Below are 68,542 nucleotides of genomic sequence, written 5' to 3' on the forward strand. Positions count from 1 at the left end.
TATTTTTCATGCTAAATCAGGTTCAAAACTAGAAGAATAAAAGTTTTTTTGTAAGAAACATAAACATCCATGTTGATTTCATAAGTGAAACTGATTCTGTTTTTGAAGAGCGGAAGAAATTTAAATAATTCATCTGAAAGCAAAGTTCACTTCTGTTTCTATATTCTCAGAAGTGAATCATCAGATTAAACTAGCATGCCACAGTTTAGTGGTAAACCTCTAACACTACCAAATCTACATATGTAGATTTTGCTTTAATGTCACAGGCAACAGAATGTAATCAACTAACAAACAAAACAAGCAAACAGAAAATTCACATCCAAATAAACCAGAAAGAGGAGTTTATAGACACTCTACAGAACTGTTAGCTGTGCTATGCTTTTCAAAAGCTGGAATTTGTCCTACAGACATCTCAGAAGTTGCACATCTGTCCAAGAAGAATCATTGCACTTTATTTCTACTGTACATGTTTATCTTATATCTTATTCTTCATTACTGTTATGTACTATGCAAAATACATAAAGAAAAAAAGCAGTAATCAAACTATACATACTGTGAGCAGGGCTTTGTGAAGGCTGCAGTACTGTACAGAAGAAAGCCTTGAACAGATCTATCTCAAATTCAGGGTAATAATACATTTATTTCCTACCCACATTGCTCATGTAATCCACCAACTATTTTAGGAACGCCTAGATTCTTAAAAATACAGAAATTAAAGTGATTTCCTGATCAACCCTTACAGAAAGACACAAGTTTAAACATGAAAGCAACTATGAATGCTTTGGAGAGAAAAAAATAGAATGTAATGTTAATAATCCCTGTAATGTTAATAAGCTAAATAACAGTTTCAAAGTTTAGTATCTTGATGCTTTACGGAGCTCCCATAAAATGGCTCTGAGCCTTCCCTTTCTAATGATTTTGCACACCCACGCAACTTGCTCTGTGGGGATGGAAGATAACAGGATTTAGATCCTTGACACACTGCAATTGATTTAACAATAAATATTTCCATCCTAGTTTTGGGTTACTATAAGATGAAAGCAAAAATGTATATACTGATCTACTGGTTTTCTTTTAAAAAACATTCACCTGATGCTGAAGGCTAATTCTGTAAAGCTGAAACTTAAATCCCAGCAGAAACAGGTTCCCAGATATTAAAAACAAACAAACAAACAAACAAAAAAAAATCATAAAAGTATGTATAATGAAATCTTTAGGCATGTGACAAACTTTGTTTTATATATTATATGATTTCAGAACATCTGTCACACACACTCACAAACTTTCCTTAGAAGGAGAAGCAGAAGTTTAGATGATGATAAAGTTATGTTCTTACCACATTAGAAGGTTCCAATTTCTTCCTTCTAGCAAGGTCAGTGATATTATTGCCATTGTAGTTGATGCTCTCCATACAGCCTTTGAAATTTTTTTCTGCTGTTAGAACTTGGCTTCCCAGAAAAAGGCATGCCTCCAAAGGTTATCTTTGAATGTATCAGAAAATGAAAGACAGTTACTGGAGGACAAGGGCTTAGAATTTTTGCCTACTAGAAAAAGAAAGTATCAAACAAGTACTGGAAAAGTAGGAAAAAGTCTATGATGAAGTCATGACTGCAAATATTTTTGGTGGTAAATTGTATCTATTATTAGGTTTTCCCAAATACAGAGAAAATATGTATCACAGTTACATATAGACTGTAACGAAGAGAAGGTCTCTAAAAGGAATGCACTTTTAAATGCTTGGCAGAGCAAAATGTCAGTATTGTTAAGAAACAAGAATTTTTTGGCCAAAGAATGTGCTGTCTGTCTGATCTTGGAGAAGAAAAGTCTGCCTTTCTTTACAAACCTGAATGCAGAAAGTTTGAGAAGTAAAGGTGCCCAGTAAAACCTATTTCAATATGTAGACTGAAACAAACATTAAAATAAAAAAAAATCTACTAAATCAAAAGGGAAGAAGGAAAGAGTTGCTTTATGTAGAACATCCATCAGTTTGGTAGAGTGTCAGAAGTGAGAAGTGGTTGGTGGCAAGTAAGTATTATTCATTCTTTGTCATATATTAAAATAAAGGATGTTTTATTTTCTTTCATGTACCAAACCATAATACCAAACAGTTCCATTTGTCTTAAATACTCTATACAACTGCAGATAATTACAGCAACATAAAAACCAGCATTATGACATACCTAGAGGGATTAGTTTGACTTGTGTTTGGTTCCCAGGTCCCAAGATGCCAGTATCTGGGAAAGTGGCAAATGGAAATTCAACTGTGCAGAGGAACAGGAAAAAACCCTATATCTGTATATCAGCAATACAGAAATAATTGATAAAATGCTCAGGAAACAAGCTGTGTTTAACCAGCACTGTCCAATCCAGCCTGTTGCAGGGTCCACGACAGCAGTGAGAGGAAAGAGCAGCAGACAAGACTCCTCTGGCTTGTACCATGGTATTAGTTCTAGCACGTTCTGCTAGAAGTTCTGCATTTGAAGTTACATTAGCAAGCCTGATGTGCTTGGCAACAGCACAACATCTCACTCCATATGTAACGTATTTTCTGTGGCAAAGAACTTCTTTGTTCATAACTCACGGACTTTTGATTTCCATGCATCTCGTGGGCCTGAGATAAAAGACAATTTAAAAGGAAAGAAAGAAAAAAAAAAAGGGGGGGGGGATGCTATGATGGTAATGTTTAATATTCGTGTGGGGGGTGAAAGGTGTACTTGAGTTGCCTAAGCACAAGCTTCTACTGCTATTGGTGATACCTGGGGTAGTGTGCCTTAGTAACCTCTGCTTTCTGCTTGAGGAGGTATGCATCTCTATAAATTCTCTGCCATTTCTGCCAACACCATGGGAGTGCTACAGATATCTAGGGGATATATGTATATAAGCTGCTCATTCAGTTTACGTGTTTGTCTTTTTCTTGGATGAGAAATAGTTGCTGTTTATTATTTCCTTAAATGCAACACAAGCATTTACTCATAATATCCAATCTGAGAACACCGTTCTTGTAACTGCTTATGAAAATCATAGATACAGAAATCAAAAGAAACTGTTTCAATCTGCTTGCATTTAAGGAAATAGGAAGTCTCTTTCCACCCTTGCGCATATTTAAGACTGTTTTCTGACAAACTGCTAGCTAAAGGCTTCAGTCTTTCTTTTCGTGCTTACTCCCTCAATGGAATAGCTGAGCTTTTGTAACTGTCCCTACTTTGAAGTTTTCTAGTGGATCCAGGTTGGTTTAAGTATCCTCTATTCCTCACTTCTGTCTTTTCTACCATTTTCTTCAAAAAGGAGCATGTTAAGAACATAAATTTCTATTCTGTTAAGAGTCTTCTCCTGCAGTTAGCTGGTTAGTAAATAATACTTTGCTCACTCACCTCACTCAACCTGCTGGCCACATTCTTTTTAATGCATCCCAGGATACCATTGGCCTTCTTGACCACAAGGCCACATTGCTGGTTTGTGGTCACCCTGCTGTCTACAGGGACACCCAGGCCCTGTTTGTAAGAGAATGTGATTGACTTCACTTCTTCCAGCAAAAAAAGAGAAGCAGGTCTAAGACATCTGTTTATCTCCAATTTAAACAACTTAATTTAGGTAGAATTATGTGTTTTACAGCTATTCACGTTGCTGTGAAAAGAAGCGCGGCTATACGAATAAGAAGTCGCGCGGCTCTGCCCTCGCAACTCCCCCCGCCCCGCGCACGGAGGCGGCCCCCAGCCGCAGCCCCCAGCCGCAGCCCCCAGCCGCTCCCCCCCTCGCGCAGCGCCACTCCGAGGTGCCGCCTGCCGCAGCGACGGCGGCGGGGAGCCCTCGCGCCCAGAGGCGGCCTTCCCGGGGTCTGCCCTCTCCGCCCCCCTCCCACCTACCTGAGGGCAGCCGGCATCCGTCCGCGCAGCGGCGCACAGCCGGTGGCATCGCGCGCACTGCCTGCCTGCCTGCCTGCCGCCCTCCCTCGGACGAGGGTCCCCTTAGACGAAAGCACAGCCCCAGCCCGGCCGCTACCGCGAGGGACCGCGCCCGCGGCCGGAGCCCGGGGGCCGCGAGGAGGGAGGGCTGAGCGCCCGGTGACAGGTGAGGACGGCCCCCGCGCCGCTCCCTACCTCGCGTCGCTCTCCTCGCAGCCGGCGGCTCGCTTACCCTCGACCGCCGCCGCCCCCTCGCTCCGTTCCCCCGCCCTAACGCGGAGTTCAACGCGACCCCGCTAGCCGCGAGGCCCCGCCCCCCGCCCCGCACTGACGGCTCTCTCCGCCAATAGCGAAGAAGACGGCCGTCCTCGAGCTCCGCCCTCACCTCCTTCGACCAATAGGAGCTATCCGTTGTGCTGCCCCTCCGCCTTCCCGGCAGGCTCGGTTGGCTCGCAGCTGCCGAGCAACGGGCGCGGGGCTGCGGGTGGGGCCGCTGAGGGCGGTGGCCGGGCCCCCGCTGCGGGCCGGGGTTGGTGCCGCGGGATTGTGCCCGGGGCTTCTCGTTCGGGAGCTTTCGCCTCATAGATGGACGTTTTTTGTTCCCCTCCCCTTTTTCCCTCTTGGCTCAGCCATCAGGAGGATGGAAATATCTCCCACACTCTCAAAGCTGTAATCTCGGCTTGCAGAAATGATAACTGGTATGTGAAGATGTTTCTAATTTTTTTGTTTCTTCACTTGTTTGTGAACCTAGGGTAGGGAGAAAGAACTGAAGTAACCTGCAGTGAGATTCTGTCACTTTTGTAACTCCTTAAGCATAGTCAAGAATGTATGTTTGTGAACTACTTTATTAAGATAGTCCTGGTGGAGTATACTTTATATCACTGGGAGTCCAGGATTTTCTGAACAGTTCTTAAATCAGAGTCTAGCAATAGCAAAGTTGAATTACATGTACACTGTACAGTTAGGTTGTTGGTAATAAGCAGAGCTTGTGCATCTCAACAGCTGCAGCTATACAAGCTATACATTTGTCAAGTAAGCTCAGTATGAGTGGAGTATCAGCTTTATTAATTCAAGTCATTCTCATAATCTTATCCATACATAATGTTTGTGTTCTTAATACCTTAACCAAGTGAGTGAAAAGTTTCCAGCTAATCTGTTTAGCTTCCAGGCAAGTGATTCCACATGTTAAATTTGCTGCTTCCTCCTTTCTCCCATTCCCTGGTCTCTTAGGTCAGTGTTCGTTCTCTTATGTCCTCTATTAAGGAATAGGTTTAGTTCTGCTACATATTAATGCCATGCCTACAGATAAATTATCCTTACATCTCAAACTGAATAGCTGCTGCTTGACGTTTTTTTTTTCCTTCTAGGCTAGGAAGTCTCTGTATGGCATGCCAGCAACGTTTTGTTGCAACATTCTTAAAAGAAGAAATCTTTTACAGCGTGCAAGTTCTTTAAGATATGGTGATGCATTGGGGTTTAACCCAGCAGATCACTGAGCGTCACGTGGCTGTTCATTCACTGCCCCCATCTCAGTGAGATGGAGAGGAGAAATGAGGGAAAAAATGAGATAGAGAAAAAGAAAAGCATAATAATTATGGCATGTATATCTACATATACACACAGATACTTGTAATCTAGATTTATAACAACGGATGCGCAAGCAATTGCTCATCTCCTCTTGAGGTCTTGAAACAGTAAACGTTCGGTGCAGAAAGTCTATACCAAATTAACTTGAAAAACTGATGCTTTCCAGCTTCAGGTGAGACAATTATTCATTGATCTTTTGTACATTTCAAGTGTGCAAAAACTCACCTCTGGAAGACTGATATTTGTAGATAAAATTGATATGGCTTACTGGGCTCTGTTAGTGGCTCTTAGATGTAGTAAATTTGATGTTGTTAATGATCTTCTGCATATGGAAGTTCTACTTCTGCTGAATTTACCTGTCATTAACAGCTTGCTGCATTGTGAAATCATTAAATAGCAGCCTTTAACATATTTAACTCTGGTTTTTGAAAAGCTGAACTTCCTAATTGGGACTCATACATGTATGAAGCCTTGGTGTCTGGTGCTGACTTGAGAATAAAACTTCAGTTATTACTTACAGGGCCTGCCTTACAGCATAAGATCACATGGCAGTGCCTTCTGCTTTCAGTATTTTACCAGTGCTGTGGTACAACTGGGTCTGGTTAATACCTGTTCAGATACAAGACAGAGTAAGGAAAATGTGTTTATTATTTCAGATCAGCCCTTTTTTACAAGGCATCGATTGGTTACTTGGTGGTGAATGTTGGGTTCTATTGCAGATGTGATGCCATCCATGCAGTAATGGATGGAAATACATTAAAGGAGCAGCATAACAATTTATTTCACAGGGCAAAGGTCAAGAGAGTGCTGATTCCATATTACAAATCTAACAAAACTGAAGTGGCAGAAGCATTCTTTGAAGGCTTAAGCAGATGAGGGATGTTCAGTTTTCTGTTACAAAACCTAAATCAGAGAGCATTGAAATCTGTTGAATTTTGGAATAGTTGAGAGTAAGAATGTGAATTCTGTTTGTAACAGAAAAAAACTTGTTCTCATTCCATCCCTCTACTACTCGCATCTGCTCCACATGTCGAAGTAGGAAAAGAGTCATTTGTTGCTCCGTTAATTGCAAAACTGTATTTGTCAGACACCAATTCTGAATCAGCTCTCATACCTGTTACCGTGCTTTCAATAACAAGACTGCAGTTGGGGTTGGTTTGTAGGGAGGCTAGATGAATTGAAAGGGAGTGGATTGGGATAGTATAGCTGCTGGACAGAAACACCTATTTTAAAAGATGATCATCCTATGAAGTATGCCAGTTTTCCCACCTTGTGTATGTGACCTGAGGAGCTATGTTAAGGTAAGCTTAAGATAATGGCAGGACAAGGGGAAATGGCTTTAAGTTGAGGGAGGGAGGATTTAGGTTGAGTATCAGGGGAAGTTCTTTACAGAGTGAATGGTGAGGTGCTGGAACAGGCTGCCCAGAGAGGCTGTGGACACCCCTCTTCCTGGAGGTGTTCAAGGCCAGTTGGATGAGGTCCTGGGCAGCCTGGTCTAATATTTAATAGGGAGGTTGGTGGCCCTGCATATGGTGGAGGGGTTGGAGCTTCATGATCTTTGAGGGTCCCTTCCAACCCAAGCCATTCTATGATTTTCTGATTCTAAGCTCAAATGCTAGTGTCTTGGGAATCAAAGCAGAGTTTCTCTTTGCCATCCCTATTTACAGTTGCTTAACTAGGATCTGTAGTATCAGAAAGAAACCTGGGATATAATTGGAGTAAATGCAATTAAATTCTTCTGTAAAATAGTCAATTTAAAACCCTTTATGTCTTGAGCGATCATGGAAAGAGTGACATAAAATGATTATTTAACGGATGTATTTGGGATCTCTGCTTGATTACTATAAAAAGATTCCTTCATAAGACATTGTATGGAGTTGGCTGATATTTGCTGAAATACTCCTGTTGAAACTTTCTGGTGTGGAATATTGCTTCCAGTATTTCATCATACCTTTAAAAACTTACGAAGTTTCAATCTACAAGTTTTGGACTCCTTCATAGTGCTTTTCTGTAGCCATTTGAAGTATTACTTCTGCCTTTCAGTCTTGCACTGAGACTTCATTTGGTGGTCTCATTCTCTACTGATCTAATTTTCTCATTTGTTTCCTTTAATATTATAGTGCTTATCATTGATTGTGTCTGTTAGTACCTCTGAAATTCTATAGAAAGATGGCTATTGCTTTCCTTTTAGCAAGTTGCTGCAGCTACTTCAAGCCGACAAATAAAAGTTTGCTTTCTCCGAAAACCTCAGTAGCCACTGCTTTGCTTTTTTGATACAGATCAAACTAGAAAGTTTATCATTATTGTCTTGAGGATTGTGTACTTGAAAGAGAAGGGCTTGTGGACTTAAAAGCTTCTTTTTGCCACAAGTGTTGTGTTTAATAGAAGATGTTATGGTGGATTGCATGTCTTGCTTTACTGAATTCACTAAGTAGGGAACCGGTTCTCTGGGTGTCTTTGTTCCACTTTGGGATAATGTTGCCTGAAGATCATAACTGTGAAATACACCTCAAGTTCTTCACTAAACTCCAGTTTTATACAGACTTCAGGAGAGAGAACGTAATTGCTAATAGAACAAGTTAAACGTGCTTAAAAAGCTCTCTGTGTGTTTTTTGTTGCTGTTGTTTGTTTGTTTGTGGAAAATACTCTTCCTTTATTTAATTCTGGAATTTCCCCAAGAAATTATTGGAAGTTGTCATATAAGAAGAGTAATAAAGACCATATTCTAGGAACTTGTTTCACAGATTGTACCAGTTACCCCCAAGAATATGCTGCTCCACTAGCATATGTTTTATAACTTTCATAGAGTAATTTTCAAGATGGTAATGTGGAGTTTACACTTCTGTGAACCTGTTAGCTATATTTTCCAGCTCTTAAGTCTCTTGCCAAAGCAGCATTTGTTTCATGCAGATTTTTGCATCAGGCTTCCAACTTCTTCCTCAGGCTAGATGTTGGCCTAGTGCAAGTGGAGCCGAGAACATACAATGATGAGAGAATGGAGTGGTGTTCCCACTGATGTTTAACGACTCGTAGTTGCAGCACTGTGATCAGACTGTATTGTGTTAGTGTGCATGTGAGTCTAGGATTTACAGCCTTCTGCAGCTCTGCATGTAGTCTCTTCAGTTTTTTGTGATGGCTATTGTCTCCGAACATATGGAGATCTACAGATGATAATTGTCCTCTTGCATATGAAGTTAGAGACTCCCTCTACTGTGTAGAACAAATTAAACATTTGCTAGTTAACATGAGAGGTTTTTTTATGTTAAAAAATTCTTTTTATATTTATAAAAAATAGAAACATAATGCACTCCTAAACAAATTCTCAGAAGATAACCATTAAGAAAGATAATGAAAATGCTTGACTGAGATTGCATATGTGTTAATGCTAATATCAGACAATGAAAAAAAAAATCAAACCTTATGTCCACATCCTGCTCATAATATTTAACATATACAGCTGAGATGATTTATGGAAGACTGTCTCAAACTTGTCTATTAGACATTTTACTGGAAATTTTTTAATGTAGTAAAGGACCAGTGATTACTTGAGAATGACTATTCTTCAGTAAGTCTTGTCTCACAGGAGACTTGTTAACAGGCTTGGAGCTTGTTATTATCTTCAAGAGAACATAGCAAGGAGAGGAGAGGAGAGGAAAGGAGAGGAAAGGAGAGGAAAGGAAAGGAAAGGAAAAGGAGAGGAGAGGAGAGGAGAGGAGAGGAGAGAAAAGAAAAGAAAAGAAAAGAAAAGAAAAGAAAAGAAAAGAAAAGAAAAGAAAAGAAAAGAAAAGAAAAGAAAAGAAAAGAAAAGAAAAGAAAAGAAAAGAAAAGAAAAGAAAAGAAAAGAAAAGAAAAGAAAAGAAAAGAAAAAAAGATTCTTTTCATCAGTCTTGAAATATAGTCTCAAATTCCTTTATCAAAACAGAAAGCATGGCTGCATGTTTTTCACTGTTTGCAGTACTGCTTTTGGCTAAAGTATCAAATAGTATAAAATTATTTGCCATAACCTGACTTACCTGTACACTGAGCTCCTGGTTTCAGTCACCATGATGTTAGTGGCAGATCTATGTGTGGTTGTTTCTAGGTGAGCACCTAGGGCCAGACCAGGCAGGTAGGTTAAGAAGACTAATCACCATGGTGGTGAGGGGCAGAGGCTGGGCCTCTTGACAGGCTGCGCCAGATTGCATGTTGCCCACAGTCCATGGGTTGGACATGCCTGGTCTAGCTGGAAAAATCCTGAAGGACAGAAACATAATGTGTTGGTGCGTATATCAGAAAACTCACTTTGCTTAATGGTGAAAGGATGTATGGACAGGCACTTAATAAACATAACTGCGAGCCTTGATCTCAACTGACTGTTGTTTAGTTAATGAATAGAAGATGTGTTGTGGATTTTGTGACTGGACAATGAAATAGAATGAAACATTGGTTCTGTTTGTACATACTTTCAGTAAAGAATAAACATCATGAAGCTTGCTTTTCTCTGACACTCAGGTAACTTTTCTATCACTGCAAAAATGTTCCTGGAAATTATAGAATGTGAAAAGAAGCCTACATTGATGCTGTACATAAGCAGTCTCTTGATAGCAGTTGAGGACTCAGAACTCGTAAAAATTGACTCAGCAGATCATTTTGGTATCCCCTAAATTCCCAGACATTTAGGCAAGGTTGTAGACATTTCTTTAGGCGCTTCACTGAATCTGGATGAAAAATAATATTTCAAGAATTACTTCAAAGTAAGCATTTTTTAAAATGCATGTCTGACATATGTTGCCAAAAACAAAGGCAACTTTTTTAACATAATAGCGGATAATGTTGACTACCTAAATTTGAACTGAAATATATATAATTTATTAATCATTTATATGTAATATTAATCATGTACAAAATGCTATAATGGAATTTTTTAAGATTCTGCTGCACTAACTGCACAATGGAATGTTTTTGTTTGTGTGTTTTTGAGAAGGTCTGAAAGATTTAAGTTACTTTCCACCATGATAACAAAAACTAGTTAGGATTTTTAGAAAGTTACAAGCAGTCACACAAGAAAATAGGCACACAATAGAAGCAGGCAAAAATAAGGAAGATGTAATTGAAGAATTTATGATAAATTTTATTTTTTATTTAATTCAGAACATGAAATGAATTATACTAATATGTTGTGCCAATAACAGTGGACGCTTCCGTAGAATATAAGTGGGGAAGACTCTTTTCTTTAAAAAGATCAACATTTGAAAGAATTATTTTTAAAGAATTTAAATTATTAGTTGTGAATAGAGAGGAGGAAATACTCATAGAAATAATAGCTAGGGCACTAGTTACTGGTCACAGGTTAAGTGGCTTTTAAAGGGTTTTATTAAACAAATCTATAAAATTTTAAAGATCTATATGTTTGCAGTCTTTTACTGAACTGTTTTTAAAAGAGAAGATTCAAAACTCACTAGAAGTATGCCTGTTCATTGAAATGAAATTCTGTAGCTATTACTTCTGGACCGTGCATCCAAAAAAAGTTGTGAAAAATTCTGTCTCATTCTTAAAAAAATGAAAATAAGAATATATCAAATTTTGTAGTATATTATGCAACTTTTACATGAATATTGGATTAACTTTAAAAGATAATCATTGCATCCCTCAGTTTCCCTCCCTGATTTTGAATAAAACCAAACCTAGATAAAAGCTTGGTCCAAATGATAGAATTTTTTCTTCTCAAGACCAGTTGAAGCTAAATTTTATCAAACATTTCTATATACAACTGAACAAGGCAAGGAAAAATATTTTAAAACTCCTACACAATTTTTTTAGTTTCATGTCTTAGTGATTACAGTCTTCACAGATGCATATATTTGATTTTAGGAGGCATAATATGAGTAATTAATGATAACTCAGAAGTTGTCAACTAGTTAAGAAAATGCATAGGAAAGCAAATACATTTAAGAAAAGTCAGAATAAAATTAGTACTGTGGCAGTATTTGTTTTCCTGATGCTGCTTTTTTACATCCTATGAATTAAACTTATGCCCTTCCTCGTTCCTACTTTTTATAGGAATAATCCTTGGTCAATAGAAAATATATTTGCAATGCATACTGCACTTGCACAAGTTTTTATTCTGTTCAGATACAATCTACATACAACGTATCTGTTTTTTCCAATAGCTACTGGAATATATAATCGCTCATAAACAATGTTATGTTTTTTTTTTTTGTTTTTTTTTTTCTTCATTAGGGGCTGATGTTATCAATTTTGATGGCCATGTAGTGCTACCATACAGATTCAGGAACAAGAAAATGAAAACATTGAAAGATGTCATCTCTCTGAAATTTAAGACCTCTGAAAGTGAAGGTGTAATTTTCCATGGAGAAGGACAACAAGGAGACTATATCACCTTGGAACTCAAGAAAGCCAAACTTTTTCTAAATTTAAATTTAGGTTTTTTTTTTTTTTTTTTTTTTTTTTTGTATGCTTTTGTGTCCTTTTTAACACTTGTTCTGGTTTCAGCTGAAATAAAGATGTCTTGGCTTTTGCTTAGTCATGGGAGCATGTCCATGGCCAAGCCAGGACAGGCCGCTTAGTGGGAAAAAGAAGTCACCACTATACGCATGACTGCAAGGGGAGGGTGGAGCCAGGACAGGTGGCCAGAATTAGGCCAAGGGTTATTCTATAAAATATGACATGCAGAAGGTCATGACTACTACCCTCTGCTGATCTTCCACAGATGGGGAGGAAACTGCATCCCATAGTCTGAGGGGAATGAAGAAAGTCTTCAAGGCCTTGGGACAGTTGGTGAAAGGGTCTGGGGCACAAGTTATTTTCTCTTCCCTCCCTTCATTTTCAGGTGATGACATGGGATGGAATAGAAGGATCCAGTCCATAAATGCCTGGCTACAAGACTGATGCTACAGGCAGGGCTTTGAGTTCTTTGATCATGGCTGGTTTTATAAGACACCAGACCTGACAGTAATACATGGAAAAGGTTTATTTCACAGTAGCAAAAGGGTTCTGGAACAGGAATTAGCAGGGCTCATCCAAAGACCTGTAAACTAAGTTTGAAGGGGGATGGGGATGTAGATTGACTTGGACTGGTGGAGAAGTGCTCTAGTATTGATGAAGGCCAGGACATGGGACAGACACCCCTTGAGGGTTGCTGGGCATTGGTTGGTATGGGGTAAGAACTTGCATTGCTGGCAGGCCACAGGTCAGCAGGGAGTTGTATTTATTGCTGTGGATTGGTCAGTAGGTAGAGAGTAATTGCACTGTGGCTGTATAATGTATGCATTTATATATTTATAGTTGCATTTCTTCCCATTTTCCTCTTCTTTCTTAGTGTATAGTTTTTATCTCAACCTGCAATTCCTGTTTTTTTTTTTTTTTTTTTTTTCCCCAATTCTCTCCCTCATTCCATCTGGGATGGAAAGGGGGAGTCTGGAGAGAGTGAATGGCTGTGTGATGTTTAGCTACGTGACAAGTTAAACCGCAATTCTCAAAAGAACTTATATCCTTCTTTTTCTTCAGATATGGCAGGCCACATAATTTAATTTTGTGAAAATATTCATCATTCCTTTTATGTTGTTCTTTTTTACTTCCTGTCCTATGTCCCCCCACTTTGTGTGAGATAACATGAAAGTAAAATCAAAATGAAGATCAACAATATATTATTATTAGAAACTTGTTGGAAAGGATTGGTAGGGGACTGGGAGAACTGTATTTGCCTCAGCTATAATTTCATCTTCAGAAACTTGCAAAATTGTTGAGATTGGAAGGACTTCTAGAGGTCATCTCGTCCATCCCCCAGCTCAAGCAGAATCAGCTAGAGCAGGTTGCCCATAAGTACATCCAGAGCTTCAAGTATCCAGAGCTTTGAATATCTTCAAGAGTGGAAATTGTCATTATCTCATTTTAAGAACACAATCAAGTGGCTGTGTGAAAGAAAGATGCTGTTTTTAATGCTAGGGGAATAAGGATCACTCTTAAAAATCTGCAGCAAAAAAAGATTACTGTATGGGAAGCTACAGGCCACATGAGGTTCAGTAACCTTCCTACAAGGAAACAGAGCTTGAAGATAGGCAGGGAGAAGGTCCTGTTTGTTTTTTTTTAAGCTATACTATGAAGCACTGGACCCACTGAAGCTGGTGAAAATTCTCAGAAGGATCAATAACCTTCAGCAAAAAAGCAGTAAAGATCATTTGTAGGAAAATACTGTATTAAGCCATGGCAGTGTGATTTGCTAGAATGTGTTGTCAACTTGCACATCTTTACTGATTTTCAGGCATGCTCCAGGAATGCATTGTCTTCTCATGTATTTAAAACATAGAAGAATACACTGAGTTATTGGGCAGTGCAGCGATTTTTTAAACTTCTTGGTGAATTTGTCATTTGCTGCTTCACTTGAGATATATACTACCTACCTTTCTGGCTTATTTATGTCAGCCAGACTGCAGTGAAATATGACCTCTGATGAGCACAGCTACACAGGCAAAAGTTTCCAGAAAGCACAGCAGTAAGCTGCAAAACTGTATTTACGTTAACTTTAATTGCCTCCCAGAAAAATTGCAGAATCACAGGTGGCCAGGGTTGGAAGAGACCTCAAGGATCATGAATCTCCAACCCCCCTGCCATGTGCACAGCCACCAACCTCCACATTTAATGCTAGACCAGGCTGCCCAGGGCCCCATCCAATCTGGCCTTGAACACCTCCAGGGATGGGGCATCCACAACCTCTCTTGGCAGCTGTTCCAGCACCTCACCACTCTCTCTGTAAAGAACTTCCCCCTGACATCCAACCTAAATCTTCCCTCTCTCAACTTAAACCCATTTTCCCTTGTCCTGCTGTTGTCTACTCTTTCAAAGAAATGACTCCCCTCCAGTTTGTAGGCTCCCTTTAGGTACTGAAAGGCTGCAGTGAGGTCACCCTGCAGCCTTCTTTTCTCCAGACTGAAGAAGCCCAGCTCCCTCAGACTATCTTGGTAGGGAAGGTGCTCCAGTCCCATGATCATCTCTGTGGTCGTCCTCTGGACCCTCTCCATCAGTTCTGTCTTTCTTGTACTGGAGGCTCCAGATCTGGACACAGTACTCCAGATGGGTCCCCACAAGAGCAGAGTGGAGAGGGACAATCACCTCCCTGTCCCTGCTGACCACCCCTTTTCTGATGGAGCCCTGTATACCATTTGCTTTCTGAGCTGCAAGAGCACTGCTGGCTCATGTTAAGTTTATCATCCATCAGGACGCCCAGGTTCTTCTCTGCAGGGCTGCTCTCAAGGACTGCTCCTTTTACCTCATCTAGTGAAATGTGTCCCTACCCAGGGTGACACTTAGTAGAATGAAAAGGCTCTCACTGTGAGGGTGCTCAAACGTGGAACAGGTGACAGAGATACAGAGGATCTCAATCCTCCCCAGATTAACCAGATATAAGTAAGCTTCACTGAATCTAACCTACAGAACCAACAACCAATGCTTGCAAGTTGTATTCCGTTCAGAGGCTTTCCTCAGAAAACGAGTCAAAGAAGAGAAGCTATGAAGCAGCGGTGAAGGGACAGCTGTCCCACTTACCCCATTAGTCCAGTGGACAGTTCAATGGTACAATTTTCTGCATCTATACAAGGCATAGAAAAAAATATAAGAAGTACCCAAGCAAAAGGGGTGCGTTGAGATCCTCTGGTACCATGGCAACACTGATGTCACCAAAAACAACACAACTAACTCAGTTTTCTTTAGTTCAGTAACAGTCTGTATGATTGTTTGCAATTTAGTCTTCATAGGAAACAGAATCACCGCTTTTCTCTCTACCTGAAGAGAATGTACACAGGGGTAAAGTGATGGGGGGACAGACACACTTATACATGCATCACTAAGCAAGAGCATCCGTAAATAAAAGCATGCTACATAAATGCCAGCTGTGGCTAAACAAATAGAATCATAGAATCACTCAGGTTGGAAAAGACATTCAAGATCATTGAGTCCAACGACCTAACCTTACTACCCTAACAAGCCTCTGCTAAATCATGTATCTGAGCAGCACATCCAAATGGTTTTTAAACACATCCAGGGATGCAATCTTTTAGGTAACAAAGAACTTTCTTATAGCTATAGTTTTATAAAGTTATTCTCTCAAGTTGTTCAATATACTTAGAACCAAAAGGGCAACTATGTACCATGAGAAATAAAGAAAACAAGGAGAGAGAAAACGAAGGAAGAAAGGAAGTAAGAACATGTTTATATTGAAAGAATTAAAAATCCACTACTTCAAGTTTCTGAAAAAGAAAAATAGAGATGTTACCATGCAAGGAATTAAGCAATAATTCTTTTTCCAGCAACCAATACAGAAATATGAAGTTCTGTTCGGAAAAATAAATGCTGAAAACAATTAATAATGTAAAAAAAAATATTTATTTTCAGAACTTGCTAATTACATACATTCTTCTAAAAGTTTGAGGTTCTAATCTAGAAGTTACATAAGCACTTATGTGAAAAGGAAAGATTTATAGATTTCTCATGCAAAGGCTGCTCTGAAAGCAATGCCTTCTATTTTATTTTGTTGGCCCATGATATCAGAGGTAGACATCAGTAGTATAACAGTAGAGATTGAACGTTCCCACCAATATCCCACTAGATTTTGTTGCCATGATGGCAGCATAGTGGCAGTCTGTGAAAATTATATCTGACACAGAAGTGCACATGAAACAAAGATATAACTGAATTCCTCCATGTGGAAAAAACAGCATCCATTGACATTCTTCAATACTTGATGAACATTCACAGAGATTTAACAGTCAGTGTTAGCATAGTGTGTTAGGTGGTGTGTTTCAGCAGTGGTGACAGTAATAGTGGATCAAATCTGCTGCTCCAGGCTTTTTTTTTTTTTTTTTTAAACAATACATGCAGCATACAAGCCCTTCTTCAATCACCACCAAAAATGCATAGATAGTCATGGTGACTACATTGAAAAATAATCTTCTGTAGCTTAGAACTTATTCTATTTAAATGGAAACTATATTATATAAGATTATGATGATACAATTTGATAAATGGGAAGCATTACTTTCAGAGCAAAGAAAATATTTAAGGGAATGTATTTAAATCTTATTTAATTTATTGTGACTTTCTAAAAGATAAACAAAGTCCAAGTGTCCCATAAAAAAAAATTTAGTATTTCTAAATCAATTTTTCTGAAGGAGGGCCACAAAGATGATCAGAGGGATGGAACACGTCCCCTGTGAGGACAGGCTGAGGGAGTTGGGCTTGTTCAGCCTGGAGAAAAGAAGGCTGCAGGGTGACCTCTTAGCAGCATTCCGGTACCTAAAGAGAGTCTACAAAGAGGAGGGGAGTCATCTCTTTGAAAGGGTAGATAATGGCAGGACGAGGGGAAATGGTTTGAAGTTGAGGGAGGGAAGATTTAAGTTGGATGTCAGGGGGAAGTTCTTTACAGAGAGAGTGGTGAGGTGTTGGAACAGCTGCCTAGAGGGGTTGTGGATGCCCCATCTCTGAATGTGTTCAAGGCCAGATTTTATGAGGCCCTGGGTAGCCTGGTCTAGCATTAAATGGGGAGGTTGGTGGCCCTGCATGTGCAGGGAGGTTGGCGATCCACAATCCTTGAGGTCCCTTCCAACCCTGGCCATTCAGTGATTCTGTTATAACATCTGTACATTCATTGATTATACAGTATTCCATCAAAAAACCTTAAAAAATCTTTTAAAAATGAACTAGCAATACATACTCTTCTAAAGGAAATGCTGAATGATTTAAAAAAGTGTTCAAGTGTAATTGAAAAATGTTTGAGTATGCAACTGAACATTTTGGTGGGATATGTATGCATGTAAAATAGATTTTTTTTAAATCTGACTTTGATTATGCATCCACTGATGCATAACAAATGTACTTGTATGGGATACACATTGCTGTTGCAGATCACAAACCTGTGGTGCCTGAGAATATCCTCAAAATATACCTGCTTTATAACCACTTTGTGCTTATGGAGTTTGATTTTCCACAAGTCATCCTGTTCAGGCCATGATCTGTGTTCTTCCACACATATGGAAGTTCTGTTTAGCCTTGAGTGAGACAGAAGTGAGAACACTTGGAAGAATCTGGTGAACCATGTCCCAGACTAGACTAGGGTGGGCCTCTTTGTTAGCTTCCTTTTTTTTTTTTTTTGTTTGTTTGTTTGGTTTTTATTATTTTTGTTTTTCTTCTCAAGAGCAGAGTCAGAAGAGGATGTGTTAACCTCCTCTGCCATAGGGATACTGGCCCTTTTGTTACAAAACCATTGCTTTCTAGAAGACTTTGATGTGAGCGGAGGAAATAATTTTGCTCATGCGTGCAGCTGGGTTACCAGCACAAAGGAAAGAGATGCGGCTGTGATCACGGCAAAGTTCAGAGGAACATCCCCTGCAGAAAGATGCGTAGAGTTTAAACATTGCCAAGTGAAACTTGGAGCCACTTTTGCCCCACAGAAAATGCAATAGAAGAGGAAGCAGTCTTCTCTGGACACAAACCCCCGGTTACCCCGAGGGCGGTTCCTCCTGGGTGACCTTAAAGTCTGTAGATCTACATAAGTGAACAGCAGAGCTGGCCCTCGTACACAGAGAGCTTAACCATGCTCATGCCTTGCAGAGAAGACCGAATTGAGAAAGCAGGATAGGAAGTTGTTAGCAATAGAAGTCACTCGCTCAGTGAGGAGAAACGTGCCATGAGTGCCATGGGCAGCGCTCAGTGAGGAAGTGAGCCAGCTGCAGGGAGATGCTGCCCTCGAGAGCAGGGCAGCCGGAGATTGCCTCTTCTGGGACCTGCTCACGGGTGAGAGGAGTTAAAGGAGCGCCAGGACAGCAACGTGGGGATGTGCGACCGCAAGGATGTGCGAATGTCCCCAGCAAAGGAAGCAAAGGGACGGAGCAGAGAGCGACGCTTCATTAGCGTAACAACACACAGCCCCCATCCTCCCCTCTCTCCCACGGGTGCAGATGTGCCACGAGAACGAGCTGTGAAACTGCCCACGGCCTGGCAGCCGGCTCGGGGCGTGCTCGCTGTGGGAATTGCTGCCCGGCACCTGAGGCTGTGCCGAAGCGGCCAGAGCCTGGCTGGAAGCCATCCGGGCAGCACCGCGGCGGCAGGAGGTGCAGCAAGGCCGTCCTGCGGCCAGCTCCGGGCTGCGGGCACTCGGCATCCTCTGCTCTCCCAGGAGCGACTCCCAGGAGCCCGGTTGCCTGCACCAGAGGTGGGAGCAGCCTGCTCCGCACCCAAGGTAGGAGCCCTTCGTGCCTCGTGCAGAGGAGCGCACGCTTCCTGCCCCCTGCCAGCAGCGGCGGGAGGGCAGCGGGGAGCGGCACCGGGCGGGGCGGAACCGGCGCTGCTGTAGCCCAGGCGGGAGCCCGGTCCCGGCCCCAGCTCCTGCCCAGCACGGCAGGTTTGCTGGGCCAGACGGGCTGCAACGAGGGGAGCAGCGGTTCCCAGGCGTGTTGCAGCCCGGCTTGGGCTCCGAGAGGCACAGGAAGGGGTTGGAGCTGGGACAGTGAGGAAGTGAGCAGAGGAGCTCAGCGTGCTCTGCTGCCCCGTTGGCTCTGTGTAACGCAGCCCAGCCGGGAGTGCGTTTCTCCCTCTGGGCCACGGCAGACACGAGATGATCCCGCTCCACAGCTCTGCACGCATGGATTGATGGCAGCTTTCAACTCCTCCTTTGGAGTGTCTGAATGGGAAGCCTCCAGCGGGGGAATTTCCACTCCCCTCTCTCTCCCCGGCAGCCCGCAGTTTCCCTTCGGGGACCCAGCAGGCAACATCTGCCTCTAGCGGCCCTTCCAGCGTTCCCTTCTGTGCGCTTAGCGCCGGGCTGACGGCTCACCTGGGGTCGTGCAAACCCCTCCCGAGGCTTTTCTTCAGGCTGTCCCGGCAGCTGCAGGTGCCTTTAGCGCACACCAGCTCCGGCACTGGGCTGTGTAATAGACGCTGAAAAGCCGACAGCCTGCGGGCTGACTGGAGCACACGTTGTGAACGCGGCCGAGCAGCACGTCAGTAAAGCGCAGCCCGGGCTGCCCGGTGCAAAGGGCGCACGCTGCTGAGAACGCCCCCTGGAAGTGAGCGCAGGGTGCGTGCTGAGCTGGATGGGGAGCAGCGCCCCCTGGTGGGGGACGAGGGAAATGCAGCCGCCGAGGTCCAGCCCAGTCCCCAAGTGTGGGGAAAGCGCATTTCTGGAACGTAGGTCTCACCCTATATGACTACATGACCCACATGACTATGAGCTACTTTATGGCTCCTTTTGTATACCAGAGGCTTCCTCCCGCTTTGAGAATGGATTTGGCCTAGGTGAGGCTAAGACGTGTATTACAGTGTTAGGTGAGGGAGCTGTAGAGCTAGGGACAAAATAACGTGGCATGACGCACGTGAAATGATTTGCCTTACGGCATTTCATCATTGATGACAGTCCAAAAAGCCCACCAAACAATCTCTCTTCCTCAAAATTAAGACACTTGCACTTATGCCTTTGCAGGACAGATCTTTCCAGGTACAATCCCTTCCTGGTTTTGTGCAATTATCATCAGTCTCTGTTTTCAAAAGACAGGTGCCTGTGACAGATAGGTGAATATCTCCAGGAACCAAACTGAAACAATAGAAGCTAGGCACTTAATAAAAAGTAATCCCTCACAAAGCCCACCTAAATTGTTCAGTATCTAAATATTTTACAAATCTGGGTCATGGATCCCTAAGTTCATTTGGGGAGATGCCTATGTGGTCACCCTCACAGCGGTATGTGTCCCTTTTTAAAGCCGGTGGGGCAGGAAGCCTCCTCTGCATCTCCCAGCAACTCTGGCCTTTGGTTATTACTAAAAGGTTTCTCTTTAGCTCCTGTTTGATCTTCCATCATCACAAAACAGCTGCTGTAAGGTCTTCTTCCCCTTTGGCCTCTGACTAATCACATCTATCCTGATGTCTGATAGAGAGACCTCTTTGCGGTCTAATGGGAGCAGTGAGGGATTCAACAAAGGACCTTCCTTCCACTTTTAGAAAGAACTTTCATCAAAACGTAACTAAGCTAAGAAAACAGCTAGAGAACTGCTTACCATCTCCTTCAATCATGACTGCAGTGGAAACAAAACAGCTGAAGAGGAAGGAGAAACAAAGTTTTCAAGCAATGATTTTATTGACGGTAATTTCTCAAATGTATCTCAATAGCTTTCCTGTTTTATTTAAAATGAAATAAAAGGAGAAGGATGGCAAGTCTGATTTGGGTTTCCAATTGAATCTTGCGTCATCTAATTACAAATGTCTTCATGATATTAAAAATGAAAATATTTCTTTACATCTGCTCCACCCTCTACAAATATGGTTTTGTTTTGCTGCTTCCCTAATCCTGAACATCTGAGCATTGGAAATCCAGCAATGAAGAGTCACATACGCATTTTTAGTAAACATCCAGCTGAACATCTGTACATCCACTCAACACACAACTCTTGCCTGGTGTATGTTCTTGCTCTATCCTGACTGCAATACTATTGCTAATCATGTCATGGCATTTATTGTCTGCAGGGATGCCAGCATATTTCAATCACCTGCCCATCATCGCTGACAAATTTAGGATCCACCTGCAAATTTGCAGAACTCCCAAATGTAATCCTCCTTTATTTATCCAAGCAGAGATGTGTACACAACACCTTGCACCTGGCTTCCAAAGAATAAAGGTCTATCCATTATGGTGCTGGACTGCACAGTCAAGGGAGTCTGGAGGGAAACGGTACAACTACATATACCTCTTCTTTAAATGCTAGGTGCTGTCCTCTGACAAATTTAGTCTTTGTTAGTCTTCAGCAACTGGATGAAAGAGCTGCTTGATGCAGCTGATCTTAACACACGGTCATCTTAGAACTGCAGCTGTAAGGAAGACCACGCCATTCAAAAGCTTTGTGTTAAACCACTACTCCTGAGTGGCAAGTCGTCTTTATGTTCTTGGGGAAAACTGGGTGTCATTAGCTGCTCTCATTTAAACATCTGTAAAAGCTTGAAACAGCTCAACATAAGCAACACTAAGCTTGAAGAGCAACTAGATTCTGATTAGCCCAGCTATCCTGAAAATAAGAATTACAACTATTGTTTTGTACTTTTAGATCACTAAAATAACATTCCTTTTACTGTCTTTAACATTTCAACCCAAAAGTTACAAAAAAAATGCACTGAAGTGCATTGAAGTGCAGTGAAGTCCCCCCTGGTGGGGGACGAGGGAGATGCAGCCGCCGAGGCATTCTTGGTGCAACGAGGGACCGGGGCTTGTTCAGCTTGGAGAAGAGAAGGCTCCGGGAGACCTCCCAGGACTTGAAGGAAACGTATAAACTGTATAAACTGGAGGGGGAACAGATGTTTACGAGGGTGGATAATGACAGGATAATGGGGAATGGTTTTAAATTGAGACAGGGGAGATTTAGTTTAGATATCAGGGGGAAGTTTTGCATTCAGACGGTGGTGAGGCATTTTAAAAGGTAGCCCATAGAGGACGTGGATGCCCCATCCTTTGGGGCATTCGAGGCCAGGCTGGACGTGGCTCAGGGCAGCCTGGTCTGGTGGACGGTGTCCCTGCACATGGCAGGGGGTTCAAACTAGATGGTCATTGTGGTCCTTTTCAACCCAGGCTATTCTATGATTCTGTGATTACCTTTAGATCTTTGATGTAACGCATGACCTTAGAGAAGCTCATGGATTTCCAAACTAACCTTGCATCTCTTACAGAAGATCTGTGTCAGCAAGGTGTCTTGACGTCAAGCTAAGAAGGAAGCTGTGTGCCCAGTGTCATTCAGGCCCAAACTGTGGTTTCTCCCTGGGAAGGGACACAGAGGGGAGCTGTTGAACAGGCACTGTGTCAGAACCTCTGCTTTCCCCCCCATCCCCCACTCTCTGCCCCTAGACTTCCTTTACTATAGAAGCTCCCCACAACTCCCCAGTTTTTCCCTTCCATCCCTCCCTCCATCACCAGAACCCCTTTCCACCCCACAGCAGTCCCACTCACTCACACCTTCCCCCCCAAGATTCCACACAACCCCCCTTTCCAGCCCAAAAAAGTCCCACTGACCCCTTTCTCACCCCACCCACACCCTCCTTTATCCCCTCTTATCCCCACTTGGAATCATGCAGAAGGATCTGCATGAGACATCCTAGAGAGGTTTGGGGGCTCCAGGGGGCTCTTCTGGACTCAACCAGAAGAGTCTGGAGATATCCCAGAGGGACCTGGTGTAGGGATCCTGCTTTGGCAGGGGGGTTGGACTCGATGATCTCTGGAGGTCCCTTCCAACCCCTACGATTCTGTGATTCTGTGATTCTGTGACCTTGGGATGTCCAGGGAGTCCCCGGGTTGGTCCTGTGGCACCATGGAAGGATCTGGAAGTTCCCACTATGGGCCCAAGAGCTCTGAGGAGTCCCTGGGCTGATCTGGAAATGGCCCAGCAGGGTCTGGTAGGGTCCAGGGAGTTCTCATGTGGGTCTGAGTGGTCCTGGAGTCATCCAGAAGGGTCTGGGGATGTCCCAGAGGAGTCCTGGGGTGTCCAGTGGGTGCTCATGCGAATCTGGGGGGTCTGGCCATCCGTCTCATCATCTGCTGTAACATGACCACAGCACTTTCATCAGTGGTTTGGACTCACAGCGACAAGACGCACTTTGTCAACTGTGTCACCAAGGAATCATAAGAATTGGAATCGTTGGAACTGGTTAATATGGACTGCTGTTTGTACTCTACAGAACCCATCCTTGTTCAGTGTATTAATTTTAGTTTAGCTACTTTTAGGATTGTTTTTGAACCGTGCTTCTTTTTCTCTTAATAGCGAAGGGGGAGATGTGGGATAAAGAAAGTCATTATCTTGCTAATGAGTAAAGAAACTTAGCAGTAACTTGAGCCAGACGTAAACACACACGAGGCTCCTGCTTCCTACATGTAAGTTGCTGTTGCACGGGTATAAAAGGTTGTAAGCATCTTCAGTAAAGGTCCTTCATCGTTCCTTCTGCACCAGCAAGGGAGTCTGAGCCTCTCCGCACCAGCAAGGGAGCTCGGAGCCCTCTTGCCAACAAAGAGGAGAGGAGAGGAGAGGAGAGGAGAGGAGAGGAGAGGAGAGGAGAGGAGAGGAGAGGAGAGGAGAGGAGAGGAGAGGAGAGGAGAGGAGAGGAGAGGAGAGGAGAGGAGAGGAGAGGAGAGGAGAGGAGAGGAGAGGAGAGGAGAGGAGAGGAGAGGAGGAGAGGAGAGAAAAGATTGAGCAGAACAAAGGAAAAAGGGAAGAGAGGAGCTTGTAAGGGGGAGAAGAGTGATGAACGAGAGGGGAGAAGAAAGAGGGCAGAACAGAAGAGAGGATACAGGTAAGAAGAGCAGATCTAAAAAGATCCTTTTTCGGAGCAGGACACCATCACTCTGATCAGAGTGCTGTCATCTGTTCCCAGGCCCTAGAAAGGAAAGCAGCCCCGTGCAGCTAACACAGAACGTGCTGGAGAATCACTGACAGACACAAAGGTCTCAGTGCCCAGTCTTGTGCAGGAGCATTTACCTGCTCTTAATTACAGCAATTTTGCATTAATGGAGCGATCCATTAGCAGCTAGTGTGGAGAAGAGGAGGCCCAGGGCAGACCTTATTGCTCTCTATAACTACCTGAAGTGAGGTTGTAGTGAGCTGGGTGTTGGCCTCTCCTCTCATGTAACTGGTGACAGAACTAGAGGGAATGGCTTCAAGCTGCACCAGGGGAGATTTACGCTGGAAGTTAGGAAATACTACTTCTCTCAAAGAGTGGTCAGGTAGTGGAATGGGCTGCCCACGGAGGTGGTGGAGTCACCGACCCTGGAGGTGTTCAAGGAACGTTTGGATTTCGTGTTGAGGGATATGGTTTAGTGAGAACTATTGGTAATAGGTGGACGGTTGGACTGGATGATCTTACAGGTCTTCTCTAACCTTGGTGTTTCTGCGATCTTCTGTGATCTTCCCAGTCCCCAGTCCTGTCCTGTGCTGGTGCTCTGCAACAAACAGCAGTCCAACACACTGTGTCCCTGCAGAATCACAGAATCGCTCACGTTGGAAAAGACCTTCAAGAGCATCGAGTCCAACCATGACCTGAGCAAAGTACCCCAACTCTAACAACCCTCCTCTAAATCATGTCCCGGAGCACCACATCCAAACAGTTTTTAAACATGTTTGGGGATGGTGACTCAACCACCTCCCCAGGGAGCCCATTCCAGTGCTCAACAACCCTTACTGTTTAGAAGTTTGTCCTGATATCCAACCTAAACTTACCACATGCCTGTGCGTTCTGTGCAACCCCACAGATGTGACAATGGGGACTGGCTTCTCAAAGGAAACGGTGTCAGGAGGAAGCAGCTGATCCTGCCACTCACGCTGCTATTCTGGGAGTCCCTCCCCAGGACTCCCACAGCTTCCTCTTCCCAGCCCCGCTCAGCTCCTCGCGGGCTGCAGACGCTGCTGAGGCTCTCGCACTCCACGGCCGTCATCTTCTTCTCGTGCTGCCGGACCGCTCTCTGCAGGGCTGCGCTGAGTTCCTGCCGCTGCAGCCAGAACCGCAGCTCCCGTGCTGACGGATGGAGGAGCTTCGTGCCGGCACCCACAGCACGTGGTCCCCGGGCTGCCGGTGGCACGGCAGGATGCTCCCCTCCCTGTCTCCCATCGCCCCTCAGCTACGCCATCCGCCTATAATCTGCCTAAGGATTCCAAAGACCCTGCAGAGGGCTCCGGTCAGGCCGATCGACGGCTGATGCCAACGGCACGAGGTTCGACACCACCACACGCCGGGTCCCGCACTTTGGTCACAACGACCCCAGGCATCGCTGCGGGCTTGGGGCAGAGCGGCCGGAAGGCCGCGTGGAGGAAAAGGATCCGGAGCTGCGGGCCGACGCTCGGCTGAACGCGAGCCAGCAGCGCCCTGCGCAGGCGGCCGAGAAGCCGGCCGAGCATCAGCAGCAGCAGCAGCAGCTGATCGCCCCGCGCTCAGCCCCGCCCCGCACAGCGCCGGCCTCGGGCCGGCACCGCGACCGCCGCCTGCAGCGGGACGCCAAGGTGCCCCGGAGCCGCTCGTCTCCAGCGGGTTCCCCACGCCACCGCCGGGCCGCGCCGCCCGCCCGGACGCCCCGCTCCCCCACCTGCCGGCGGCCGCCAGCCCGCGCTCGCCGCTCTCCAGCAAGGCCCGCACGGAGCGGGGCGGGGCGGAGCGGGGCGGGGCGGGCCCGGCCTCGCTGAGGTCCCCCACGTCCCCGCCCTCCTCCCGCAGCCGCAGCCGAGGCCCCGGAAGCGGAGCGGGCGCACGACGGCAGGCATCGCGAGGGCAGCCGGACTGGGGCCATGGGAACGCGCGCGGTGATGTCGCAATGACGGCGCGCCCGCGGACAGAAAGGACCCCGCGCGGAGCGCCCGCCCCGTTCGGCGCACCGACCAATGGCAGAGCGGAGGAGGCGGGGCCGAGCGCGGGCTCTCCGCCAATGGCGGCTGCGGACGCGGGGCCGCCGCCATGGTGATGCCGATGGCGCCGGCGGGATGGAGGAGCCGCGGGGCTCCGTGCGGGGAAAGCGGCGCTCCGCCGCCCCGCCGCCGCCCTCGGGGACGCCGCGCGGTCGGGGGAAGGCGGCGCGGGGGCACCGCCGCCGGCCCCGTCCGTCCCCCGTCAGAATCCGGCTGTCCTCGGAGGGGGAACCGAGCCGTCCTCCGTCGTTGCGGCGAGGCGCTGCCGGGCTGCGAGAAGCGGCGGCTGACCGCGAGAGGCGGGACCCGCCCGGTGTCCGGGAGCGGCTCCTGGCTGAGCCGGGCAGCCCCGGAAGAGAGGGAGCGATCGCGCGGATCGAGGCGCGTTCGAGCCCGGCACGGAGTCCGGCCCAGCGGAGTCCGCTTCTCGCTCGGCTCCAGTCATCGGCAGCGCTGTGCTGAGCTGCTGCCCCGCAGCTGCAGTCTCCAAGCGCCGTTTTCCATCTGATGCCGTGGAGACGGCGCGCCCTCCCTCATTGCAGCGCGTAAAGCCGCCCCCCCCGGCGACAGCGCATGCGTGATGGCGTCCCCGTGGCGACAGCGCCTCAGCGCGTGCGCCGCGCCGTCCCCGCTGGGTGACGTCACCAGCCCCGCGACCCGAGGAGGAGGCGGCCGTGCGGAAGTGGGGCGGCGCACCCCGGAGCTCCGAGCGCCGCCTCAGCTTCTACAGGTGGGTGTTCGGGGGGGGCACCGGGGCGGGGCCGGGGTTAAGGGGGCTGGGGGCCACGTGCCGCTCTGCGTTGGCCCCGCGGGGTCTCTGTGGCGCTCGGGGCTTCCGCTCGGCGGGGGCAGCTGCCCTGTGTCTCCCCGCCTCCCCCGCCCCGTGTATTTCACTGCCCTCCTCCCCTCCCCCCGCCACTGGTCGCCCACAACCTCCCCCGTCGCTCTGTGTGACCCCCGGGGTTGCGCCTCCCCTCCCCTTTTTCCCCCTTCCAGTTCCCCCATTCTGATCACTGTAGTCCTCTTCATCATCATCAAATCATCAAATCACCAAGGTTGGAAAAGACCTTCAAGATCATCCAGTCCAACCATCCACCTACCACCAATATTTCCCCACTAAACCATGTCCCTCAGTACGACATCTAAATGTTTTCTGAACACCTCCTGGGAAGGTGACTCCACCATCTCTTTGGGCAGCCCATTTCAGCATCTAACCACACCTTTGAAGAAGAAATTTTTCCTAATGTCCAATCTGAATCTTCCTGGCACAACTTGAGGCCATAAACACACAACCTGCTGTTAATACTTTTCCTAATGCCCTGACAATACTGAATGAGAAACACATCAACCTTCTGCTAGATATCTCCGAATCAAGTCAGTAGAACAACAGAGAAAGTAGGAGATGCTAACATCTGAGAAAAAATACTGAGAAGGGGAAGTAAAACAAGAAGAAGGCAATGAAGTGGCAGGTGGGTTGTCCCTCCATACCTCTGCTGGTCCTTCACTAAAATTCTTTTCTGAGGGCAGGGCTTTCTTCTCACTGCAATTTCTTGCTTCCTGCAGCCCTTCCCTAAGGCAACAGACACATTCCTGCCAGCTGCATTAATAACTTCCACCTTGTGACACTGAAAACAGTGGGGAACTGTTTAAAAGCATCCTGTCTTGTACAGATACATACAGAAGCAGCAATTACAGTAACAAGAGGAATAATAACGACAAGAAAAAGCACAAGGTGGAAAAAGCCTGTGAAGAAAGTGTGGGCGAAAGCATTTTTTCAGGTTCCTTGCACGAAATATTCCCAAGCAACAGACACTGTGAAGTGGGAGAAATCCAGAACTTCTACAGCATTTTGTCTGAATGCCCTCACAAAGAGAAAGGAGCGGGCTTCAAGACAGGTATCAGGATTTGGCCAATAATAAAACATACCTTTAGTTTTAAATGTGTTCTTTAACCCATTGTGTTACTTTGGCTCTATCTGAAGGGTTGAAAACTAAGTGCTTTTTTCTCTGCTTGTAATCCATTTCCTGTGGGTTGTTACCACCTATCTGTCTGGCAGGAACTACCCAGTTACCCCGTTGATCAAACCTTACCTTTGGATGTCATCCAAAATTACTTAACAGAAAAGAATCCAACTGGCATATCTACTATGAGGAGAATGAGCAACATTTCCTTGAAGAATTTACTCAAAGTAGGCGTGCGTATTATGTGCCAAGAAAAGAAGGAAATTTGATGCTAGCATCAGTTGATGAACATTAGCATATATTCTTTATATGGTACATGCTGAAGGCAATGCTGGAAAAAAAAATATGAAGAAAAATCATTGTTTTAAGGTCTTCCTGCCTCAATTTAGGGAAAGAAAATGGCAAGTTCTTCAATGGAAAGGCTTTTTTGTTGTTTTGTTTGTTTGTTTGTTTTCCATGAAGAATGGAAGTACTTCAAGAGATGGGGGTTTTGTTGTCAATGTCTAAACAAAACATTTGCATTGAATTCAAAATCTGTATGTTTCAGCGTGTCCAACACAGCCAAAATATTTTGCTTAGAGAAGGCAGGCATGTGTTACTATTTTCAATGCGTTTCATGTTTAAAAAAAAAAAAAAAAAAAAAGTCAATAATGAAGCATTCACTCTGTTGATCCAGTTCTCACTGAGTCATTAAGGGCAGGGAACAGAAGAGACAGAAGGATATGAGACATCTTTGAACGCAGCGTATACAGCGGACTACTGAGAAATTCAAACCCAAACGTCTAGACTAAGTGGAAAAACTTGAAGGAAAAGAAAATAAAAACAACACACAAAAACACAACTTGGAACGAAGTCAAAAAACCAGGATGAAATGAAACAAACTCCATCTCCCCTCATGGAGATGTTTTGATGCAGTTTGGCAGACCAGCTATATGCTCACTTCCTGCTCCCAGGCCAGCTGTGAAGATTGCTCTCTGAATTATGGACTCACAGAATCGTTAAGGTAGGAAAAGGCCATGAATATCATCTGGTTCAACCGTAGACCTCTGGAAGGTTTCCTCCCAGACCACCACCCCCTTCCTTCAGGGGACAGGTGCCATGGTTTATTTTAGTGGGCAGCACCTCCTCAACTTAAGTTCCCTTGCCTTCAGTTCTCTTGCCCCTCTGCAAACACAGCAGCATGCCCCTAAAAATAAACAAACAAATAAATAAATAATCCTGTGGTTTTGACACCTGTCCTCAAATTCCATGTCTGCTTTGACAGAATTACATGTTTTTAGAGGAGTACTTGGCCTGTGATTTTCAGTTAGTTCTGTCAAGCAGTGCACAGACCTTGGTCTCTGTAAAATGGGGCTCTCAGATAGGGTGAGCAAAGCTCACATGAGGGGAAATCACTAAGGGCAGGCTTGTCAGCAGGTTTGAATCTATCCCCTGAACAAAAAGAAGTGAAAAAACAAATTTGGCATCTTGGAGCCCAAACTGGCAGGCCTGATCTGAAATGACATTGCAGTTTTCATTAGCTAGTAGGAGCTGATTTCTTTCCTCCTTATCCAACACGACCTTGAAACATACCTTAAGCTTAAGTAGGTTGTTGTAGTCTTCAGGGGCCTATACTAGCTTTCCACTAATGGAAACTAAGTTTTGAACTCCAGGGGATGAAATGAGGTGAACAAAATTGTCTATCTATCTAGTCACAGCTGTAAGATTTAAGGCATATGAAATAAAAAATGGGGCAAAAGGGACACCAAGAACCGGTTTGAACTTTAAGGTAGTAGAATATGTATAGGGCTGGAGCTGAAGAAGTAGCTTAAATAAGAGTCTTGTTTCTTGTTTTTGGCTTTTGTGGTTCAGCAGGGTGCAAGGATGACAAATATTTAACACCAGACCACTTCTGCCACAAAGCATGGCCATGGCTACAGAGGCTGGATGATGTCAAAGGATACAGAACAGCAGTCGTGTGATTATCCAGTGCATCACGTGGTAAGTAGGGGAGCTAATATGACTCTGACACCAATTCTTAGTCTACAGGCTTTTGTAGGATGGTATTCCTTAGCAGTATCTCTCACCTGGGGGTAAAGGGAAGGAGACCAAACATCCTCGGACAACCACATGCAATTTCTCACCATCATCAAAAAAGTAACCTGCTGTCAGTCATCTGGCTTGCTCCCTTCTGAGGTTACAACCCTTCAACAAAAGCAATTCAACAACAGACCACTCATAAACTCACGGTCAACAAAAATAGTTCCTTTTTTCTATTGCTGGAAGAGCTGCAGCAGTTTCAGTCTCCCGATGAGCTATACCACTGCAGCACTTCTTTGGGCTTGAGTTAGTGGTGCACCACTTTAACTTAGTAGGCTTAGTAAAATACAGAAGGTACTTCACCTTTTTACTGAGAGGGAGGGCAGGAGAGGCAAAAATTGCTACTTCTTGCAAACTACCCTCAGTTTGCAGTATCCTAATGCTCTGTATGAAAGCCTAAAACCACAAAGAAAATGACTATATCTTTAAATATTAGCAATGCAATTTCCTTTCTTCTATTCTTGTGAATTCCAACTGCTTTCCTGATGTTTGCACTTACCAAGTAGACAACCCAGTGATTACTTTCTGTGATCAAACCTGGCAGCTGTGAACTCAAAAGGGCAGGCTGGAACGAAAGCAACACAGCAATGCTGGAGAAAAGAACAGCGTGGCTTCACGTGGTGATGGAGCTTTGTTTCCTATCTCCTCTGAAATTCTGCTCTTTCACATACCCTGCTGTTGTACAGCAAGAGGAAAAAAACAATCAGTGAAAGGGTTGAGTTTGTAGGAGACATGAGCTCCACTTGAAGAGCCATGAGACGTTGGCTGGTATGCTGGTTCAAGGGTATGCTGGTAACTCGTAAACTGAGAAGCCTCCAAGTAAACACTCAGTGTGTCAATAAAAGGCTTGGTGGAGGGCAGAGAAATGTGCTGCTCCTTAAGGCGTGGTGCCCCCATGAACGGATGCACACGGTGTCCATCTCTGCTCTGCATTTAACGCAGGGCCCATGTCCCAGCCCACGTCCCAGCCACGGATCGCGTCCCGACCCATGCCTCGAAGGACTACATCGCAGTGCTCGCCCTATACGCGGGACCAGCTGCTGAGCCCAGATCCCCCAGCGGGGGCAAGGGGCTGCTCAGTAGGGCTGCCCTTTATGCTCTCACCCCCTCGGGCCCCTCCTGCGAGTCTAGGGGGCGCCGAGCTCGAAGGTCGCTCGATGAGGGCCGGGGGTCGCCGGTCCGGTCCGGTCCGGTCCGGGGCAACGGAGAGGCGGCGTGAAGGGCCGTCCGCACACCCCGGGAGCTCCCCGACAGCCCGAGCGGCCGCAAACAGGGTTAAGGCCGAGGCGATTTGCGCGTAATCCCCGGCACGGCCCGGGGAAAGGGGCGCGGTGCCGGGTAGGGGCGGTGAAGGGGGAGGGCAGCTCGGCTAGACCCCCGGGAGCCGGGGGAGGGAGCGGAGCCGGTGGGGAGGGAGGACGGGGCCCGGAGGGGGCCGGGGGGAGAAAAGGGAGGAGCGGCAGGGGGTGGAGGGAAGGAAGAGCGGCGTGTGGAAGCGCTACGCGCCCGAGCGGCGGAGGGAGGGAGGGAGAGGAGGAGGCGGCGGTGGAACGCGCTCGGCTCCGTGGGCCGAAGGTGCCCACCCCTCCCCTCTGTGCCTCCCCCGTTTTGACCCCCAGGGTCCACCTGTCTGCCCCCCTCCCCCCCCCCGGTCCCAGCACCGGGACAACCGCCTGTCCCGAAGTCCACACTGTCACTGTAACCATGGAATCTGGGGCCGTACCAACCCGTCTACCTCGAGAGCCCCATCAGCGTCCTACAGCTCCTGGAGCCTGGTGTCGCTGTCACCCTGGCTGTCCATGACTGTCCCAAGCTGTCCCCCCTGCCATGGTGGCACAACTGCAGCGCGGTGCCATCCTCATTGAAGAGGTGACGAGGAGGGGTACAGGGAGGGGGGCTGGGGACAGTTGGGGGACACGTGGGGTGTGACATGGGGTTGGTGGTGTCACCATCGTTGGGTATCACCTTCACTGGATGCCATTGGGTGTCATCGAGTGTCACTGTCTTCAGGTAACACCGTGACACAGGGTGACCTCGATGTGGAACAGCCGTGATGCAGTGTCCCCATCCCTGGCTGTCACTGTTGTTACCGTCATCCGGTGTCGCCATCACTCGTGTGTCACCATCCCTTAAATGACATTATTCCCTGTGCTGTGATCACCACACAGAGGTAGGCACTGGTGGCCCCGCATTGTCACCGTGCTGTCTCTGAGCCTCTTGCTGTCCTTTGTCACCCCTCCAGGCCTGCCTACAGCCGGACTCAGTGACACTGGAGCCCTCTGGTGCCCATCATTGTCTGCCACGAGGACGGGGACACACACGGTGGTGAACTCTGTGCCACCACCAGAGGAGACCACATGTGACATCAGCGTGGCACAGCCGTGATGCAGTGTCATCATCGTTGTGCGTCGCCAGCAGCTCACCAGCTTCAGCCTGTATGACACGTGGCAAGTTCTCGTGCCATTTGCCGAGTAAACCACGGTGACTGTCAATAATGATATTTCAACCTCGTGAGGTGTGTGTGTGCCTGTGAACGCACAGGTTTTTGTTTATTAAGCAGACGTGAAACAACTTCTCTTACTAAGCCATTAAAGTTAGGCTTGCGTTCTTTCATAACAGAATTCAGTAAGTTAACTGGAACTCCTCCTGGAAGAGGAGATCTCCTCTCCATGCCAGTGACCCAACAGAGCTCCAGGTGACCCGGGCTGATGTCACAGTGCGATGCGCTGCATCACAAGGAGATCTTCCACAGGGCAGCATCAGTGCCAGCACTTCCCTGCAAGGCCTGGGCGCTGCTGCAGCACTGCTCAGGGGCTCTGTCCTTCTGCGGTCAGGAGTTGGCTCAGGGGCAGCAAGGCTGCACTGGGTGACCTTTGTTGACACGTGGAGGAGCAGGGGCACTTTGCGGAGAATTGTTGGTTGGTTGAGGAGCCTTGTTTGTGGAGGGCATCCTTAGTTCTGAGCTGAGGGCTGTCGGCCAGCGACATGGAAGGCTGCTGGACTGTGAGCCTCAGCTCGGAGCTGGTCTACACGTTCCCAACGCTGCTGGAACTCTCTACCAAAGGTAAGGCTTTCCGGACTCCCTTCCCAAGGCATCGCACGGGGCTGTTAGCTGTCCAAAGCCTCAGCTCCTGCTCTCTGTGCTTGGCTGGGCATGGCTGGGGGCTGCTGCAAGAGCCCTGCCCAAGGGTCCAGCTCTTCTGGGGACCACGTGGCAGCCAGGTCCCAATAGTAGAGCTGCCCAGAGCCCCCAGGTTCCTTTAGGCATGCTCAGTCCCCTGTGATAGGGCAGTCCAAGACCAGGTTTCCCTGGGAGAACACACCTACAGGTGTTTCCGTAGGTTCCTGCTCTGGGAGGAAAGGCATCCTGTGTCCCACAGGTTTCCTATGTCCCCGTTTCCCCTCGGGGCCCTGAATAAGGCTGAAATCAGAGCAAAGCCCAGCTCCGCTAGCCATGGCGGTGCTTTTCTGGGGTGTGTGCGTGTGCCTGTATCGATCACTGTCTGTGTGAGGAGCTTGCCAAGCAGTTGTGAAGAGGCTGTCCTGGAGCATGACATGTCTTTTCTTTCCTTTGCAGAGATTGTGGCGGTCTGGGATGCCGTGTCTGATTACATCCTGGAACAGATGAAGCTGGACAAGGTGGGCTGGTATGCTGGTGCCCCTTGCCCTGGAGAGAGGTTCAGTCCCGCCAAGAGTGTGGGCCTCACAGAGCAGTCCCTCCCTGAGCACCACACTGAGCAGCACTCTGAGCCCAAGCCGGGTGCCCAGAGCAGCCTGTTGGCCAACTGGGAGGGAAACCCAAGGCCAGAGCTGCCCTGAGCAAACGTTCGGCACACGCAGGGGCTTTGCTCTGCCCTGTGATCAGAACGGGGAGAGCCAAGGGAGAAATGGGTGGGGGATTTTTTCTGGCCCTATGCCAAGGATGTCCTTGGGAATAAGTCCCAGGCTTAAGCCCTGTGCTGTAAATGCCCGGGCTCTTCTCTAGCCAAAGGATGTTGGGAAATACTATGCGAAGGTGACTGTCTTGCAGGGATCACAGATTTTTCCAAAGCTTTCCAGAGAGCCCCATCTCACCCTGCTGTCCATCAGGAGTGGGGAGGGCGGAGAGCAGTGACCCCATGCTCTTGATGTTTGTGGCTTTTGCCGCCCCTAAAGTACACACTCGTCAGCCTTTCTGTCTTTTCCCCGTGCAGGGAGTCCTGGTTCCGGGGCTCGGGGTCTTTGCTGGGGTCCGAGAGCAATTCCACAGCAAAGAAGAGGCAGTTTCGGTGCTAAGGCCTGTCTTCCAGCTGGACATCGGGGTGCTGTGGCTGCAGGACCTCCAGTCACCCAATGACATCATCCCTGGTGAGAAGGCAGCAGCCACCTTCCCCTTCCTGTCCCACGTCTGGCTGGGTGTGTTATCCCTGCTCTCTGGAAATGGCCGGGAGCAGCAGAGAATTGTCTGCAAAGCTCGGGGTACAGCGTGAGTTCATCCCGAAGGAACCACAGCTCAAGAGCTGTTTCTCCGAAAGACCTTTTCTATGGGATTTGGTCACGATCATGTTGCATGGGAATGTGGCTTGCTGTGGCAGTGAGGCTGTGCCTTCTCCTTGCAGACGATGTCAAGATTGAGTCACTCAACTACCGGCAGCTCTCGCGAGCCTCCGGCGTCCCGCTGAACGTGGTGCTGCGCTGCGTGCGAGAGAGCGTGCTCTTATACTGTCACCTCCTGAGGAACAGGGAGCCCGTCTCATTTGTCTTTAAGAACATCGGCGTTATGACGTGCCAAGACGACTTCCTCCTCATGAGGTTCTTCTGCAGCTGCATTGCAACGCTGGAAAGCAATGCCACCGTCCTTTCTCTGTTCCGCACTGTAAGTTGAGGAGGTTTTGAGGGTGCGCCATCAGATCACTGCTGGCCAGCCTGGATGTGGCAGGCCAGTCCAATGCTTGTCCCCACGGCTTTCTCCACTAGCAAAGAGATTTCCTGGATCTCTGCCCCTGCAGAAAGCCTGGCAGTGCTCTTGCACAGCCTCTCTATTTGGCCATCCTGCTCCTTCAGAGCAGAACAAAGCTCTGATGTTCACGGAAGAGGCTTTGGTGGAGAGCAGCTTTCTCTTGGCATGGGAGCCAGGCTTGCTTCCTGTCAAGAAGAGCCATGAAAAAATGGCCTTGGCAAGCCTCCAGCAGGTCTGTGTCCCTTTGCAGAGATTTTGGACAGAAGATTCTGCTGACTTCGGGCCAGAGACCACTGCCCATGGGATCCGGGTGTTCCCGAGGTGAGCGCATTTCCTCTGCAGCACTTAGCTGGCCAGGAGACAGGCTTATTTCCCACCTCCTCCTCTGAGACATGCCCTGCTGGGTCTCCGTGCTCGACATCCAGTCGGGTAGAAATCCTGGAAAGTCTGGCTCCTGGGAATCATGGTTGTGTTACTGGTGCCCAAGCTGTCCCGATTCTCATCAGAGAGAATGGACTGCACGTGCAGAGGAATTTGGGCTACGTGTGCTGGTTCGGCGTGGCCAGGAAGGAAAAGGATGCCACGCTTTGCATAGCACATAGATAAATACCGCCAACAGCTGCATGGGTAGGAGGTCATCCTTCTTCAAGGGTTGTCACTCTTTGTTTCCAGGTTTCAGCTCACTGTGGAAAAGAGCAGAGCAGAGGTTGCCGCGGAAAAGAAAGCTGCAGTAGAGCGGAAGATGAGTAGAGGTGAGGGAACGGGTCCCAGCTGTAGGGAGGTGGGCCCTGTCCCGTGCCGGGTGGCTGGATCCAGGTTCACGTGCTGTGTCCGTTGGGCTGCTCTGAAGAACTTCTTTCTGTCTTGGTTCCAGGGGGCTCTGCCGGCAGGCTGCTGCAGAGGCGGAAGACACTTCCCCCCTCCATGCTGCTGCAGCGCAAGCCAAGCTCAAGGCAGAAAGATGTGGCGAAGGAGCCTTCTGCCAGGTGAGAGCCTTGGGTGAAAAGAAGAAGGAGATGCGTGTGCTCGTGTAGGAGTAGCCTCCCCTTTGGAGCTGCCAGCTCTCAGCACCCAGAAAGGCTCCTGACACACGTGTCCCAGTGGGAGCCGTTCTCTCCAGGGATGGCAAGCACGTGGCACAATTGCTCGAGGCAGACACACCAGCTTCATGTTCCACCCTGGCCCCCGATCCCTGGGGGAGCTGAATGCTGATCCCCATTGATGGCAGAAGCTCTTCTCCCTTCAGGGGTCTCTCCGCACTGCACCGGAGCCCATCTTTACAGCTGTGGGAGCACGGGGGGAGACTGAGGTGCCCTGGGCTCCTGAAGACTCCTCTTGTGTCTGTTTGCAGCACGCTCCCGCCATGTGCAGGCAGCTCCCGCAGGACGAAGAAAGCGGGACAGAAGGAAGCATCTACTCCTGCCCAGACCAGCACTGCACTCCCTGCCACAGAGGAGTCTAAGAGGGTGCTGCAGGTACCGGCCCTGCCTTGCTACGGGTACTGTGCTGCTTGAGACTGCACAAATGACAGAATGGTAGAATCATAGAGAAGTTTGGGTTGGAAGGGGCCACTCAGACCACCTAGTTCCAATCCCCTGCTGTAGGCAGGGACACCTGTCTCTAGACCAGGTTGCTCTAAGCCTGACCCAGCCTGGCCTTGAGTGCTTCCACAGGGAGGGAAGCAAAAGCCTCTGTGTGTGCAGTGACCTGGAGCACAGCCCTTGGGGTGCCATCATTTCACATTTCTACCCGCTCCTTCAGCTCCTCTTCAGTAGATGGAGGGTGCTGCACACCTTCCCTATCTTTTCTCGCCTCCTGGCCTGCCACCTGCCACAGCACTCTGATTTTGAGCAGGGGCCATGAGAGTGGAATACGACCTCTGAGCCACGTTTGCTACAAGTTGCGGATCCCGTCCTGCCTTTAGGGCCCCTGGTCTTTCAGGGACAAAACAGTGCTGACCGGCTGCCAGAGGCGAGGAGCAGGAGCGTGGAGCTGAAGGAAAGTCCCAGGGGCTGAGGCTGATCCTGTATGCTGCTGTGTCTCTGCAGGAGCTCCGGGAAGTGTCTGCATTGTGGAAAGAAGTAGACCGCACGTGGCCCATGCACCAGCAGCAAGTAGAGCAAGCACGGGCAGAAAGGGCGGTGTGGGAAGGCTGGAGCGTAGGGGCGGACCAGCGTCCACCCCAGGTACTGTCAGGGATCGAGCCTGCTGGCAACAGCCGCCATCCTCTGAGCCAGGCTGCGAGCTCAGCAGGACTGAGGGGGTGGGGAGTGGGACAGGCGCCGTGCAGCATGGCAGGGGCTGGCCTGCTCCTCCCTGGGAGGAGAGCTTGGCACCTCGCAGGGAGAGCCCTGCAGGGAGAAGGGAAGGGCGGCGGGCAGCCGTGGGCTGGCAGGGCCAAGTCTCCTGCTTGCCGGGGCCTGCTGCAGGGCCCTTGACAGAGGGCTTCTGAGAAACAGCCCCGTGCTCCCAGCCACTTTGCTGACAGCGTCTCCTCTTTGGCAGCTGATGGCCAGGCAGAGCATGCGTGCTCCGCATCCTCCAGCCCAGCCCAGGGGACAGCAAGTGGAGAGGAGGTGGAGGAAGGATGTGGATCCTCTGCCGGGAAGTAAAATGGGAACAGCGACCAAGCTGGCACTGCATGCTGAGTAAGTGTGTGCGGGCTCTGCTGGCTGCCTGAGGCACTCGGGCAGCTGTGACCCTGCAGCTCGGGGACAGGCACGGCCCGGCCAAAAACTCTGGCGGGGTGCAAGGGTGGGGACACGCGGCAGCACGGGGATGCTGGGCTGGGTGAGGGGAGAGGCAGGGGGGCTCAGCAGAGCCCAAGGGATGACTTTCTCCTCCTGCTGCAGCCTCCTTTCCCCACGAGTGGCTCGGGTGCTCCAAAGGTTGGAGCCGCACCTCCATCAGCAAGAGGCTTTTGCCAGCACAGCGGAAAGAAACCGGCAGAAGCTGGAGCTGAAGCGGCAGCTCCCCTGGTGAGCTCCACAGGCAGCAGATCCTGAGAGCCGGGCTGGAGCCCAGCCTGCACTACTTGCCTGCGCTCAGCCCGTAACGCTCCGTGCGCTGTTCTTTTCACCTCCGTAGTGCTCGATGCTCGCGTCGCTCCAGAGGGGAAGGTGCAGCCAACGGTGGTGACCGCGGTGGAGCTCTCGGCAAGGGGGCTGGGAAGCTGTCCAGATTTCCACCTGTGAATGGAAGATTGTAGAATCAAAGACTCATTGAATGGCCTAGGTTGAAAAGGGCATTGAAGGTCGTCTAGTTTCAACCCACCTGCTATGTGCGGGGTCGCCGACCACCAGACCGGGCTGCCCAGAGCCATATCCAGCCTGGCCTAGAACGCCTCCAGGGATGGGGCATCCCCCACCTCTCGGCAAGCTGTTCCAGCACGTCACCACCCTCCGCGGGAAGAACTGCTAACATCTAACCAAATTCTGCCCCCCCTTCCACAGTTTACGGCCGTTCCCCCTCCACTTTATATCCTCCCTTCAAGAATTGGCCACAATGAGGTCTCCCCGGAGCCTTCTCCTCACCAAACTAAGCAAGCCCAGTTCCCTCCACCTTTCTCAATAGGAGAGGTACTCCAGCCCTCTGATCATCTTAGTGGCCCTCCTCTGGATTCGATCCAAAGCTCTGCGTCTTTCTTGTACTGGGGCCCCAGCCCTGGACGCAGTACTCCCAATAAAAATAAATTGGCCTTATTTCCAGTTGGTCTGCTGGTGTCGTGTCTGTTGCCATCAACTAATGTGATGGAGCCGTGCTTTGAGAGAGGAGTTTGGGTGGCAACAAGAGCTGCTCCCAAGGCCCGGTAGGCCCATGCTCTCCAAGAGCGGATTCCCAGGACGGCAGCCATCTCTGCTGGCCGTGCACACTTCCTGTGCAGAAGAATTGATGTGTCCCCTCGTATCCCCATAGCTCCCTCCCTGCAACAGAAATGCTGTGACAGAATTCTCTTGCGCCCAGCACCCAGCCTCTGCTGAGCTGAATTCAGCCTGTGTGATACGTGACAAGTTCTTGTGCCAGGGAAGGGAATGGGACAGGGGGGAGATGGGGGAAGGGAAGGGAAGGGAAGGGAAGGGAAGGGAAGGGAAGGGAAGGGAAGGGAAGGGAAGGGAAGGGAAGGGAAGGGAAGGGAAGGGAAGGGAAGGGAAGGGAAGGGAAGGGAAGGGAAGGGAAGGGAAGGACAAAGGGAACAGAAGATGATGGAAAAAACAAAGGATGATGGAAGGGAAGGGAACAGAAGGGGACCGGAGGAATACACTGCAAGGAATGAAAAGAGACTCCTGTTGAGCCCATCGATTGGCACATGACGGCATAACTTGGACATCAGCAACATGACTTGAAAGGCCAGCATCGGGAACGCCTCCTTTGGAGAGAGACTGAGCGGTTTGGGCTTGTTGAGCCTGGAGAAGAGAAGGCTCTGGGGAGACTTTCCGTTCTTTTATCGCAGTTCGCACCCGTCCTCCTCCCACCACCCGCCTCCCGGGAGCCCGGAACCGATGGCTCGGCCGAACGGTGGCGAGACGTGAGGGTCGGCGGCACCCCCACCCCACCGCCCGGATCCGCCCCGCCCGGTCGGCCTCGGTTCCTTTGTCTTTCCCGCCCTATTTTTTTTTCTTAACCTATTCATCTCCCCCCCGCCCCCTCCCCCATCTCTATCCCCACTCCTTCTCCCCCCCGTCCTCGGTTTTGCTTTCCCCACCCCCATGTGTTTTTTCTTCCCTCCGGTGGGCTAGACCCGATGGCTCGACCGGTCCCCGCACCCCCCGAGCCGACCGCGGACCCACCCCCAGCCCGCCACGCGCATTCTTTCCATTTCTTTCTTCTTTTTTCTTTGGAGGTGCCGGGCCGGGCCGCACCGGGGCTGCGGGTGTGCGAGGATGGACGCGTTCGTCCTCACGCCTGTAGTCGCTCACTCATCTTTCCATCTTTCACCTTCCTCTCTCCCCCCCGCCTTCGAGCGACCGTCTGTCCGCCAGCGAGCTGCCCTCCCGCCGGGAGAGAGGCTCGGGGCGAGCCCGGCGTGCGGACGAATTGAACGAACGAACCACAGACAACCGACCCGGTCGCTCCGCAGCGGAGTCCGGACTGCACACGGTCTACCCGGCCCCGAGCGGCTCGTCCGGTCCGCGGAGGCGACCAGAGGTCTCTGCCGAGCGGATTGCAATCTGCATCCAGGTCTACCTGGCTCTCGTGAGCCTCCGCTGTCCCGCCGCACGTGGTGCAGCGCTGCGTGCCAGAGAGCGTCCTCTTGGATTGTCACCTCCTGAGGAACCGGCTCATTCGTCTTCAGGAGCGTCGGCGCTACGACGTGCCAAAAAATAAACCTTAATTACAAAGGTAAGGGGGGTCACCCCCGCCCCATGGAAACAATGTGGTCTGTGGGGGAGGGCACAGATGGGGTCCCCTTAGGGGTGTGTCCCCAACTCTGGGGTCTGAGACGGTGGGGGTGTCCCCAACTCCGGGATGTGACACCACCAGGGTGCCAGGAAGGTGTCCCCAGCTTTGGCGCAATGTCCCCACGGGGTCCTTCTGTCCCCCCTCATGACGGTGACACCCGACGCCAGCTGCCAAAACGATGCACAATGACTATGACACCGTGCCATGGCTGTGCCACGCTGATGTCACATGCAGTCTCTTCTGGTGGTGGCACAGAGTTCACCACCATGCGTGTCCCCGTCCTCGTGACAGACGATGATGGGCACCAGAGGGCTCCGGTGTCACTCAGTCTGGCTGTAGGCAGGCCTGGAGGGGTGACAAAGGACAGCAAGAGGCTCAGTGACAGCACACCAGGATCCACTAGAGACCCTCTGGTCACCCCAACATCCCTCTGGGACAGATCCACACCCTTCTAGGTGAGTCCAGAACCCTGCTAGACACCCCCGGACATCTCTGAGACATCTCCAGACCCTTCCAGAAGACAACAGGACCCTCTGAACCTACCTGAAAACCCCCTGGACCCCACAGCATCATTCTGGGACATTGCAGACCCCACAGGATGAGTCCAAGGACTCCCTGGATCAACATGAGGATCCCCTGGACCCTCCAAGTTCTCACTGGGACATCCCCAGATCCTTCTGGATGACTCCAGGACCACACGAGGCCCGTACCAGACTTTACTGGTGGGACATCTCCAGATCATCCCAGTGGCTCCTTGGAGCTCCTGAGCCCATCCTGGGAGCTTCCAGATCCTTCAAGGGATCCCCAGGACTATCCTGGAGACCCCCTGGACACCCTCAAGACCCCACTTGGACATCTCCAGACCCTTCTGGATGAATCCAAGGACCCCCTGGACCCACCTGGGGACCCCCTGCATGCCCCAAACCACTCTAGGACATCTCCAGATTCTTCTGCATTACTCCAGGGGTGGATAGGAGAGGTTGTGGGAGGAAGAAAGGGGTTAGTAGGCTTCTAGAGGTGGAAAGAAAGTCTGAGGGTGGGTAGGGGGGTTGTGGGGAATCTACAGGGGGAAAGGTGTGAATGGGGCTTCTGTGAGGTGAAGAGAGGGTCTGGAGTTGGAGAAAGGGTGGAAGAGGGAAACTGGGGGATTCTGGCATGCACTGTCTGCACGTGCTCTGCAGCATGCCCAGTGCAAGCAGAGAGAAGCAGCGTGGTGGTGGCAGCTTTGCACGGGAACCTGCTGTGCTGCAGCGTGAGCCTCTGGTCCTGCTGCTCTGCAGCGCTGGGTGCAGCCTGGCTCCATCCTCTCTGCTGATTTGCAGAATCAGACTCTAACCCACGTAAGATTATAAGATGTTCCATACACAAAAGCAAAGCGGAAAGGTTGTGAGGGGGTTTACCAATGAGAAGTAAGATTCCAGAAAGGGACACATACAGAGAACCCAGAGGGATATTGAGGCAAAGGTAACAATGACTGCTACAAAACCAATGGTACAGAGAGAGAATTCACTGCCAGGAGTAGCTCACAGTCCAGTGATAAAGATTCACAGCACTGGCTGCAAGGCTGTGTTTTAATTAAAAATGCTAATTGAAAACAATATGGATTTCTGAGCTAACTGTACTTTTAGTAGGGGGGAAAATATACCGGCTCGACAAAGTAGGCGTCCCCCATCCCGACCATCCTCGGCTCCCCAGGTGCCTCTGAGTAATAGGTTTGAGGCCCTGGAACTCGAGGGAGAGGTGAGTGGGGATGTAGGGGGAGGTCAGCCTGTGAGGTTGCCTTGGGAAAAGCACTTGGCCCCACTCCTCAAGACTGCCTCTGCCCGGAAGGACAGAAGGGTGGTTGTTGTAGGAGACTCCCTGCTGAGAGGAACGGAAGGTCCTATATGTCGGCCTGACCCTACCCGCAGGGAGGTGTGCTGCCTCCCTGGGGCACGGGTCAGAGACATTTCTAGGAGACTTCCTGGTCTGATTCGCCCTTCCGATTATTACCCGTTATTGATAATCCAGGCTGGCAGTGACGAAGTTGCAGAGAGAAGTCTCAGAGCTATCAAGAAAGACTTCAGGGGACTGGGGTGGGTAGTCGAGGGAGCGGGTGTGCAGGTCGTGTTTTCTTCCATACCTTCAGTGGCAGGGCGGGATACCGAGAGATACCAAAAAACACACCTCATAAATAAATGGCTCAAAAGTTGGTGCAAATCCAGGGATTTTGGGTTTTTCGACCATGGGGAAACTTACTCAGCACCTGGCATGATGGCAGCAAATGAAAGTAGTCTGTCTCTGAGGGGGAGGAGGATCTTAGCTGAGGAACTAGCAGGACTCATTGACAGGTCTTTAAACTAGGTATGAAGGGGGAAGGGAGCAAAATCAGGGATGTCGAGCTTGAGCGGGTCATTCCAGGGCTCGTACCGAACCTGCTGGGCAACGACAGTCAAGTACGAAGGGATGGACTGGGGCAGGGGGGTGCTGGGGATGCTGCTGTTCTAGGGGAACCTAGACCATCTATAAAGGCGGTGCGACGGAAAGCCGAGCTGAAGTGCCTTTATACTAATGCACGCAGCCTGGGAAACAAGCAGGATGAGTTGGAAACCGTGATGTGCTTAGAAAATTACGACCTTGTTGCTATCACGGAAACGTGGTGGGATGGTTCCCATAACTGGAATACCACCATTGAGGGCTATCAGCTCTTTAGAAGAGAGAGGCTAGGTAGGAAGGGTGGGGGAGTAGCCCTCTATGTCCAAGAGTGGATAGACTGTGAGGAGCTTCCTCTGAGAAACAGTCATGATCAGGTTGAGAGCCTGTGGGTTAGAATTAGGAATGGGTCTAACAAAGGCCAGCTGGTGATAGGAGTATACTACAGGCCACCTGATCAAGGGGAGACTGTTGACGAGGCTTTCTTTCTTCAGATGCGGGAGGCTTCGTGCTCACGGGCTCTTGTCCTGATGGGGGACTTCAACCATCCGGATATCTCCTGGATAGATCACATGGCGAGTTGCAAGAGGTCCAGGAGGCTCCTGGAATGTGTTGGTGATAACTTTCTGGTCCAGGTGTTGGACAGACCGACCAGAGGTGAAGCGCTGCTGGACCTGCTGCTCACCAATGTGGAGGAAATAATTAATGGTGTTAAGGTTGGAGGCAGCCTGGGTTGCAGTGACCACGCTCTGGTTGAGTTTGTGATCTCGAGAACTGTGGGCCTGGTGAAGAGTGGCATCAGGACCCTGAACTTTGGGAGAGCAAACTTTAAGCTGTTCAATAGACTGTTGGCCGAGATCCCCTGGGATGCTCTCTTTAAAAACAAAAATGCTGAAGAGAGCTGGTTACTCTTCAAGGACGCCTTCCTAAGAGCGCAAGAACTCTCTGTCCCACTGAACAAGAAAGCGGGCAGAGGAGGGAGGATGCCGGCGTGGCTCAGTAAGGACCTGCTGAGGGAGCTGAGGGCGAAGAAAGGTGTGTACAAACTCTGGAAACAAGGACGTGCCACCTGGGAAGAATACAGGGATGTTGTCCGGACTTGCAGATGTGGGATCAGGAAAGCCAAGGCGCAGGTGGAACTGAACTTGGCGAGGGACGTGAAAAACAACAGGAAGACTTTCTATAGGTACATTAGCCAGAAGAGACAGGCCAAAGCGAGTGTACCTCCTTTGGTAAATGTAAAAGGAGAACTGGTTTCAACAGACGAAGAGAAGGCCGAGGTACTGAATGAGTTCTTTGCCTCGGTCTTCACTTGCAGCCAGGACTCCAGTACTCCTTCCGTCCCTGAGCCCTGCATCCCTACACCTCTGGGTGGGGACTGGGGTGGTAAATCCCCCCCCGCTGTGAGGACAGAGCAGGTCCGAGACCGCCTCATGAGATTGAATGTGTACAAGTCTATGGGGCCGGATGGCGTGCATCCCAGGGTTCTGAAGGAGCTGGCTGAGGTGGTTGCCGAGCCGCTCTCCATCATATTTGAGAAGTCGTGGCTGTCTGGTGTGGTCCCAGATGACTGGAGGAAGGGTCACGTCACTCCCATTTACAAGAAAGGGAGCAAGGAGGACCCCGGGAATTACAGGCCAGTGAGTCTCACCTCTGTGCCTGGGAAGATCATGGAACAGATCATCCTGGATGACATGCTTGATCACATGAGGAAAGGGCGTGTGATCCGTGACAGCCAGCACGGCTTCACCAGAGGAAGGTCATGCTTGGCCAGTCTGGTGGCCTTTTATGATGGAGTGACGGCATCGGTGGACAAGGGAAAGGCGACCGATGTCATTTACCTGGACTTGAGCAAGGCCTTTGACATGGTCCCCCACCACATCCTTATCTCCAAACCGGAGGGATGTGGATTTGATGGGTGGACCACTCGATGGATAAGAAACTGGTTGAAAGGCCACAGACAGAGGGTGGTCATCAATGGCTCCATGTCCAGGTGGAGGCCGGTAACGAGCGGCGTCCCCCAAGGGGTCTGTCTTGGGATCAGTGCTCTTTAACATCTTTATCAATGACATCGATGACGGAATCGAGTGCACCCTCAGCAAGTTTGCTGACGACACCAAGCTGAGTGGTGTGGTTGACACGGTTGAAGGACAGGATGCCATTCAGAGGGACCTCGAGAGGCTAGAAAGGTGGGCCCGGGTGAACCTGATGAGGTTCAACACGGCAAAGTGCAGAGTTTTGCACTTGGGCCGGAGGAATCCCAAGCATCCCTACAGATTGGAAGGAGAGGTCCTTGAGAGCAGCCCCGTGGAGAAGGACCTGGGGGTCTTGATAGATGAAAAACTTAACATGAGCCAGCAGTGTGCCCTTGTGGCTCGGAAGGCAAATGGGATCCTGGGCTCCATCAGAAGAGGGGTGGCCAGCAGGGACAGAGAGGTGATTGTTCCCCTCTACTCTGCTCTTGTGAGGCCCCATCTGGAATACTGCGTCCAGGTCTGGAGCCCCCAGTACAAGAAAGACAGGGAGCTGTTGGAGAGGGTCCAGAGGAGGGCCACGAAGATGATCAGGGGACTGGAGCACCTCCCCTACGAGGACAGGCTGAAAGAGCTGGGCTTGTTCAGCCTGGAGAAAAGAAGGCTGCGGGGTGACCTCATTGCAGCCTTTCAGTACCTAAAGGGAGCCTACAAAGAGGAGGGGAATCAACTCTTTGAAAGGGTGAGTGACAGCAGGACAAGGGGAAATGGTTTTAAGCTGAGGGAAGGGAGATTTAGGTTGGACATCAGGGGGAAATTCTTTACAGAGAGAGTGGTGAGGTACTGGAACATGCTGCCCAGGGAGGTTGTGGATGCCCCGTCCCTGGAGGTGTTCAAAGCCAGATTGGATGGGGCCCTGGGCAGTCTGGTCTAGCATTAGGTGGAATGGTTGGTGGCCCTGCGTGTGGCAGGGGGGTTGGAGATTCATGATCCTTGAGGTCCCTTCCAACCCTGGCAATTCTGTGATTCTGTGATTCTGTGAAATCGCTAAATGGTGCTGCAAAAGAAGGCTGCAACAAGGGGCACAGCAATGGAGGGGTTGTGCACGAAGGAAGCAAAGCCTCATGCAAACTGGAGGGCTACGGGGGGTGGCACGCTACTGGGGCCAAAGCAATGGGGGGGCGGGGTGGGGAAGGGGAAGCAGGAATGGGATCTGGTGGGGGGAGGAGGAGGAAAGCCATGTGGCTGAAGTGTGCAAGATGGGATGGTGCGTTTACATGGCAGGTGGAAGGGTGGTGGGCTGCACACGTGTGTGTGGCACAGGGGGTGGAGCAGAGTGCAGTGGCCAAGTCCTCCCTAGGCAACGTCAGGTGTCAGCAACAGCAGGAGAACCTCCAAGTTCCACTGCCTCCAAGAAGAACAATGCCAGGATGGCAGCTTGGTGGTCCGAAGCTGCATAGTTTCTACTCTGGACCAGCAGTAGTGCAGCAGCTCATGGAATGCCACTGGACAAATCAGGCCATGCGCTCTTTGTCAGTCTCTAATTGTGACTATTTTTTATTGACTACAACCAAACATGGAGTGCCAAGTTGGGTGGCACTCAGAACGCTGCCCTGTAACTCTGCGTGCTGCAGCCGCTGCCTTCTGATGCTCTTCCTCTCAGTCCTTCAGCTGCAGCTTCTGCATCATCTCCACAAGGGTGTTCATTGCGGATGACTGGAAAGAAATAAGGCAAGTATAGAGATAGGACAGAAACAATCTAGGGCGATCTCATTAAGAAAGTCTGATCAGTAAACCTTCCAGAACGGCCCCATGCAGCCCAGCACGTTCCTGCCATTCAGGTCACTGACATTCCTTCCCATAACACGCTGCCTATGGTAAGATTCATGCTCTGCTGGGGGAACGAGGTCCCAAAGGTCGCAGTGCCCGACATGGCAAGGCTCTTTATCACAGAAAAACCCTCCAGCCGTTACCAACAGTGTCCTTCTCAAGCCAGAGGAAGGCATCCAAGCTCCCCTAGGCAGCTGTCACTGACAGTGTGATTTCCTTAAACATACAGCTGGGTGTTTTTCTATTACACTGCTTGCCTTGGGATTCTGCAATATCTTTCATGTCTGACAGGCAGAGGCACTGAGAACAACAAGAGCCGTGTCTGTGCTCACCAAGGACTCACCTCTGCACGTGCAGCGGCAGCTCTCAGAGAAGCCTTCTTCAATTCCACTCTTCTCTCTTTTCGTTGTCTTCTTGCTATAAAGCAAGACTAAAACTGAATTCGTTCTGTCAGCAGCAAAACTGCAGAAACATGGGTACCATAAAAACAGATGGCAGAAAAAAGACAAAGGAAATTGGAAGCCTCTCAGTGAATGACATTTCCAGTGGAAAGGTGCAGAAGACTACCATGGAGTTAATGGAGTCGGGGTTACATACTGTGGCACCTCACTGCCTTTGGACTTTGTAGGCTTCAACTCTTTTCCCCTCTGCAGAGAAGGAAAAAGCAAAGCAAACCCTATGCAACTTCAGTGTGCTTGATAAGGGCAGCACCTACCCTACAGGGTGGGTACCACAGCACCTTCTTACCTCTTAGCTTGGAGCTCCGTGCTGCAGCAGGCCCAGGCTGTGCTGCTGGAGCCGGCACGCTGTCTCCGCTCTGACCCCTCGCTCTTTTGGTAGCAGGCAACTGCGCTGCTGTTTGCTGCTCTTCTTCCAAGCCCTTGCGTTTACATCCAGCCAGGGACTTGGAGACAGAGCGGGGGCACGCTGCAGGGGAAGGTCTTCTCCCTGAGCTGGGACCTGCTGTTGTAGGAAGCCCTCCAGCCTGGAGATGAGCTCTCTCAGAAAGGACTTCCTGCACCACTTTCGTGTAGATCTTTCCATTGGGCTCAGCACCTATCTCTGGCAAGAAAGAAGAAGCAAGAAGATATAACAAGAGTCCAATACTACTTTCGGTCTGCAAAATGGGTCACAATGCTAGCACATCTCATCTGCAGTGTTCACAGTCACGGATCTTAGAATCGTGGATGAACTGTGGGTTTGTATTTCAAATCAGCACAGGAAAGGTAACTATAAGTCCCGGGGATTAAGACCCCAAGCAACACGCAGTGAGAACAGTCCCAGGAAGAACAGACAGAAAGCCTAGTTAGAAAGACAGTGCACCAAACCCAGATGCCTGTTGTGCGTCTGTACCTCTCTTGGGTGCCATGTCATGGTCTGTAGCTTCCCCCTGCCTTTCTGCAAGGCTGCGCTTCAGAGGAAGGCCACTGGCATCAGCTTCTGACAGAAAGGAAACAAGAAAGACATGAAGAGCATCTCTTTGGAGGAAGACTTTAGCACAGTCAGACACAAATTTCTGGTCTTCAAGCATAGTTTCTTCCATTTGCCTTTCTGCTGATTCAACACTGTGCCATTTCTGCAGTCAACACAGATCTGCAGTGTCCTTTCCTCTCCATCACACACAGCCCTGCATGCAGCCCTATTTAGAGGCAGGTACCCACACCACAGCTCACAAGAGCTGCTTACCTGCGGAGGCTTTCCGCTTCCCCCCTTGCCCAGCACCATTCCACAGACGCGCAGGCTCCGTCCCTACAACAAAATACAATTTGCTGATTTAACAGAAACCAGTAGCCTGTAGAAGTATTGTCCTGTCAGACCAAATCCATCCCCAAAACAACAAAAAACCAAAAGTCTCATTCTTGCTCAGATGACAGCAGAAGAACCCCAGCCTCCCTGACAGCTCTACATTTGACAGAGCAGAGGTGCATCACCAAACAAAACACTATCAGGTGCAAAAGTTGAGACACATTTTGTGGCTCTAAAAGGAATTCACTCGACTCTAAGCATTTATATGCAGACTTCTGCCTCACTGCTGCCACCAACTGCCGCTGTCGGTCTCTCCAACACTTCCACAGTGGCTTATTTGACATCCCCTGCAGCACTACACCCACTCAGAAGTAATACTCAAAATTCATTCCTCCATCCTTCATAACAGAGGCCTCAAGAAACTCACTTTTGCGTGGCAGTAAGGACGCTCTGTTCCCATCGCGTCCCTCTGCGCGCTGCAAGATGCGGTTGGATCTCCGGCAGCCTGCTGGCTGCTGCTCCCAAACACAGGGAACCGCGCCGCGCTGCTTCTGGGGAGAGAAAGGAAGAAACGTCAGTGGGAACGGGCAGCCAAGGTTTGCAGAGAGGTTCCAGATTGTGCCAGAGATAGATTATCAGAGTGCTGAGAGATTAATTATCACTAAGGGAAAATACAGCCTAAGCCATGTCCACGTCATTAGCCCAGACTGTCAGCAGGGAGCGCAAAATCCAAGTGGTTTTTGAGGTGACAAAGGACCAGTAGGGCTCCTCCTGCTCCACCCCTTCCCTTAAACATGGGAAAAAGAAAACATCAAGCAAAGGAAACCCAGCCATACTTTTCCTCTCACAGAGCAGGAATTAGAACCACGGTCATCTCCTTGCTGAGCCATGATGGCTGAAGTGTCAGAGGAAGACTTGCAAGGTCTGAGGGTTCTCTCCACAGGAACCTCCTTCGCTCTTAGAAGGAGCTGGCTTCACTCGTTCTTCAACTGCCTTGATCTCCTAAATCCAAATTTTAGGAAATCAACACCAGGGTCACCCAGTGGGGTGAATGGGGTTAACTGAATGGGGGTTAATTGAAGTAAAGCAACAGAGAAGTGAACATGACTCTTATGCAGCCCAATAAAAACTCAATATGGCCTCGTTGTGGTCAGTAGAGTCCCAGAGGAACTAGTAGGAACTGGGAGGAGTGCACACCAGTATAGACCAGAAAAGTCCAGTATGGCTAAGTAAAAACCAGTAAGGACCAGTATGGCCTCAGAGTGGTCAATGGAGTCCTATAGGAATCAGTAGAAACCAATAGGAAGGCACATCTGTGTGCCCTGGGGCCGGAGCTGGCCTGTGCCTCTGGCTTTGGGCCCCAGGGCTGGTGCCGGCCTCTCGGGCTGCAGATGTGGCTTTAGGCCCTTGGCCTGGTTCCGGCCTCTCGGGCTGTGGCTGCACCTTCAGGCCCCGGGGCCGGCGTAGGCCTTTGTGGCTGTGGTTTAGACCCGAAGCTGGTGCTGGCCTCTTGTGCCTGGCTTTAGGCCCTGGAGCCGGTGTCAGCCTTTCAGGCTGTGGATTGAAGTCCTGGGGACAGTGCCGGCTTCTCCAGCTTCGGCTTTAGGCCACAGCAGTGGTGCCAGCCTCTCTGGCTGTGGTTGTGGCTTTAGGACCTGGGGCCAGTGCAGGCCTCTCCAGCTGTGGCTTTGTCTTTAGGCCCTTGGCCTGGTTCCGGCTTCTCTGGCTGTGCTTCAGGCGCAGGGGCTGGTGCCGACCTTTCAGGATTTGGCTTTAGGCTCCACATCTGGTGCCAGCCTGTTCGGCTGTAGATGTGGCTTTAAGCCCCATCTGGTCTGGTGCTGGCCTCTGTGGCTATAACTGTGGCATTATGGCCCAGGGCTGGTGCTGGGCTCTCTGGCTGGAGCTTCAGACTTCAGGGCCAGCGCAGACCTCTCTGGCTGTGGCTTTATACCCCAGGACTTGTGCCAGCCTCTCTGGCTGGGGCTGTGGCTTTATGCCCCAGAGTTGGTGCTGGCCGCTCTGGCTGTGGCTTCAGGTCCTGTGGCCACTGCCAGTCTCTCTGGCTCTGTTTTTAGGCCTCAGGGCCAGTCCTGGCTTCTCTAGCAGCATCTTTAGGCCCCAGGACGTGTGTCAGCCTCTCTAACTGGACTGTGGCTTTAAGCATTTGGACTGGAAAGCACTCCATGGCCAGGCGCTGCTCAAATACTGGGCCTCCATTTCCTCCTGGGCATCCACATGTGCTCTGAGTCTCCTGCAGCTTTCTGCAGGGTTTGCAGCTTCCTGCTGAGGAGCTCCTTGTGTTCTTCTGCAACTGCCCCCCAACATCACTACTGCCTCCCCTGGTACCGTACTGGGAGATGCTTCAGAGTCCATTAGCCTGCACTTCCTTCCTCCCATCAGCAGCTGCTCCTACACAAACCTTCATTCACACTGGGATGCCGTCCACTTCTAGCACCAGCTGACCTGCAAGACAGAGGATTAGCACAAATGCAGAAGCCCAAGGCTGTGCCACCACCATGTGCTGCAGCCTTGGGAAGTCAGCTGCAACTGCAAACTTTGTTAAAATTAAAACAGGCACCGTAAATTAAGCATGACTTCTGAACTGAAGTAATTGCCACAATCAGAAATAAATATACTGAAATCGCTTACTTAACTGTAGGTGGTTACTTTTGAATTCTTTTGTTTTGGGGAAAATATGAACTTGGAATTGAAGGATACAAGAAAAATGAGGAGCACTTGGCAACTCAGGCAAACTGAGCAGTGCAGGGAAGATTGTTGCATTTCTTCTTCTCCTGTCCCAGAAATGAATTTTCCTAGCTTAAAATGAAAAGAGAAGAAGAGCCTGACATAGAGTAGACACAATACAGTCTCACATCACAGGTAGAAACTGGAGAGCTCTTGTGGCACAAAGCTCAGGACTGTAGAAATTAAGGTTGCCTCTAAGCTTTAAAAGAAGATGAAAGACAAGGTTAAATGCAAAACATTAGCAATTCCTGCAGAGCACATCACACAGCTGTAGGCACCACCTGAGAGGTAACAGTCAGGTGAGAAAGGAAAACCTTACTATGTGAACACAGGGACAAGCTACTCTCTTCTTCTGGGCCTTTGTTCCCAGTGAGGATTTCCCTCAAGAGCGCTGCTCAAGCTGCTGCTGTCTCCAGCTGTTGGTCACTTCTACCTGCTGGACGCTGTGCCCACAGGTCATTCTGCTTTGGGCAAAGCCTGCTGGATTAACTCCAAACCAAGGTCACAGGCCACGTTAATCCAGCTGGTTTATCTGAAAGGGCTCAGAAGCCATGCATGGGATCCTTTCTGCTGGTGGTTCTTTCCAGGCAAGAACCTCCGCTCTCAGATCAACAGCCAAGAGCTGGAAGGCAGAAAAAGCTTTCCAATCCCCATGGATGTGGCTGTCTGCAAAGACAACAGCTGCCTACTCTTCAGCAGGGTGATGCCCACCCAGCAAAGCACTCAGCCAGCAGATGCCTTTCCTTACACTGACAGAACTGTCCCACATTTGTGCAGTCCTTGGCATTGCATTTCCAATCCAAGTTCACATATACCTCAACCATTCCTGCTGTGTTAGTTTACTTGGATCCCCAGTTGGGGCTGCAGCTCAAGAGGTCAATGCAACAGAAATAACACAACATGCAACTGGAAAACACATCTCAAAGCCGAGAAGAGCCAACTCTCTGACCTTGGGCACAACTGGGCACCAAGAGCCAGGCCTTGCAAACTTGGCTGATCTGAGCATGCGGGAGGGGGCTGGCAATCAGACCAGGAGTCTCCATTTCAATTGCAGTTCCATGTAGAGAAGAACACCAAACAGTAACAGGTGTGAATGAATTCATTCAAAAGCTGCACAATGAGTTTGTTCTTTACTAAAAAAAGCATGCATTCCAAGTCAAAAAGTAACCGCGGGAGTTGATATCAATGGAAGCTGTTCTTATTCCTACACCTCATCCTCTTACCACAACTTTCCTTGCCTCATCCCTTACCCCAGCTCCTGGAAAATGCCCACAGACTTAAAGTCAACTCTCAAATCCATAGGACTCCCTTCACATTACTCCATTAATAAAAGATTGCAGACTTGTTTCATGCACTCAAACTGATCGAGCAGCGGTATCACCATCACTCGTAACACACGGAAGCATCCAAACTCTGAGGATTTTTTTCCCCTCCACCACCAGGTTCTTCTTAGCACACAAGACTTCTCTTGCTCCTATCAAACAACAGCCAGCAGTACAAAGCAAGCAGCCACCGAGGACTTTAAAAACAAAGCCTGATCCACATAGCACATCTGAACCTCACAAGAGGCCGACTGTAGGCAGACCTGGAGGGGTGACAAAGGACAGCAAGAGGCTCAGTGACAGCATGGTGACAACGCAGGGCTTGCGGGGCCGGATGACAGTCGAGTCCCACCCTCTGTGTGGTGCTCAGTGTACAGGGAATAGTGTCATCCAAGAGATGGTGACACACAAGTGATGGTGACACCAGATGACGATAACAACAGTGACAGCCAGGGATGGGGACACTGCGTCATGGCTGTTCCACATCGAGGTCACCTTGTGTCATGGTGTCACCTGAAGACAGTGACACTCAGTGACACCCAATGGCATCCAGTGAAGGTGACACCCAATGATAGTACCACCAACGATGATACCACCAACCCCATGTCACACCCCATGTGTCCCCCAACTGTCCCCAGCTCCCTCCCTGTAATCCTCCTCGTCACCTCTTCAATGAGGATGTCACCATGCTGCAGTTGTGCCACCAAGGCAGGGGGGACAGCTTCGGACAGTCATGGACAGCCAGGGTGACAGCGTCACCAGGCTCCAGGAGCTGTAGGATGCTGATGGGGCTCTTGAGGTAGACGGGTTGGTATGGCCCCAGGTTCCACGGTTACAGTGACAGTGAGAACTTCGGGGACAGGTGGTTGTCCCGGTGCTGACACTGCTGACGGTTGTCCTGGTGTCACCTGGTGGCCTGTGGGGAGTTGTTTCTGTGGAGCTTTGCACGGAGATTTGGCGAGAACCATCCATTTCTGAAAGGAAGTGGCGAAAAAATACAACAAAATTGACATAGTATTTATTTTAATGGAAACAGATATTTTTGGGGACGATCCCATGGGGACAAAGCAGCATAAGAACGTGTCACTATGTGAGGTTGTCCTCAAAATCCCCATTTGAGAACTCTGGAACACTCCAGGAAACCCTGGGCACCCTCTGCTCACCCCAACAAACCCTCTGGGACATCTCCAGACCCTTCTGGATGAGTCCAGGATCCACTAGACACCCCAAGACACTTCAGGAACATTTCCAGACCCTTCCAGAAGACTACAGGACCATCTGAACGCACCTGAGGATGCCCCCAAAGCGTGTTCCAAGAAGGGCAACACAGCTGGTGAGGGGTCTGGAGCACAGGCCTGATGGGTGGGGGATGAAGGAGCTGGGAGTGTTCATTGTGGAGAAGAGGAGGCTCAGGGCAGACCTTATTGCTCTCTATAACTACCTGAAGGGAGGCTGTAGTGAGCTGGGCTTCGGCCTCTTCTCTCGTGTAACTGGTGACAGAACTAGAGGGAATGCTTCAAGCTGCACCAGGGGAGATTTAGGCTGGACGTTAGGAAATACTACTTCTCTCAAAGAGTGGTCAGGCAGTGGAATGGGCTGCCCAGGGAGGTGGTAGAGTCACCAACCCTGGAGTTGTTCAAGGAACGTTCGGATTTCGTGTTGAGGGATATGGTTTAGTGAGAACTATTGGTGATAGGTGGACGGTTGGACTGGATGATCTTGTAGGTCTTCTCTAACCTTGGTTTTTCTGTGATCTTCTGTGATCTTCCCAGTCCCCAGTCCTGCCCTGTGCTGGTGTTCTGCAACAAACAGCAATCCAACACACTGTGTCCCTGTAGAATCACAGAATCGCTCACATTGGAAAAGACCTTCAAGAGCATCGAGTCCAACCACAACCTGAAGTACCCCAACTCTAACAACCCTCCTCTAAATCATGTCCCGGAGCACCACATCCAAACGGTTTTTAAACACGTTTGGGGATGGTGACTCAACCACCTCCCTGGGCAGCCCATTCCAGTGCTTAAGAACCTTCCTGTAGAGAAGTTTGTCCTGATATCCAACCTAAACTTACCCCATGTCTGTGTGTTCTGTGGAACCCCACAGATGTGACAGTGGAGTCTGGTTCTGCACTGGCTTCTCAAAGAAAACCAGCGCACGGTATCAGGAGCAGAGGAGGAAGCAGATGATTCTGCCACTGATGCTGTCATTGCGCGTCCCCCCCAGGACTCCCACAGCTTCCTCTCTCCAGCCCCGCTCAGCTCCTCACGGGCTGCAGACGCTGCTGAGGCTCTCGCACTCCACGGCCGTCATCTTCTTCTCGTGCTGCCGGACCGCTCCCTGCAGGGCTGCGCTGAGTTCCTGCCGCTGCAGCCAGAACCGCAGCTCCCGTGCTGACGGATGGAGGAGCTCCGTGCCGGCACCCACAGCACGTGGTCCCCGGGCTGCCGGTGGCACGGCAGGATGCTCCCCTCCCTGTCTCCCATCGCGCCTCAGCTACGGCATCCTCCTATAATCTGCCTAAGGACCCTGCAGAGGGCTACAGACAGGCCGATCGATGGCTGATGCCAGCGGCACGAGGTTCAACATCACCCAATGCCGGGTCCCGCACTTTGTTCACAACAAGCCCAGGCACCGCTGCAGGCTTGGGGCAGAGCGGCCGGAAGGCCGCGTGGAGGAAAAGGCTCTGGAGCTGCGGGCCGACGCTCGGCTGAACGCGAGCCAGCAGCGCGCCTTGTGCAGGCGGCCGAGAAGCCCGCTTTACCGGCAGCAGCGAAGGCAGCAGGAGCAGGAGGCGATCGCCCCGCGCTCAGCCCCGCCCCGCACAGCGCCGGCCTCGGGCCGGCACCGCGACCGCCTGGAGCGGAACGTCAAGGTGCCACGGAGCCGCTCGTCTCCAGCGGGTTCCCCACGCCACCGCCGGGCCGCGCCGCCCGCCAGGACGCCCCGCTCCCCCACCTGCCGGCGGCCGCCAGCCCGCGCTCGCCGCTCTCCCGGAAGGCCCGCACGGAGCGGGACGGGGCGGCGCGGGCCCGGCCCCGCTGAGGTCCCCCACATCCCCGCCCTTCTCCTCCCGCAGCCGCAGCCGGGGCCCGGAAGCGGAGCGGGCGCACGACGGCAGGCATCGCGAGGGCAGCGGGGCCGGGGCCACGGGGACGCGCGCGGTGATGTCGCAATGACGGCGCGCCCGCGGACAGAAAGGACCCCGCGCGGAGCGCCCGCCCCGTTCGGCGCACCGACCAATGGCAGAGCGGAGGAGGCGAGGCCGAGCGCGGGCTCTCCGCCAATGGCGGCTGCGGACGCGGGGCCGCCGCCATGGAGATGCTGATGGCGCCGGCGGGATGGAGGAGCCGCGGGGCTCCGCGCGGGGAAAGCGGCGGTCCGCTGCCCCGCGTCCCCGCCGCCGCCCTCCCCGTGCCTCAGGGACGCCGGGCGGTCAGGGGAAGGCGGCGCGGGGGCACGTTCGTCCCCCGTCAGAATCCGGCTGCCCTCGGAGGAGGAACCGAGCCGTCCTCCGTCGTTGCGGCGAGGCGCTGCCCGGCTGCGAGAAGCGGCGGCTGACCGCGAGAGGCGGGACCCGCCCGGTGTCCGGGAGCGGCTCCTGGCTGAGCCGGGCAGCCCCGGAAGAGAGGGAGCGATCGCGCGGATCGAGGCGCGTTCGAGCCCGGCACGGAGTCCGGCCAGCGCCTTCGCTCCTCGTTCGGCTCCAGTCATCGGCAGCGCTGTGCTGAGCTGCTGCCCCGCAGCTGCAGTCTCCAAGCGCCGTTTTCCATCTGATGCCGTGGAGACGGTGCGCCCTCCCTCATTGCAGCGCGTGAAGCCATCCTCGTGACGACAGCGCATGCGTGATGGCGTCCCCATGGCGACAGCGCCTCAGCGCGTGCGCCGCGCCGTCGCTGTGGCGCCGCGCCGTCCCCGCTGAGTGACGTCACCAGCCCCGCGACTGAGGAGGAGGCGGAAGTGGGGCGGGACACCCCGGGGCTCCGAGCGCCGCCTCAGCTTCTACAGGTGGGTGTTCCGGGGGGGGCCCCGGGGTTAAGGGGGCTGGGGGCCACGTGCCGCTCTGCGTTGGCCCCGCGGGGTCTCTGTGGCGCTCGGGGCTTCCGCTCGGCGGGGGCAGCTGCCCTGTGTCTCCCCGCCTCCCCCACCCCGTGTATTTCACTGCCCTCCTCCCCTCCCCCTGCCACTGGTCGCCCACAACCTCCCCCGTCGCTCTGTGTGACCCCCGGGGTTGCGCCTCCCCTCCCCTTTTTCCCCTTTCAGTTCCTCCATTCTGATCACTGTAGTCCTCTTCCACCCCTCCTGTCTGTGCCTCCCCCGTTCTGACCCCCGGGGTCCACCTGCCTGCCCCCTCCCCCTCCCGATCCCTCATTGCCACCTGAGCTCAGGTGCCTCACCAACTGCCCCAGTACTTTACCATCACCCAGACCCGCAGTCACTGCGGAGCCCCGTTTGCAATGAGGATCTGGAGAACCTCTCCCAGCCATGGGCAAGTTGCACAGCAATGCATCCATCCCACGGTGAGGCGTCCAGAGCCGCTGCAAGCAGCTCCAGCCTTTCTCGCACGGAATAAACCAACGTACGGAGCGGTGCGGGGGGACAGCCGCTGCCCTCTTTCTCCTCGTGGCTTTCTCCCCGCAGCCTGGCCAGGGCTCAAGGGGAACGAAAGGAGTCGTGCTGTCAATCCTGCTCTAGCATGGGCCTCTTTAGCAAGACTGTCTGCCCAGCCCCTCTGCGTCGGGCTTCATCGGGTAACGAACACAGCAGCAAAGCCGCCCTCGGCTCCTCGGGGAGGGCCCGCCGTCCTCGTGGAAACGCAGCGTGACAGCACGCGGGTTCCAGCAGCACCGGCGCTGTGACTTCCTCTGCCCGCCCTGGAGCCGCAGCCCGCGAGCTTTCCCGGCCTCGCACACTGAGCAGCCGAACCTGCCGTGCTGCACGCGGTCCCTCCGGGCAGAGGCCCGCCAGCTCTGAGCCTCGCCCGGCCGCCGCTTCAGCCGTGGGGAACGGCGGCACGCAGGCTGAGCCGGCCGCCATCGGCGCGGGGCGACGGCGAAGGCCCGGCCTCTCATTGGTCAGCGCCGGCGCCGCCCCGCCACCGGCCTCCCTCTCATTGGTCAGCGCCGGCGCCGCCGGCTCTCTTCTCGCTCCCCTTCCCTTCAGCTCCCTTGCGGCGTCTCTCCCCTGCCCCGTTCCCGTCCCCTGCCGTTACCTTGCAGCATCTCCCACCAGTTTCCTTCCCTTCCCCTCCCTTGCGGCGTTTCCCCCCAGTCCCCTTCCCTTCCCGCATCTCCCTCTGGTCTCCTTCCCTTCCCTTGCATCATCACCCCGGTTTCCTTCCCTTCTCTTCCCTTGCGGCATCTCATACCGGTCCCCTTCCCTTTCGTTCCAGCCTTTCCCCCTTGTCCCCTTCCCTTGTAATGTCTCACCCTGGTTTCCTTCTCTTCCCTTCCCATGTGGCAAATTCTCCCAGTCCCAATCCCATTCCCTTCTCTTCCCTTACACGATTTCCCCTGTCCCCCTCCCTTCCTATACGGCATTTCCCCACAGTTGCCTTCCCATGCCTTCCCTTCCCTTATGTCATCTCTCCCATTTCTATCCTTTCCCTTCCCTTCCCATGGGGTGTCTCCTCCTGGTCTCCTTTCTCTTCCATTACCTTGTGGCATCTCCCACCAGTTTCTTTCTCTTCCCTTCCCTTCCCGTTGCCCCTTGTGCAAGTCATGGAATCGTGCACCATTAAGTTTCATTATTACCATCAGAACACGCTGGATGTGAGAGTCACCTTTTTTGCCCCGTTAGTAGGCCATGACAGAATTGGATCTCCTCTGAAAGGACTCTGGGTTCCCACTGCTGCTGTGTGTGTGTCCCTGCATGGTCCCTGCTGGATCACAGAACCCACAGGGTAGGAGGAGAGAAGCTTCAGACGAGACAAGGGGCATCGAGGTCAGCTCCTGGACATCAAATCACGTGCCTCAGAGCGTATTCCTCCAGCATCTCTGGATGCTGCCTTCTGACTGAGAGAACCACCAGGGAGTGTGTCATCAGTGACAAAAAATACAAAATGAATGTCTTCTGGTATTGCTGGAATACAAAAAAAGCCAGAAGGGGCAAGACAAGAAGCGAGATGAGGTAAGGGGAGGCCAGAAGAGGATGGCAAAAGAGGTGAGGTGAGATGAGGGGATGCCAGAAGGAGAATCCAAAAGAGGTGAGACAAAAGGCTAGGGGAGACAAAGGGGGATGAGAAGGGGATGGGAGAAGGGGGTGCCAGAATGGGACACCAGAAGGGGGTCAATAAGAAGTGAGATGAGATGACACCAGATAGGGATTCCAGAAGGGGACACCAGATAGGGCAAGATGAAAGGTGAGATGTGATGAGGGGAGGACAGAAGGGGGCGCCAGAAGGGGCGAAACAAAAGGCAAGACAAGACAGGAGGTGAGGCGAGATGAGGGGACTCGAGAAGAGGAGTTGGCAGCAAGGCTAACCACCATGAGCCCAGGTCCTTTTTTCAGCCGTAGTTAATTAACTCTTGAATAACTTCCCAAATGCCCCTGGGCTTGGCAGAGTCCCCTGGCACAGGCTGAGCCTGGTTTGCAGCCAGCTCGTACTTCGGCCCCAGGGCATGGGAAGGAGCCGTGGATCAGGGGACAGGCACTGAGTGCTGGGAACCCAATGGCACCGAGCCCCAAGCACCAAATCAAGCATCTGGTACTTGCCTTCTGTCTTCCAGGACCACCTGGAGATGGTCCCTATATCAAGGATTTGTCCAAGTAGGTATGCCAGAGTCCTCTTAAGTCCTGTGAGGCACCAAGGTGAGAGACCGATCCCTTGGGGCCCTAGGAACATGACATCTGGGGACACTGAGAAGTGAGAGGCCAATGGGACATGGACAGTGGGGACATCATGGTGACACGGGGACATCGTGGTGACATGAGGACAGGGGGACACATAGAAGCAGGTGGGTGACAGGGACATCAGAATACAGGGCAACAAAGACACGCGTCCCTGGCAGTGTCCACTCAGCGCCCTTGTTGCCAAGCAGGAGATCGGGAGTGAATAAAAATCTGGCAGTGGCAGCTGGGTTTCCTTGTCATTTACTGCTGCAAAACCCAAAGACCATGACTTTTAGATCTTTGAAATCTCAGAATCGTGGGGTCTTAGACTCATAGAATGAACAAATCATGGAACCACAGAATCACAGTATCGTAGAACTATAAAGTCAAGGAGTCACTTGGGTGTGACAAGACCCCTACAGTCTCATCAGGAGACATGTCGTGTATTTTCTGCTCATAACCAACATCAGGAGTCACCACGTTACATCCAGAAATCTGCATCGTGAATCTGAAACGGCAGTAGTGCTGCCTCTGTCCATGAGGACAATTTGTCCTTAGGACACGCAGTCAGGCAATCAAAAATTTGTGTTGGGGTTTGGAGTCACTGGGCTGTGTGCCTGAGTTTCAGCAGAACAAAAGGTGTCCTACTGGTTTTGTTCCCGTGATGGTCCAGCCTCCTGTCATGGCTTCAAAGAAAGTGACTCTTGTTTTATCCAGATGAAAAGAAATAATAAAACACTGATAAATGGCTCAGAACTGTAAATGGCTCAACGGTTCCTCAAGGAAAAGCGGTGTGCTAATTTTAAGTGTTATGTCTGGCAGAATGGATAGCTGGTCACGGCCTTGTGGGACGTTTCCCATAGATAAGAGAGCTGCTGTGCTCTGAAAAGATCACTTGAATGTCTGCTTTGGAAATTGCCCAGAGAGCAGTCAGCTGGAAGAGTTTCCTTTGGGCTGCTTCTGCTCTGCAGCGTTTGTCAGGGAGCTTATCAGTGCTGTGTGTTTTGCTGTATTTAAATACAGACTGACATCACACTTAGGTGAGGTGAAGACTGTTTTTAAGATAAAGGCAAAGCAGGTGGGTGATACTTGGTAGTAACTTCACATTAAAGGTTCCACTCAGGAAAACCCTCTTTGCTGGTTTGATGATATCTAAAAAGGAATCCTAAGTTCTTTGTGACTGTACAATGCTGAAACGTAAAGTGTGATGGGGTCCGAGGTTCTCAGGCTGCTCAGCCAGCAGCTGAGCATGGAATCATGGCTTCTTTTAACTTGGAAAAGACCTCTCAGGTCATCCAACCATTAACTCAGTGCTGCCAATTCCACCGCTAAACCCACAACCTGTGACATGTCACCATATCTGCATCATGTCACCCTGCTGGGCCCCGGGCTTGTGGTGCTGGGGAGTAGGTGCGGGGACAATGGCATGGCACATCCTTGGTTGGGCTTGATGTTCTTAGAGGTCTTCTCCAACTTAGTTCTTCTGGGATTCTAGGACAATAGTAGGATTCGGGCATGATATTAGGATTCCCCCCTTTGGGGCTCGGTGCCATTGGGTTCCCAGCACTTAGTGCCCTTCCCCTGATCCCTGGCTCCTTCCCATGCCCTGGAGCCAAGGTAGGGGCTGGCTGCATGCCAGGCTCAGCCTGTGCCAGGGGACTCTGCCAAGCCCAGGGGCATTTGGGAACGTGAGGGGGGTCCCAAGAGAATAAATGCAGCCCTGGCTTCTTGCAGCCTCACCCAGCTCCCAGCGTACAGTGGAAGATGAAAGCAGTTGCTGTCATCGTGCTCCTGCTCCTCGCCTCCATGTGCCTCCAGGCACAGGCTAGGGTGTGCAGACGGGTTCTTGGTAACGGGCTGGCTCGCAACCACTTTCTCCTTGGGTTCCCTTGCTTCCTGCTCTTTGGGTCCCCTCTGTCCCCTTGGTTTCCTCGCTTTGGGTTCCTTTGGTTCCTTCTCTTTGGGTCCCTGGGTTCACTTGGTTTCCTCTTTGTGAGTCCTATTGATTCCCTTTCTTTGGGTCTTCTTGGTTTCTTCTCTTTGGGTTTCCTCTTTAGGTCCCCTCTGTCCCCTCTCCTTGCATCCTCTCGGCCCCCCTTCTTGGGTCCCCTTGTTTCCTTCTTTGGATCTCCACCTTCTGGTCTCCACCCCCAGCCGATCCCCACATTCCAGGGACTCCAGATGACATGTGGAAGCAATTGGGTCTGTGGGAACCAGTAGGGATTTTCCCTTTAAGACCAAGGGGAGGCCATATGGGGTTGTTGCGAAGGCATCACCCGCTGCCATATGCTTTCCTATTAACTCCAACCCAAACTGTCCCTCATCCTCCTTCCTCAGCTCCTGGATGACTTCGAGGTGGGAGCAAGCGGAGCTTTTGATTTAGGAGTGAGTACTACGGTGCCCTCAGGAGGTGCCTCCCATTTGGGGAGCCCCAGGTCCTCAGTGGTTTTTGAGGAGGTTCTGGTGCCCACTGGGATCTCCTCATTTCTCCCACTGCAGCTTAAGTTGCTACGAGGAAAACGGAACTCCCATTCCCTTCCCCCTCTGCTGGCGCTCCCAGATCCCGTGGTTGTGAATCTTCCTATCAAGGTGAGTGACACTGGGGGACCCCTGTATCCTGCAGGGTCCTGGGCTGTGGGGGGACCCCAAATCCCTCTGGACTGGGAGGTGTGGAGGAGATCAAAAAGGATCCAAGAAGAACAGTGCCATCCCTGTAAGGTGCAGGTGATCGTCGTGGTACCATAAGGACCCCATAAGGTCACCCAAAGAACACAAAGGGTTCTGGTGCCATACAGACCAAATAAAGTGACCATAAGGTCACCGCCTGCACTTTGACTTTCAGGATGAAACACTGGTGCTGTCCCCACCATGTTCCATAAGGACTTGATCATCCCTGCATATCGCCACCAGATCTTTGAAAGAACACAGTCCGTTTTCCCATAAAGAAACACCAATAAACACCGCCAGCAAAGCTCCTGCGTCTGTGTGTCCCTCTATTCTTGCATCCATCAGTCCCTTTGTCCTTTTGTCCATGTGTACCCATTATCCCTGCAGTAACTCCATTATTCCACGATTCTGTGATATCCAGTGGGTTGAACACAGTACTGAAGTCGAGGAGATGGCACTGAGTGACGCTGGGGGGGACAGCCCACCAGAGGTAGCACCCAGTGTCCTCTGGAGCCCTCAGCACAATTTCTGACTCCTTTTGGTGCCGTTTGGATGCATTCTGTCCCTCCTGCACTCTCCCTGTGGGGCAGCTGCAGCCCCTGCCCTCTGCTTCCCTCTCCCTCCATCTCTTCTTCCCTCCATCCCTCCCTCCATTCTTCCTTCAATTCCTCCTCACTTGGCCTTGACTTCTACCCGCCCTCCCAGCCAGTGGCAGGGCACCCAGTGCATTTGAATTGAAGCCATAAGAGGGTGCTGTAGTCCTGGTGCTTTATAATCCTAACAAAGCTTTTTCATTTTCCCCTTGATGTAGCCCACCAAAATCTTTCTCCATTGCAATTAATGATCCCTTTAAAGGCTGTGATCTGGGGAGGTCAGCCAAAATTTCCTGGTGTATCCGTTGTTTCATACCTACAGAAAAGGAGCACCTTTTACTAAGTCAAGCTTATGCGAAAAATAAAGAAGTGTTTTTGAGGTTGCTTACATTCATTTTCTTCCCGACTAATTCTAATATATTTATTTAGCTTTTTATTCCCTTCAATCCTTTCTACAATATGGCAATCAATGCAGAAGAGAGAAAAAAACACATTTGAAATAAACAGAGAAAGACAAGCTCATTGTCACTGATGTGTCATTTTGCTGTTGTGGCATGTCTTCTGGTATTCTGCCTTCTCTGTTATCTGTCTATACTATTAGCTTTTTGGATCAAAGCCATTTTCTCTACACATAGAGTTATATGAACGATATTGTAGAGCCTTTGGTTTCTCAGCACTGGCAATTGTGAAGGGATAAATGGCTACTGCCCCGTTGCAAAAAGGAACTACTAATACCAAGATGCATTTGTTGCTCTGAGCTGTCGTGGGCTGGAGTCCTGCAAAGTCAATCTGCAGTCATTCCCCTGGGCCTTCGGTACACTGGTGCTGGCCTGAGGCTTTTACTCCAGCATAATCAGCACTGGTCAGGGCACAAGCATGACAGTTCTTACATCAGCAATCTACTGTCTTCCTCATGTTACGTCACAAATCAGTGTCCTTCACTCCGCTTAGACCATTTGTTTTTGCTCATGGGTTAAGTGGATTAGACAGCTTTTAGTAAATTGAGGCACAGTCCAATAATGTTTGCCTTCTGCCACTATAGCACAATACATTTGATTTTCCCTTACTCAGAGGATTGGCCGGATGGATCTTTTCACACTGTTCCACTTAACTTCCCTAGCTGGAAGGAGATGTTCTCCCCAAATAATGGATTCTACCACAGTTACTTGGCGTGACCTGCACTCGACTCTTTCAGTCTGAGTTTGCCACAGATAATCCAGCATGTTTCGTGGATATCTGGATATCTACTAAGAACCAGGAAGAGTTTCTTGGATTCCAGTGGCCACTTCAACTGTGGATCATCCCCAACGATCCACTGTCTTATTGTGGGGGGGAGGATTTAGTGCCGGGCTGGGCTGCAGTACAGGGACAAAGACAACTGCTAGCAATCAGATCCCTTGGGGCTCTCCTTCCAGGCTCCATCTGCAGTCCCAAAGGGCTCTGGTCTCCTGCAGGTTCTCTCTGACAACTGTTAGTCCCAGGCAGGTACCTCAGGAACACCAGGGCCTCTCGAGATGGCACCGGCTGCTTGTGGTCACACGGTGGAGCTCTGCTTGAAAACCTGAAGTCATCTTCAGTGTTTTTCAAACACTCAGCACCTCCTCATGAGCTGCCCTGGTTCAATCCTGTCAGTGAAACACGCACACAATAAGTGGAATTTCTATCATGAGAAAACGTGACCTTTCAGGATGGATATTCACTGTATGGAAAGAAATACCAATCTTCCGCTGTTCTTGCACTGACAACTCTCTCTCATTCTGTGCATGTAACTGCCCTCATTTTACAGGTATTTCCACCTGCCCTGATTAGGCTGACCACGTTGGAAGCCACCTTTCCAGCTGCCTGTCTCAACCTTTGCAGTTTCTATTGTTATCCCAATTTCCTCTCCCCTTAATCTCTGATCATTTATAGCCCTTTTAATGAGTGCAGTTCTTTGAGTTTCAGGGAGCTAATGTTTGTCCCTCCTTAGCAGTTTGTCTCACTGTGTCCTTAGCCAGCTAACTGTTTAATTAATATGCCTTTCATATTAATATTTATCATTTCCTATCTATGTACGTGACATATTTCTTGTACAGTTATCTTTTGGGAAGGAGAACTTCAGTGGAGGCATACAGCTGAGGAGTACGTTCTATTTCTTGGTAACCTGTGTTACGCTTTGTTACGCTTACTGTTCTTTGTTTAAAGGTAAGAGAAACCCTTCTGCACCCGTGTTCTCTGAGGAGAGCAGGTGGCAGCTGCTACAAAGGATCTGAAACATTCAGTGCAGACTTTAGAAGAGAAGTCTGATGTAAGGAAAAGCAAGGCAAGTGCCAGGTGGCATTAAGCAGACAGGGCTGGGGAGATGGGCAGTCACGTTGTCCATGCAGTGTCAGATTAAGCAACTGCTCTTCCTGCCTATGCAGGTCTCCTTAAGGGACACCCTGGATCCACGTCAATTGGAGAACGATGCTCCAGAGCCAATGGAAGAACATTATGGAACAGACACAGCTCACTGTAACCTTCTGCACTTTAGAAAGATCCACAGTATATTTAGTGCTACTTCTGCGAACGTAAGGTACTGAGAGGAGAATCACGGAATCATTAAGGTTGGAAAGCTCATCCAGTCTAACCATCCACCTGCCACCAACACTGCCCAACAAACCCTGTCCTGAAGTACCACAGCTACCCTTTCCTTACGCACCTCCAGAGACTCCACCGCTTCCCTGGGCAGCCTGTGCCAATGCCTCGCCACCCCTTCTGGGAGAAACTTTTCTTAATATCCAATCTGAACCTCCCATGGTGCAATGTGAGGCCATTCCCCGTAGTCCTATTGCTATTTACCTGGGAGAAGAGGTCCCATCTCACTGTAACCTCCCTCCAGGTAGCTGGACGGAGCGATAAGGTCTGCCCTGAGCCTCCTCTTCTCCACACGGAACCATCCCAGCTCCCTCTCCCACTCCCCGTTAAGTCTTGCGCTCCAGACCCCTCCCAGCTTTGGTGCCCCTCTGTGGATACACTCCAGGGCCGCCATGTCTTCTTGTAGGGAGCGGCTGGGCTGGGCTGGGCTGCAGTTGATGGGACAAGGACAACCGCTAGCAATTTAGATCGCCTGGGGCCACTGGCAAATCACAGCGACGATCGCATCCCCGCTCCTGACTACCCCATTTCAGGCTGCCATTGGGCTCCTTGGCCACTGGAGGGCACTGCCGGCTGTCACCAGCACCCCAGACCCTTTTCGTCCGTGCAGCCTTACAGCCGCTCTGCCCCAAGCCTGTAGTGACGGTGCCTGGGGTTTCTGTAGCCGAAAAGCAGCACTCAGCTCTTGACGTTCTTAAAGCTCATGCAGTTGCAGTCAGCCCAGTCATTCAGCCTATCTCAGTCCGTCTGTGGGACGCTTCCTCCTAACTTGGTGTCATCTGCAAACTTACTGAGGGTGCACCCAATTCCCTCATCCGACTCGTCAGTGAATACACTGAACAGGACAGGCTGCAGCGCCGACCCCTGAGGAACGCCTCTCAGAACTGGACTCCATCTGGATCTCTCTGGGCCTGGCCCTCCTAGCAGTTTTTTACTCAGCAAAGAGTGTACCCATCCCAGCCATGGACTGCCAGCTTCTCCAGGAGAATGCTACAGGAGGCGGTGTCAGAGGCTTTGCTCCAGTCCAGGTAGCTTCCACCCACAGCATCTCATCCACCAGGTGGGTATGTAGTCATAGGAGGACATCAGGATGATCCTTCTCGTAGATGGGCACCACATTAGCAAGTATTTGGTCACCTGGGAACTCCCTGATTGATTAGGGCTGCTAGGATGCCACGTCCACCAACTCCCTCAGTACCCTCAGGTGGATCCAGTCCAATCCCACGGATGTGTGACAGCCCGGGTGGAGCAGCAGGTCACATGCTGTTTTATTCTGAATTGTGGAGGGTTTATTCTGCTCCCCACCCTGTCTTCCAGTTCAGGGGGCTGAGTACCCTGAGAATAACGGGCCTGACTATTAAAGACAGATGTAAAAAAGGCATTCAGAACCTGTCTGCTTTTCCTCATCCTTTCTCCTTGCACTGGGGTGGAAGGGGATCCATCCTGTGCCAGCCACGTGCACTTGTGTTAGGCTGTTAGGGTGCCTTGGCATGTTTATACAGATATTTATTTGGGTCCCAGATTGACCAACTGAACCGAGTTAGATTCAGAGAATCATAGACTGGTTTAGGTTGGAGCGATATTAAAGATCATACAGTTCCAACCCCTCTGCCATGGGAAGGGTTGTCATGCAGTAGATCAGGTTGCCCAGAGCCACATCCACCCTGGCCCTGAATGCCTCATAGGATGGGGCAATCCAAAACCTTTCTGGGGGACCTCTTCCTGTGCCTGACAGCCCCCACAGTGAAGAATTTATTTGATCACCAACAAAGATATTAAAAACAGCAGTCCCAAGATGGAACCCTGAGGGATTCCTTAATATAACCACTTATTGTTAGCCTCCACCTGGACACAGAGCTGCTGACCACAACCCTCAGGCTGCAATCATACAGCCAGCTACTAATCCACTTTTCAAATCCACGTATCTCCAAATCAGAGATAAGGATGTGGAGTGAGACCATATCAAAGCCTTGCACAAGTCCAGGTAGATTACTTCAGTGTATGGGAACTGCTGAGTCACGGCCTGAACGTCTGATTAGTCACCTGAGGCGAGCAATGAGGCAGCCCTGGGAGCACAGGTGAAAGCAATTCGCCTGTGCTGCAGGAAGGGGTGGAGCCTGGCTGCACCTCTCCTAGACCCATTCAAGAGCTGACTACTAGTGGGGAAGGATCTCTCTCTCTCTCTTCGGAAGATCCACTCCACTGGTCTTTCCTGAGCGAGCCCACGACACGGGTGAGCCTTCTATTTATTTCATTACTATAACATCTTAATATTATTAAATTATATAATATTCCTTTATATAATTTTCATTGATTATACACTTGGCGAGCCAGGCAGGCAAGCCGAATATACTGAAACTTACACTATGTCCTTTCTTTGGAATTTCTGTAAATGGTTCAAGGGGGAGAACACTACCCCCCTAGATAAGATAATTCCAGGGCAGATCCCAGGATTTGCGGGATCCCCTTATTATGAATTGGCAACTATCATTGAAAAATGGGGTCCCCTAAGTGTTGTGGGAAATGTTTCCCCATATCGCCTAGTGGATTACTTTCAGGGACTAGGCAAAGATATATTAGTCACTAGAGAAAGACAATTAGCTGCTTCTACAGTGGCATGGCTGCTATTAAATGCTTTAAACAATGCCGAAATAAGGAATAATACTTCAGTGAATGAAAATGAACTTTTAAAAGATCGTATTGAAAAGTTAGAACAGGAACTTGGCCTATTAACAGGAAAAAAAAACAATTCTACGTCTTCCAATAGGTCAAGTTCGTAGTATTTCAACAAACAATGACCAGGCTCCTGAATCAACGGACTGTGTTGATCAGGAAAATAAACCATCTAAATCGGATCTTGAATCCCCAATTTTGACGGACGCACTAGAAGTCCGTCCTGTTATATCTCAAAAAACAAAAAAGGTACAGGACAGACCAGCAGGGGTGCCGCCTGATCAGTGGCCCCCCGCTCAAACCCACTTGCACGTAACAGCCCAACTGTACACGGCAACAGAACTGATGGACTTAGTCCAACGATTCAGGCAGAAACCTAGAGAAAGTGTGCCGGCTTGGTTATTAAGACTATGGGATTCTGGGGCAGAAAGTGTTCTGGTGAATGGCCTGGAAATAGCCAAATTGGCCACAATGACCGTCCATCCTGCTCTTAGACAGAGATTATATGCAGGTAATCAATATAATGATGAAAACCATTCAATAATAGAATGGTTAATGGCGGCCTGCCGTATGGTATGGCCCAATAAATCTGATGTTCCTTTACATACAGGGATGTGGTCCTCCATAAAACCAGGTAACGGTCACAGGATGTGCATTTTCAGTAGCCTAAGCGTAGCCCAAGTTGCTTAAATATTGCAACATATTGGCATTGTGTGTTTATTGCTGTCTGTTTTTCAGGGCTTGCAAGAGTCAAAATGGAGCATGAAAACTGTAGTTAGAGAGTTTATTCTGCTAGGATTGTCTCAATCCCACAAAGTCCAGTCAATTCCCTTCTTCTTCTTCCTCCTGTTCTACATCATA

The 68,542-nt window shown here is 50.3% G+C and overlaps 2 protein-coding genes and 4 long non-coding RNA genes across 23 annotated transcripts in view; 2 read left to right on the top strand and 4 right to left on the bottom strand.

Moving 5' to 3' along the window:
- Positions 1-1,392: 1,392 nt before the first annotated feature.
- On the bottom strand, positions 1,393-4,195 carry LOC149912119 (uncharacterized). Its single transcript, XR_016462371.1, has 3 exons — positions 4,098-4,195; positions 3,372-3,491; positions 1,393-1,481 (listed from the first exon to the last, which is right to left on the bottom strand). It is a non-coding gene; the product is annotated as an uncharacterized LOC149912119 (long non-coding RNA).
- A 16,390-nt stretch (positions 4,196-20,585) lies between these two features.
- LOC149912120 (uncharacterized) lies at positions 20,586-25,690 on the bottom strand. 2 transcript variants are annotated; one of them, XR_016462365.1, is made up of 3 exons: positions 24,719-25,690; positions 22,169-23,046; positions 20,586-21,800 (listed from the first exon to the last, which is right to left on the bottom strand). It is a non-coding gene; the product is annotated as an uncharacterized LOC149912120 (long non-coding RNA). The 2 variants fall into 2 exon arrangements; XR_016462364.1 differs by lacking the exon at positions 24,719-25,690 and having other exon boundaries at positions 22,169-23,552.
- Positions 25,691-26,005: 315 nt separating this feature from the next.
- Positions 26,006-38,574, top strand: LOC149912121 (uncharacterized). 10 transcript variants are annotated; one of them, XM_090132720.1, is made up of 17 exons: positions 26,006-26,624; positions 27,458-28,858; positions 29,707-31,803; positions 31,945-32,104; positions 32,177-32,449; positions 32,533-32,998; positions 33,512-33,573; positions 34,128-34,281; positions 34,533-34,789; positions 35,124-35,194; positions 35,546-35,625; positions 35,748-35,859; positions 36,225-36,348; positions 36,922-37,059; positions 37,379-37,521; positions 37,726-37,851; positions 37,961-38,574. In XM_090132720.1, exons 6-17 carry the CDS (start codon positions 32,920-32,922, stop codon positions 38,079-38,081), a joined length of 1,467 nt encoding a protein of 488 aa, XP_089988846.1. In that variant the 5' UTR covers positions 26,006-26,624; positions 27,458-28,858; positions 29,707-31,803; positions 31,945-32,104; positions 32,177-32,449; positions 32,533-32,919; the 3' UTR covers positions 38,082-38,574. The 10 variants fall into 10 exon arrangements, with proteins under 10 accessions (XP_089988846.1, XP_089988847.1, XP_089988848.1 ...); XM_090132721.1 differs by lacking the exon at positions 26,006-26,624 and having other exon boundaries at positions 26,645-28,858; positions 29,707-29,835; positions 30,479-31,803; XM_090132722.1 differs by lacking the exon at positions 26,006-26,624 and having other exon boundaries at positions 26,645-27,789; positions 27,951-28,858.
- Positions 38,575-46,180: 7,606 nt separating this feature from the next.
- LOC149912122 (zinc finger CCCH domain-containing protein 11A-like) lies at positions 46,181-55,171 on the bottom strand. Of its 2 annotated transcripts, XR_016462367.1 has the most exons (9): positions 54,042-55,171; positions 49,071-53,278; positions 48,662-48,785; positions 48,175-48,237; positions 47,842-47,928; positions 47,236-47,550; positions 47,086-47,135; positions 46,832-46,905; positions 46,318-46,374 (listed from the first exon to the last, which is right to left on the bottom strand). XR_016462367.1 is itself a non-coding variant. In XM_090132727.1 (8 exons), the coding sequence occupies exons 2-8, from the start codon at positions 49,122-49,124 to the stop codon at positions 46,318-46,320; spliced, it is 774 nt and encodes a 257-aa protein (XP_089988853.1). In that variant the 5' UTR covers positions 49,125-50,700; positions 52,970-53,278; the 3' UTR covers positions 46,181-46,317. The 2 variants fall into 2 exon arrangements, 1 of the variants encoding a protein (XP_089988853.1); XM_090132727.1 differs by lacking the exons at positions 47,086-47,135; positions 54,042-55,171 and having other exon boundaries at positions 46,181-46,374; positions 49,071-50,700; positions 52,970-53,278.
- A 526-nt stretch (positions 55,172-55,697) lies between these two features.
- On the top strand, positions 55,698-62,495 carry LOC149912123 (uncharacterized). 4 transcript variants are annotated; one of them, XR_016462340.1, is made up of 4 exons: positions 55,704-56,309; positions 61,470-61,517; positions 61,632-61,721; positions 61,975-62,495. It is a non-coding gene; the product is annotated as an uncharacterized LOC149912123 (long non-coding RNA). The 4 variants fall into 4 exon arrangements; XR_016462338.1 differs by lacking the exon at positions 55,704-56,309 and adding an exon at positions 58,008-60,962; XR_016462339.1 differs by having other exon boundaries at positions 55,698-56,309; positions 61,470-61,721.
- Positions 62,496-62,550: 55 nt separating this feature from the next.
- LOC149912124 (uncharacterized) overlaps positions 62,551-68,542 on the bottom strand; it is a 17,915-nt gene continuing 11,923 nt past the window's right edge. Inside the window, exons 7-8 of one of the 4 annotated variants that reach the window (XR_016462355.1) lie at positions 63,128-64,017; positions 62,551-62,708 (exon numbers count right to left, since the gene is read on the bottom strand). This is a non-coding gene — a long non-coding RNA (uncharacterized LOC149912124). Of the gene's footprint in view, positions 62,709-62,810; positions 64,018-68,542 lie in introns of those variants that run through there. The other 3 variants (XR_016462357.1, XR_016462360.1, XR_016462354.1) reach the window with 3 other exon arrangements.

Source organism: Phasianus colchicus, unplaced genomic scaffold (genome assembly GCF_987193195.1).
Source record: "Phasianus colchicus unplaced genomic scaffold, bPhaCol1.hap1.1 HAP1_SCAFFOLD_43, whole genome shotgun sequence".
Classification (NCBI taxonomy): Eukaryota; Metazoa; Chordata; class Aves; order Galliformes; family Phasianidae; genus Phasianus; species Phasianus colchicus.

Coding starts and splice junctions, on each gene's coding strand:
- LOC149912121 (XM_090132715.1), top strand. CDS start 33,322: ATGTCCCCGTTTCCCCTCGGGGCCCTGAATAAGGCTGAAATCAGAGCA. Junction 34,282..34,532: donor ACCCAATGACATCATCCCTG/GTGAGAAGGCAG, acceptor TTCTCCTTGCAG/ACGATGTCAAGATTGAGTCA. Junction 37,852..37,960: donor CTGAAGCGGCAGCTCCCCTG/GTGAGCTCCACA, acceptor TCACCTCCGTAG/TGCTCGATGCTCGCGTCGCT.
- LOC149912122 (XM_090132727.1), bottom strand. CDS start 49,124: ATGGCTCAGCAAGGAGATGACCGTGGTTCTAATTCCTGCTCTGTGAGA. Junction 48,238..48,661: donor GTCCTTACTGCCACGCAAAA/GTGAGTTTCTTG, acceptor ATTTTGTTGTAG/GGACGGAGCCTGCGCGTCTG. Junction 47,929..48,174: donor GAAGCGGAAAGCCTCCGCAG/GTAAGCAGCTCT, acceptor CCTTTCTGTCAG/AAGCTGATGCCAGTGGCCTT.